Below are 72,089 nucleotides of genomic sequence, written 5' to 3' on the forward strand. Positions count from 1 at the left end.
CCATTCCTCCTTACACACTCACGTTTTCAGCCTCAGAACACCACTGGTGTGAGGTTCTACGCTCAATAATAAAGAAGGAGAAACAGCTGGTTGCTACCACTTCAACTTTAGGACACACTACCAGAGTCCCAAAAAGAAAAACACCATTTGGAATCTCATACAACAAAAGAAGTTTGGACCTAGAAAAATGTTAACTGGTGTTTGATGCTATCTTGTGTTTGCGTTCAAAACCTAGTTGTGTTGCATCACTCCTTTCAAGTCAACCATGTTTGCTGTATTAACTCAAATCAGTCAAGCCACTTTCACCCTTCATGCAACAATACACTAATATTTTCACTTTATTCTTTGCATTGACTGAGGCCTAGTCCACACGTAGCCAGGTTTTTTTTAAACGAATATCTGCCCCTCCAAAAACTTGCATCCACACCACCTCATTTTAAACAAAAACTCTGTCCACACGTACCCGGATAAATACGTTGTTAAGGACATGCCAGACCTGTAGGCGGCAGTACTTCCCCCGTTCTTAATCTCGTCCTTCGTCTGTGGTCTTCCACAAGGAGCAGTAATTCCACTTGCAAAAACAAACAAGCAGAAAGCGCTTGGACAATTGATAAAGCGAGCGCAGCTCTGAGGGCATCCATGCTGTCGGCTAGTGTAAACACAGGTCGCACACGTGATGTCAGCATTTTTTGACGCGGAAAGTGACGTTGCGGACCTTAAAACTCCGGTTTTGTCTGTCCACACGCAGACACCCAAAACGGAGAAAACGCAGATCTTCACTTTGGCCGGAGTTTTTAAAAAGATCCGTTTTCGTGTGAAAAAACTCCGTTTTCGTGTGGATGACAGGCCAAAACGTAGAAAACTATCTACGTTTTGGCAGATCCCCGGCTACGTGCGGACAGGGCCTGAATCTCGGGCCTGAATCTATTGAACGTAATGGTACATCAATAAATCTGTTTCTCTCAGGCTGTGTTATGTGTACTGTTAAAGAAACATATTTAGAAATATCTTCTTTTTAATTAGTATTAAATAGTAACCTGGCAACAATTCACAAAATACCTGTAAAGATTAAGCCGGCAACATTTTGACAAAAATTTAGAGGCATTTAAAAGCCATTATTTTAATAGACATTAACACACATGTATTTTTTAAATGGTTCTTCTAAATAAGTCTGGCATCTGGAATGTTTTAATCTAATTTTTCACAAATCAAACAGGAAAATCCCATCATGCCAAGCACATCTCATCTGCTAGATGTCTCTCAATCACCTTGAGATGAATATTTTTTTAATACTCGCAGCAAAATAAAGACATAAACTAATAACAAATAAATACAAGATGGATCATTTGAAGTAATCTGGTTGTGGAGCATCAGCAGACTCCCCAGTGAGAACCGGAAGGAGTTGGAGTTAAAGCAGTGATTTCCCACAGGCAGAAGTGCCATTTAAGTATGCTTTATTGTTATGAGTGAGATCCATTAACCTTCAATCCACATAAAGGCAAATTCTCACTTATGGATTATTTGTAATTCATTGTTATGATTTGTTTAAAAAGTGATTCCAAACGACTAAATCATTTAAAATGCACATGTGAGATATAAGTGTTGTAAAAGCATATTAGATCAATTCAGAATAAAAATAAGTTATGATTAAGTTGTAGAGTTAAAGTCCAAATGGCAACAATACAGTCAAAATGTTGAGGAAAAAATCGAAAACATTCATGTTTTTTGAAGGTATTATGAAATTAAGCAGGAAACAAAAACCTCTGATACCCATAAGTCCTTGTGTACAGTTACCTTATTTCTACAGGTTTTCATTTAGCAAACACAGCCTGCATCTAAATATAAATATATAATATAAAAGCTTGTTGTTGAATTAGTTTTATATAATAATATTGTACTTATTTAATAATGATAATAATGATACCTGCTTCAGATATTTTGCAGTGCAGTTGAATGAAACTTCTGTACTTTGAAATCAACATACTTATTTACTTATTTATTTAGGTTATTTCTAAATACATAATAATACTTAATATTTATTTATTTCTGGATAATTGAATAAAGCTATCCACTAAAAAAGACCATGCATGTTGTTAGAGATAAACTAACCTGATGTTTCTGGGCATGTTCTGTGTTTAAACGGTTTCATGTGTGTGTGTGTGTGTGTGTGTGTGTGTGTGTGTGTGTGTGTGTGTGTGTGTGTGTGTGTGTGTGTGTGTGTGTGTGTGTGTGTGTGTGTGTGTGTGTGTGTGTGTGTGTGACTTGAAAGTGCCTCAGCATGAAATCCTAATATTTAGAGACTATTGCATAGGACAGGGACTTAATAAGGGAGAGCTTTTTCCCACTCCCTTTGAACAAGTTCTGTATAATTATTGTTGTTTGTTTTTCACATTGTTTTGTTTGTGTTAATTAGAAAATACCACTAGTGTTTAACTAGCTCAATAAAGAAAGGAATACACACACCCAGAAGAACACTCTAGAAATTGACTTTCATCTGAAAATGACTGGCAGCTTTATTCTGGAAACATGATAGCAATATTAGTGATATTTTGACTTTAAACTTACTATTTCCACATTTTTACCCAGGGTGTCCAAATACGTTGTTATGGTGTATGTATACCAGATGTTTATGTACGCGTGTGTGTGTGTGCGTGCATGCGTGTGCAAGAGAATAAACAGCTTAATAGAACCAAGCGGATTTCATAATGGAAATGGATGTTAGTGGTGCACAAAACGGTCCTGTTCTGATGTGGATTACTGAGCTCACTTTAAAGCTAAATTAAACCCAAAATCAACCCAAGAGATCATTCCTGTTTGAGTGTTCTGTTGCTGGATCTGTAGTCGTTTAATGTATAGGTCAAGTGGAATGCATTGTCCATTTCTCTGGTTACCACCCCTGAAACCTCAGCATGTTTCATAACGTTGGCTCAAATCAAATGCAGCAGTTGAGCTGAATGAGAAAGATGGTTCAGAATGATTTTTGCAATCATCCAAGTATTAAATCTAGCCACGTTTTATTGATGTTTACAAAGCTTTCCCCATAAATGTCCAGTTTTAAGTGCTTCACAGAACCTCCTGCCAAAGCTCCATTTGAATGTCACGTGAAAAAGTGGAATTATCCGTGGTTGGAGCTCTATTTCAGACTCCCTCTACAAATCAGGCTACATAGCTTGTCTACATGACGAGTGAGTCAGCTGCAGGACAAAGACACAGGTGTCACGTGGTGTATCATGGCTGTTTCTGTATAGCTTTAAAATGTCTGACCTGAAAGCATTTGTTTAATCTGGGAAAAAAAGTCCTCTATAACTTTTTTTTTTACATTTTGTTCACCAGCCTGGTTGTCATCAGGGAGGGTGTAGCTAGGCTCTTTTGCATCAGCTACGGGAAGTCTTATACCAAGTAAGAACATTGCTTATGTACACGGACTTGCTCATCCACTGTGTGCCAGTCCTTACAAACCAGCATGCAAACAAAGAAGACAAGCTGCATTCATCCAAATGTTGCTACAAAAAAGATTTCCAATGCATCTCCAAATAGTTGTGATGTTTCTCAGTTTCCTTGCATGAGTTGCAAGGCCAAATGTTTGTGTTGCTGGAACTTTGACCATGTTTGGAAAATGTGAGATAGTGTTTCACTCATAGTGGTTGCAGAGTATTCGGGGTCCTCTGGAGTCTCAAACTCTAGTGATGGGAATTCCGGCTCTTTTTAGAGAGCCGGTTCTTTTGGCTCAGCTCACCAGAAAGAGCCGGCTCTTTCGGCTCCCAAATGGCTCCTCAGATTTTCTGTTGCGTAGAGTACATTTATAACCAAAATAATGCAAAACTATATGTAAAATTATTTACTAATGTAAAAAATATGCAATATATCAAATATTTATCATTTCTATGGATTTAATAACTGAACACTTTAAGAAATCGTCACTTTCCGACTGCTGGCGCTCATTTCCTCACCGTCTTCATCGCACTCTCCTCTCTCTCGCTCGCCTTTTTCCTCCTCCTCATTCCCTCTCGTCTCCCTCCTCCCACATGTGCTCTACTGTGTGTCTGAGTCTGATCCTCCCTCTTCCCCGCCCCTACTGCTCTGTGTGTGGACAGTCTGGACACACAGTTACACATGTTGACCAATCGCCTGTAGCTTTCACCAAGGCGGGGGGGGAGGGGAGGGGACGGCTCCCGATGACGAGCCGGCTCCCGTCGTTCACTTCAAAGAGCCGGCTCTTAGAGCCGGTTCGTTCGCGACCGACACATCAGTATCAAACTCATCTCAGTTTAGTTTTTACGAGTCAGGAAGTGTGAGGAATGTGAGCCAACCGTGGAAGGGGCTAGCAAACCAAATTGCTAATTGTGATTTATGCTTAATAGTTTTATCAAACAAGTGTCTTGAGGACATAGGATCTTTTGTTTTACAAGCATGCCACAGAGGTTTAAAAAAGTATTCTTTAAAATGCTGAGATCTGTAGAGCTTGAATTTGAGTTTATTTATTTTTTTAATCTATCTCCGTCAAATTTTAAGATTGAAGTTCGACCTTAGGGGGATTTTGCTGGATGCACTCCAGGGCATTAATAATCTTTATAGAATGATTTGAAGATCATATCACCATTTCCATATTGGACAGCAACAGATGCTTCTCTAAGGTCATTGGTTGTTGTCTTTCCTCCTTGGTGTTGACACACATCTGTATGCTCCAGAGCAGCAAACTGAAAAAAGCTTCGGTCTTTAATGAGAGGCGCTCATATGGGAGTCCCGAATAGGAGACCATGTCTCTTTTGGAACCTTACAAATTGTCAGTGTTGGGCAAGTTACTTTAAAACTGTAATATATTATTTATTACTTGTTACTTACATTACAATATTACTGATTTTAAAATGTAAGGCATTACACTACTTTTGCATTACTCCAAGTTACTTTCAACAAAACAACTTCAGTATGAGTTTGGTAATCTGATGCCTGGTGAACTCATGACGCATCCGGTGGAAGGTGATGTGGTGTCTGAGCTAGGATTGCTGTTAAAAACAGTTCTTTAGAAGGATTGTTTATTAAATAAATGAAACAACAATCTGTACTCTCAGCACGCTGCCATCTTATATTAACTGAGCAGGGAGTGAGGTGGTGGGGGCTCCAAGTCTATTTAGCCTTGGTCCCCAAATGCCTTGATACGGCCCTGGATGTGGGACTGGCTTCTGGGGTGATCTGATTCTATCACATGTATAAATATTAAATGCTTATATATTATTGCTTTTCACTGGTAAAAATGTGTATTGGGGATAAATCTACCTACTTTTTGTCTTTTCAAGCACTTTGTTTTGTTTTCTTGATTTTATTTGAATAATTTCCGGCCCTTTCTCTCTCTAACCTTCCTGCATGCTGTATGTTTTCTCCGTCTTCCAGAAAAAACTGTTTCCTACTTTCTAACTAATCAGCCAAAGGGATCTTCACATGCGCGGCGCTCCAGCAGTAATGAGTTAAAATCACCGGGGCCCAGATTAACTCAGATGAGGCAAAGCACGTCAGAAAAGTACAAAATACCAGAGAACATGCGCTGATATGAACGATCGCAAGTGAATTATTTTGTTTTAGTGGAGCGATTTTGTGAATGTTACAGCGGCCGCGTAGCTGAGCCGTTACCGCTGCGTCCTCTCTGCCCGCAAAGCTGAGTCCATCAATGACGTAATATATGCAGATACTGGATCTTTTTTCGGGTTTCCCGCAATTTGAATTTTTAAGGAACACATCTTGATTCTGGGTTTAAAATGCATTTTAATCACCGCGTTACTGACAATTGTACTGAGTAAATATTACCATTTTTTCCCTGTAATGCCTTCCTTACATTACCATATTACAACAAAAAGCAATGCATTACAGTAATTACTTCTGTACCGCATTACTCCCAACACTGTAAATTGTGTCTGCAGCTCAGGGGAAAGTGGTCAGACTGAGCAAAGGAAAAAATATTCTGTAAGTTAATCAGGCTCAGCCTTACAAATAAAGTGAGCTGTCATTTTGAGGGAGATCGGGGTAGAGCCACTGCTCCTCCTCATGAAAACGAGTTAGCTGAGGTTGTTAGGGGATCTGATTAGGATCCCTCCCAGCCACTTCCCTCCTGAGGGTTTTCCAAACAGTACAAGGAAATTCTGCTAGACTGGGAGGGACTAAGTGCCCAATTTGTCCTGGGACCACATTGGGATCCTTGAGTAGGACCTGGAGAGCTTTGCTATGGATGCCTGGGTTTCCTTCCTAACCTTGTTACCAAAATCCAACCATTGACTAATGAATTTACATGGATGGATGCACCTCTGTCAAAAAACAAATCTAAGAATAAACACTAAAGCTCTTAACCAAACTGTTGCATCTTGTCATTAACCACCCTAAATATATTCATTATTTATTGTTTTACCTGCATGTGTTTAGTAAATCATGTTTTCACAGCAAAGCAGGCACAAATGTTACGACGATAGGACACTTTTAAACTCACCTTGTTGCAGAACAAACACTAAAGACACATTTTAATGCATCTTCATGATTTAAAGAGCAAGTCACCCCCAAATAAACTTTTTTTTTGCTGATAAACTAAATAAACGAGTGTCTAATCGTGCTGCAGACACGTGTCGTCAATAATTTGGCACTTCAGTGCATCTTAGTTAAAATTTAAATATTCTGCCTCAAACTGGCAGTGTTGTGCCGTTGTCAGGTAAAAACTCTGCACTGTATTCTAATTTAAATCTGCCACCGCTATTGGCTAAGAAGTATGCTATGATGTAAACTGGTACATTATGATGTCACAATGCTGTTGTGAGCCTGAGTGTGTGTGTATTTGTTAGCGGCTCCGCCCTCTCGGTCTGCCAGGCAACAGCATGTGTTGAATTTTTCAAACATGAAGTGGGAGTGGAGTTAGACTCTGGTAGGGCGTGACTTGCTCTTTAAGCGTGATTACTTAAAAATAATCCTATCTAGTGCTAAATTTAGAGGCTTAAAAGAGGCGCACACTCTGCATGAAATCCCAATTTAAAATGCAAGATACTGTTTACTTTTTAGCTCCATTTCCTCTCCTACTTGAGCCGATTTCTGCATAAAAGTCTGCTCTTGTGCAGCAGGAGCAGCATTGTTTTCAGCAGTGGCGGTGGCGGAGGCCTCACGGGGGGGCTACACACTGCGCAGATAAGTGCATCAGCTATTACCAGGTCCCTCCTTCAGACCTATTAGGTCTTGCAAGGACTTCAAACACCAATTTGTTCTGCAAATAACCCATTCAATTTGTGGCCGCCAAAGAGAGACACCTCTCTCCCTCTCTGCAGTAATTGAATCTTCAAAGGGACATTTTCCTCCATTTCTGCCAGGTATTAGTGATGAATAGCAAGCGGTCATCTGAATAGAAAGAGGGGATACATGTTTATCCATTTTCAGTTAGATGCTCATCATGCGCCTTGATGATTGCGAGGCAGGAAAAAGGATGGCAACACGGTACAGTCCTCAATAAGGAGTATTTTCAGGGGACAAAGGAGTCATGGACTAATATCAGGCTTCTGGACACCTATTGAACAAACATCAGCTTATTACGTTCCCTCTTAACTACAGTAATCATACTGAGTGCAGGCAAACAATGACTGTAAGGAGGCTTTAAAATCTTCAATATTTTAATAATTAAATACACCATACCGGAGCAAATGTCTCAGAAAATATCACGGATAAATTTCTCTTTCATTCGGCGTTCATATGTCGGGAATGGTCTCTACATTACTGACTATGAGCAAATTTCTTCAAGTTGCTGCAATTGGAAGGGAGGGAGCCGGATGCGGCGGGGTCAGATGTACTGTAGCCACGCCTGGACCAACGACATCTACATGCATACTGTACATACATGGTAGCTTTACAAATACACCAACAGAGTGTTCATGATTGGATTTCCACAAAATGTCACAGATATTTTTAACCCTATCATATATATATATATATATATATATATATATATATATATATATATATATATATATATAAACAGAAGACAGAAACAAAACATTCCCCTTTGACAACACTTAAAATATAGAAAGTTGAAATATGAAATATTTTGCTGGGAAATGCGAATTAAAAAAGGAACAGAAAAAAGAAAAGGTCCCATTTTCCCCCCAAAATGTTTTTAAACAAATGTGCAGAGTTGAAAAGTCTGCCACTCTTTATTAGTCTCCTTTTCTTCTTCACTCAGTCACAGCGAGTTGCTTACTTTTCTCTTCCTGAAGAGTCTCTTCTGATTATTCTCAGTGTTAAAATCCCAAGCGTCTTGTCTCAGGTGTAGTAAGTGCAAATATCCACCCAGAACTGGTGAAAAGCCACGGTTTGAAGGCTGAGAGTCGGGTATGAGTCACAGAAATGAGAAGTCGGGGTAGAGGATTCCTGTGGGGTGAAAGGGCCTGGGAGCACAGCTAAAAGGCTGGGGGTGCTGCTGATCCACGCTGTCTCAGGTGACGATGAGTAAGGGCTAAAATGAAGGCACACATCCTGCTTCCTGCACAGCTCCCACCTAACACACCTGAACAGAAACAAGCAAACAACACAGTAAGAAGTGACATACGACGTCAGCAAAATAAAACTCTTTAGAGTCATTTTAACTAAAGTTGTTTTAATATCTGGCTAAATCATATTATTTTAATGAATAACAGAATCATTGACAGACTTCCACACAACATAAAATTTCAGTCTGCCAAAAAAAAAAAAAAAAAACATAAACGAAGGTCTTGTGAGTTAATCACCGAGGGAGAAAAGCTCTGGCGCTCTTTTTTTCAGGAAGCAGACGTTAGCCACAGGAGAGACGATAAGACAAGATTTGGAGTCTTATTCATTAGTCTTCATATTGAACATCTCGCATTTATTGGCTAAAAACAATACAACTCTAACGCTGACTGATGTTTTATCTCTACAAAAACATAAGCGCGAGGGAGTTCTACCATGTGGTGGAGTTGCTAATGCTAACAGTTAGTTTCTACCAGCTTTTCTCTCCTGGCTGCTAAAGCAACAACAGCCCTCCCCTTCGCAGAGCCGTGTCCAGGACTTTTAAAATGGGGTGGCCCATGTGGGGCACTTGTTTATGTACGGGTGGCACCAATGGTTATGCTTATTTATTTATTTACACATTTTGTTTATTTATTTATTTACTTTCTAGTGAATTTTGGAGTTTCACATTGCACAATCACCTTTTTTTTCTATTAATCTTCTAGTTTTGTGGTAGTTAGCAAGTCACTTCTTGTTGCATTATTGCCACCAACTGGAGTTGAGTGGGACTCAATACTATTTATGTGAATATGAAAAAATAATAAATAATATTAATACAACATAACTGCTCTGTAGGCCTGGGCTAGAAGACAATGTTAAAGGCGCTTGCTACCACACTATTTTTGGAGTTTACAACTCAAGCCTTTTGACGACAATGTAAAGTCAGTTTAAACTAGAACTTTATGGGGTGGCACCTGGGGTGGCCAATCAGATTCTAAAGGTGGCATGTGCTACCCCAGGCCACTCCCTGGACACGCCCCTGCCCCTTCGTGACTCAAGATGGGTGAGTCCATGAATGCTAATTTTCAGTGTGACGTAGATCTGTGTGGCTTTTCTAATCTGAGTATTTCCCGCCTATTTTTAATAGCTGTAAACACAGCTAACAGGGGTTGGAGATTTTTTTCCACATGCATGTGACTCTCAGTGGTTAAAAATAAAAAATAAAGAGGTCTCAGTGATCTTGGTCTTTAAGTGATAATCTGTGGTAACCTCAAATAAACAGCATCGGTTTAAATATTTATTCATGCTGGAAGGTCTTAACTAAACTAATGTCTTCTGTTAAAATCTTTTCACAACCTAAGTGTTGGGCTAACGCTAGCTGATGAGGCTCATTGATTGTGTGAGTTGTCACATAATGTCTTGAAAATCTGGTCGATTATGCACAACAAAACCTACTGCTCTCCTAAATCACAGATGTTATTTACAGGGTATCTGCAGGTTGAAGGGAGCCAAATTTAAGACTTTTTAAGACCTTTTTTAAGGCCACTTTGACCAAATTTAAGCTATTTTAAAAATTAAATTTAAGCTATAATTTCCAGTTATTGCCAGGAACCGGTGCTAACCACGTCGCGAACGTGGGATTAGCCATCCAGTTACCATTAAACTTGCACTTCCCCATGGCGCAAGCTCCCACTAGCTTAACCAGCTAATGTGCTCATCTAAAAAAAAAATAGCCCCCTTTCACAACCAACTGACTGCGTACAGTTCCGCTTACGCCAACGTCATACACAAAAAATGCTGAACACTAACTAGAAATTCATGAAGTTTTTATAGAAATAAAAGAATCTTGTTTATTGGGTCTTTGGTAATTTAAGACCTCTGGAAACTGGATTTAAGGATTATTTGTCATTTTTAAGGACTTTTAAGGCATTAAATTAGGAAAAGCTAATTTAAGACTTTTTAAGACTTTTTAAGGACCCGCGGATACCCTGTATTTAGATATTGTAAAATAAACGCTGTTCTCTGTGTTAAATGTGTAGATCCTGACAGCCTGCAGAGGACCTCTTCCCCTCAGCTCTCTGTGTGTCGTTCCTTCCTTTACATCACACAGTCAAGAGGCTGCAGCAGCTACAATAAGGGTGTTCCTTTTATGATCATCGACAAAAGTGTTTAAAATATTTGGGAAAACCAATGACTTGTTAGCTCACCAGCACTTTCTGCATTATCAGAAAATTCCATTTGTAATACCCAGTACCCATGATTCAGTTTGAGCTTTCCAAAATTTGGGAATCTGAGCCCGAATATTAAGAGCATTAGTTCACAAGATGTCAAATGTTTGATAAAAGCATTTTCCACTAGCTTCTGTGTTTAATTTATTGATCAGTCAGGCTTTGAAACCCATCTGGCGTCCCATTTACTTTGCAATGACTCAAAAGTGCTTTCATGAGGAGATTCTCTTTGGTATAATTAGCAGCACGCTGCAGCATAACTGCAGGAGGCGCTCAGGCCTGTGAAACAGAAAAGCAGGGGAGGAAATACAATTATCTGTCTGGGTTACACCAGCATTAAACTTTTTCATCTTCCTCGCTTTTCTTCGTGATTCTAAGGGGTGATTTACTTTTCCCGTCATCCCTCAAACCACTAGGAGGGCTGGAGTCTATTAGTAATTGCAAACTTCTACTTGGGGGCTAATTAAAGTGACTGACGCTGGGAGGGTCTTTGTCCCCTGGGTCAAAGCAGCTCTGCACGAGAGAGGTAATTTGTCTGTTCTGAACAAAGAGATTAGACGGAAGCAGAAAAGAAAGCCTAATATATGAGCACAACATTTCATATGCTATGATGGGGAACAACACCAATTAGTTTGCAGCAAAATCGCACATCAAAAGCATCAAAACAACAATCGGCGGATAACTCTGTGACTGCTTCATTTTCTCCTGTATGATGCGGGGCTGTGCTTCCCGGGCCAGCCTGATGCATTGGTAGTATATTGATTTGGAGGGCTGCTATTCTGCTGCAGGTCTGTGTTGGCTGAGGCCATCCAAACTCTGTTTAAGCAAAAGAAACGTGGGCTAAAGTCTCTGAGCAGCAGTATAATTCTATAACAGACGCTCCCAGAGATTGTTCCCACTGAGCAACGCGTCTCTGTTTGGTTAAATATTCTCTCTCTGTTATAATTAAAGCACCAGGGCCAATATTCAGATTGCATTTTACCATCAATAATTCAGAGCTTTTCACTACAATTGATGTTCATGCATAAATAAACAATGAAGCTTCAGATTTACTTTGCCGGCCGTGCTACGAGAGACACTTGGTGTGCGAGTAAGGGCTTAAACAGACTTTTAAAATTAAGCTAGGTAATACAACAGCTTTCAATTTAGACGTGAGGAGCTCTTAGAGCTCGGGGAGCCGATCTGTAAAAGTGACAAGCCCGTAAAAGGCCTTAATGGAGTTCTACCTCTCCTCACAAAACCACTCAAGGTGAAATGCATTCACCCAATAATATGATTCCTCTTTTAGTTTGTCTACGACACACTCCAAACACCTCCCATATCTATCAGTGTGCTGTGTGTGCAGACAAGGTATCAATACAGCAGCTTGTTTTGAGGCAGAAATTATTAGATCTCCAGCAGGCAGAGTGAAGCTGTCCTGAAGAATGAAGTTATCCTTTGTATATGATTAGGCTCTTTGTTTTGCTTTCACTGGAGGCATCAAGATCAAATCAGGAAAAGCCATGATGACAGCTCTCATGATAGACTAGCTGCTGCAGCTCTCTGGCTGGGCTCGGCCCTCCGGGGTTCCCTGGATACACATTTTTGGCCTTGGGGTGATAACTTAGCTTAGGCAATCCCAGCTGTGTTATCGGGGTAGTCAAGTTCTGCATTTAACACTGCAATAATGATAATACAGGGTTTGTTTTGGGTTTTATGCGTCTGACTGGAGCTGGATAAGTAAATGCATGCTAAGTTAAATACAGTGGGGCAAAAAAGTATTTAGTCAGCCACCGATTGTGCAAGTTCTCTCACTTAAAATGATGACAGAGGTCAGTAATTTACATCATAGGTACACTTCAACTGTGAGAGACAGAATGTGAAAAAAAATCCATGAATTCACATGTCAGGATTTTTAAGGAATTTATTTGTAGATCAGGGTGGAAAATAAGTATTTGGTCACTTCAAACAAGGAAAATCTCTGGCTCTCACAGACCTGTAACGTCTTCTTTAAGAAGCTTTTCTGTCTTCCACTCGTTACGTGTATTAATGGCACCTGTTTTAACTCATTATCTGTATAAAAGACACCTGTCCACAGCCTTAAACAGTCAGACTTCAAACTCCACTATGGCCAAGACCAAAGAGCTTTCGAAGGACACCAGGAAAAGAATTGTAGACCTGCACCAGACTGGGAAGAGTGAATCTACAATAGGCAAGCAGCTTGGTGTGGAAAAATCAACTGTGGGAGCAATTATCAGAAAATGGAAGACATACAAGACCACTGATAATCTCCCTCGATCTGGGGCTCCAAGCAAGATCTCATCCCGTGGGGTCAAAATGATCATGAGAACGGTGAGCAAGAATCCCAGAACCACACGGGGGGACCTGGTGAATGACCTGCAGAGAGCTGGGACCACAGTAACAAAGGTCACCATCAGTAACACACTACAACGGCAGGGAATCAAATCCTGCAGTGCCAGACGTGTTCCGCTGCTGAAGCCAGTGCATGTCCAGGCCCGTCTGAAGTTTGCCAGAGAGCACATGGATGATACAGCAGAGGATTGGGAGAATGTCATGTGGTCAGATGAAACCAAAGTCGAACTTTTTGGTATAAACTCAACTCGTCGTGTTTGGAGGAAGGAGAATACTGAGTTGCATCCCAAGAACACCATAACTACTGTGAAGCATGGGGGTGGGAACATCATGCTTTGGGGCTGTTTTTCTGCTGAGGGGACAGGACGACTGATCCGTGTTAAGGACAGAATGAATGGGGCCATGTATCGTGAGACTGTGAGCCAAAACCTTCTTCCATCAGTGAGAGCTTTGAAGATGAAACGTGGCTGGGTCTTCCAACACAACAATGATCCCAAACACACCGCCCGGGCAACAAAGGAGTGGCTCCGTAAGAAGCATTTGAAAGTCCTGGAGTGGCCTAGCCAGTCTCCAGACCTCAACCCCATAGAAAATCTGTGGAGGGTGTTGAAAGTCCGTGTTGCTCGGCGACAGCCCCAAAACATCACTGCTCTCGAGAAGATCTGCATGGAGGAATGGGCCAAAATACCAGCTACTGTGTGTGCAAACCTGGTAAAGACCTATAGTAATCGTTTGACCTCTGTTATTGCCAACAAAGGTTATGTTACAAAGGACTGAGTTGAATTTTTGTTATTGACCAAATACTTATTTTCCACCCTGATTTACAAATAAATTCTTTAAAAATCCTGCCATGTGAATTCATGGATTTTTTTTCACATTCTGTCTCTCACAGTTGAAGTGTACCTATGATGAAAATTACTGACCTCTGTCATCATTTTAAGTGGGAGAACTTGCACAATTGGTGGCTGACTAAATACTTTTTTGCCCCACTGTATGTGACTATCACATAAAGTATGGATGAACCATCATATCCTGGAATTAGCATTAGGAAATCCACCAGTTTGAGATCAACAGTCTCAGATGTAGGAGGGGCATGCTGCACTGTCCCTTGTTCTGTTGCAAAATCTGATTAAAATATGCTCAATAACTGTGTTCAGTCTAAATGCTAATATGTATAAAAGCTTTTATAGGGTTACATTTTACACAGGTTAACTGTGTGGTTGGATTGTTCAGTAACCTGCAAAATAGTGAGGAAAAATAAACTAAAGCTATGTTAAAATTATTATAAACAATCTAGATAAAATCTCCAGTTCTGTGTAAAATAATTCTAATATTTGTACCCACCCCTATTTTCCACTCATCGTCCCGTAGCGTTCTTACCTTCTGGTCTGGCAGTAGTGGGTTTGTCTGCAGAGAACTCAAATGGCCGTTGATGAGCGCTGTGGGTCTGTCGTGTTCGCAGAAGAGGGTGCCGTTGATGTAGTGGAACCGATCCCCGGGGACGAGCCGGTTCCGGCAGGTGGAACACGTGAAACACTTTGGACACAGAGTAATCAGATTACCACCAGAGACCACGCCGTTTGGACGCACGTCTTGGTAAGCGGAGATAAACATGAGTTTGAGAAACGTGGTGTTGTCTGACGTTACCTTGAGATGGTACACGTTACCCTGCGCCCTCATCACCAGCTCACTGGCTGGAATCGACTGGCCACAAGCGCTGCAAGCTCCGCTGTTCCCAAATAACCTGAAAAAGACAAGAGGCACAGGACAGACGTGTTACTATGGAACCGCCGTGTGCGTCTGCTTAGATTCAGCCTTGTGTGATGAACTGATGCACCCACACTTTTGTCTGCCGACTATGTGACTGAATGAAAGCCTGATTTAGTGCCAAGTTTGCTATTCTCCCACATCGAACTCGAAGGAAAAACATACAGGAGGAGGAATGGAACATCATCACAGCATCAGCAGGAAAAAATAAATCCTTTACCCCACTGCTCTCCACAAGCATCTCACACAGAGACTATGTATTACTTCAGCTGCACATTTTTGCAACCCAATAATAACCAGGAACATAAGCAATCAGTAGCTAAGAGGATTTGATTGTACATCCAGGCAGGGACATAGTGCTGTTGCCATTAGGACTCCTGTGAATGCTCCGTCAGTGCCGTGTTTCCATTAGAAACCCCGTAGCCACTCCGGTTGATATATAATGTGCATGGGTTAACCTTTTCAATCATGGTGTCAACACTTTAGATTTGCTTCTGCTCATCTCTTTCGTCCCTAACCTTCTCCCCCCCCTCTGCCTCTTGATAATGAAATGCTTGCTCCAGCTTCCCTTCTATCTTCCTTCTGAGTCCACAATTTAGATTACTTCATCTCGGTGAGCAGCAAACTGAATGAAATTTCGATTTGAGCAGAAAGTAATTTACTGGGATCTGGACCCATTTGTCATCATATCTCACTGGGTGTTTGCTCTATCACTGCACTTTTCCTAAGCAATCAAATAAGACCACGGCATCTGACATGCTCTGGAGAGAAGGGGGGGTGGTATAGGGGGGGTGGAAAAAGAAAAGTATAAGGGGGAGTGGTTACAACATTGGTGTGTGTGTGTGTGTGTACATCAGATAAAGTTGTCTGGCTTCCAAAAACAAGAAAAAGCGAGAACGCTCCATCTATTTGACGTTCTTAAAGGCTGGTTTCATGAAAAGTTTTTAACAAATTCACAGCTAGAGAGCAGATGCCTCAACGTACTCGTATCGCACCCCAAACAGTTGTAAAGATATACCGACAAGCGAATGAGCATGACCTCAGAGAAATGGCTTTCAATAAGAACGCCCAGGCAGAAGCAAATTTTGTCTTGGCATCATTTGGAACGGCTCCATCAAAACTCAATTTCAGAAACTAATTAACTGGAGACTGTTGTTGCCTCACTGCCAACTCTAGGCTGTTGCTGGGACAAACATGATGCTGGAAATGAACATATATACACGAGTTGCTTTAAGAACAATATAACAATACGTATGTCTACACACACACACACACACACACACACACGCACACAAATGTGGCGCAATTAAAAAAAAGTTCTACTCAAAGCCTTAAGCCCCTGAAGGAGTCTCCTCAGCGTGAAAGGTTTGGAGAGGTGCTGAAACAAAGCCAATGACATGTTTTGAACCGCTGCCTTTTATATCACGGCGCAGTGTTAAACACATAGCAGGTTAATTATTTTACCAGGGGAATAGCTCTTGATGGCATTTGATTTAAGGAACCGAAGCCTTTAGGTGCTCAATTAAGTTGCTGTAACGTTTTGAACTTGGGCCGTAATGGCCTCTTCTGTCGGTGAACTACAGCGCTGAGGTGACGCCAACACCACGGGTCAGTGCAGTTAAGGCCACGGGACTCTTAATTATAACGAGACATCTGGGTTCTGAATCTGTCCACTAAAAATGAATAAAAGCTAACAAATAAACTGACAACATTTGTGTAGGACGGTTTAATCGGTTCTCCTTAATCGGATGATTTAAATTAATAATAAAAAAATAAACAACAGCAAAAGAAAACAATCAGAGCTGTCTGTTGACTATACAGGCAATGACAATTGGATTTCATTTCAGCACTGACTGCTGGGAGAAATATAGCATGGCTTGCTGCTGGGCTGTCTGGTAAATGCAGACCTCATTCACTGAGACCTTTGAGTAGAGTAAAATTACCCCCACAACAATGATTTCTGCAACACAGTCCATTAAAAATGCCTCTCTACATCAGCAGCCAAAGCACCTTAAAAGCACTAGGCCATATTGATACTGAAGCGGGGCTTTGCATAATGGCAAGAGCAGCATTAGAGGAGAGGGTGGAAGGGATGGGGTGAGGCGGGGGATTGGGAGGATGAGAGGGCTGACGTGGATCTGTGTTGTGTATGTGCGTGTGTTTTGGGAGCAAGGAGGGGGATGGGGAGGTGTGTGTAAGTAGGAGAAGGTGTGGTGGTGTGTGTGTGTGGAGGATGGTTGTGGTGTTGGGAGGGGGGAGATCAGCCAAATTACACTTGGTTAATTCAGAGTAACAGATCTGGCCCCAAGTGAATTGAAGGCCTTGAATTAATTCTGATATGACAAATCAAGATAAACGTTTCCTCTAAATTGCATGCGATTTAATTAATTTCTGAGATCCTTTTTTTTTCTGGCCTAATAGTTCACGTTCTCTGGTGCTGTCACAGTGCTCGAGTGGGCAGACTTCAAAGTGATATTAAATAACCAACTATTAGATTTACCTCGCACGTTTTATTGGAAAAGTGCTATTTAATTACCTTGGCTTATTCAATTAAGGGGATGGCATTCTCTCTGCATCCGGCAGCCATGAGTAAATTAATTCTCCTTTCACCAGCAGCCCACGAAAATAATATCACCTCTGGCTTAAAACAACACAAGCCCCAGCTGCGGCGAGCTCAACTTGGGTTTGAAGTTAAAGCTTCTGACAGCTCGGCTCTGGGAGGAGTGCGTTATTCCAGGCCCGGCTGCAATCCCCGATCAAGCAGATGAGCATTTTCACGTTAACAGCATTAATATAAAACCAGAGCTGCAGCTCAAAACAGTTCCACTACTGCCTGTTGATGGGGAATCTGGCCCTTTAAGATCAAGGAGGAAAAGAGAAAAAAAAACAGCGGCAAATGGCCTTCACAATAATCCCTCGTCTATATCGGTCTTTCTCTCCTGCTCTCTCAAAAGCCAATTTGGTTAATTAAATGTTTTGTTTGCAGTGTGGCGCTTATTCATTTCGGACACGTCACTGGTAGCGGATACAAGCCAGGGACCAGATCTCATTAGATAAAACCCATCAGGACTAAAGGAAAAGGAGGGGGGCTATAATTAAAGCATTTAATTGTGTAGACTCACTGTCAGGTGTTTTTCTTTTCTCTCCCCTTACTTCTGATTTTATCTCCACAGAGATCGCACGGTTCCATAATGTGTTTTAGCTCCTCCAACAGGCATGCTCTCATTACAAGTGGAAAGGTGTATCCCACCCCCCCCCTTTCCACCCCACCCCATTTCAATTTTAATTACGTTATAGTGCCATTATGAATGAAGTACCCCATTGACTTCCCCCTGCTTTTTATGAGGTACGAGTGCAGACACACTTTTGATTTTAAACCATCTGTGCAGATTTGACAGTAGTTTCAGAAGAGTGGGTCCACCATCTGAACCATCAATGAAGATTTAACTTCAACTTAGAAACTTTAATGGACAATTCAATGTTTAGTCTAGTAAATAAAGAGCTTAAAATATAAAGGTTGTTTCAGTTAGAGATGTACAACAAAACCACCCAGCTTTCAGAAGTGGCTATAATTCAGTACATGGACATAATTTTGGGGGGGGGACAGGGGGGACATGTCCCCCCCACTTTTTCCAAAGTCAAGTTTTGACCCCTGCACTTTTTACCATCCAAAAACAATATTACGCTATATTAAATTGACACTGGTTGAGCTCTAGGACCAAGCGGAAAGCAACCGTTTGTGTTGAAGCCGGTTTCCCATTAGAACATATTGTAAAGATACCCCCCCCCCCCCCCCCACTTCTAAAGTGAAAATTACGTCCATGATTCAGTACGACTCACAGATCTGAAAATCAAAAAAAACAGATGGTTTCCATCACCGCCAAGAAAAATCCGACATTTTCCCTGAGCAGCGTTTACTTTCAGAGTCATGATTTCTCACGTTAATCAGATTATTATTTTTACTGGTATATTGTTGCTGTAGTCATCTGAGAACGGCTGTAAACGTATCTAAACTCAACATCAGCCTTTAAAACTAGAATCGATGCAGTAAACGGAAGCATCTTCTCTAAAACAGTGTTTTGTTGTTCGGCACACTCCGAAACTTTATGACTCCGATTGCCTCTTCAAGCTTCTTTAAAGTGAAGAAAGATCAAAACGTCATCGCTAAAAGTGCTGAGCAAATTCTAAACCTCGTCTTTCATTCTTGTGTAATCGGTAATCTGCTGAAAAACTTTCTGCTTTGACAACATCTCACCATGCATGACGCTTTGTGGCACCTGGAGTAAAGGTCAAGCAGCATGGTTTTCCTCCAGCCAATGCAGAAATACAATAGTTGTTTTTTAAATAGAAATAACTTTTTTTCATCCTTCTTTCACCATCTGACAAAAAAGAACATAGCTGCGTAGCTTAAACTTTGATTCAACAACATCTAGGAGAACTTGGGAGACTTCCAAAACCATCTACGGTTTCCTGTTCGTTAGTAGGCTACTTATGCACACGAGTGTTGATTAATTAGCCCAAATCTAACCTAGAGATCTGAAGCAGAATGCCACTAATCACGTTAGCGTTGGAGCAGCTGATAGGACGACACCAGATCATGAAGGATTTGATCATATTAATGCTTTACGAACACTCAGAGATCGTAATGCTGTGGATAGGGCGCAGCAAAATCCCACAAAATTCTGTTCAGAATGTTCTTTGACATAAATTTTACATTCAGATATTTTTCTTTCAGGGCTGTTTTTATATTGTAAAATAGTCGGGATGTTTTGGTTACATAAAAATATAATAACTAAATGAAAAATGAATCAAAACATAACATTACGCCCGTGCTACTTCTACATAAACACATGGCTTTCAGCGATCCTCTCACCTGATGTAGTCATTTCTGCACAGGATCATGCCACTTTTTGTGTAGCACGAAGTACCAATGTCGCCCAGCTGGGCCTGGCAGCAGGAACACTTGAGGCATCGGCTGTGCCAGTAGCTGTCCATGGTGTAGAGGAGGAAGCGATCTGCAATTTTGCCCCCGCAACCCGCACACCGTTTCCAAGACAGGGAGCCTGTGCCCACCGCTGGTGGCTGGCTGTTGCCTCCAGGATTCACCATTGTCTCTAAAAACACAGAAAAGACACGGTCAAGCCTGACTCACCCACATGGCCGGTGCTCGTGCATTTACTAGTGGAGGATTGTTTTGATTTCAGACAAAAACTATCAACATGTATTCACAGCTACGGATTTTGAATTATACCAACTAATACCTAGTTTTGTGACTAATTATTGAGTGAAACTGGTCTAGATGTCCGTTACTGTCCTGTTCTGTTGCATTAATGGGCTTCCCAGTGTCTGTTCAACTGATAACACCCATAATTAAGACTTCAGCATATATTTATCGTCTCAATCCCAGCATGAATGGCTGTAGTGAGATAGGAATTGCAGTTTGGTTCTCAACACTTGACAACTTCCAAGGCATAAAACATGTCAGACTACAAACTGATGCCCACAGACCTCCTGTAATGACGTCAATCTACTAATCTTATGCATTCTGTTTCAGCCACTAAATTAATTTCAAGTCATTCAGATGTAATCCCCACCAATTTGGTCAGACGGACTTGCAGGGATGAAGCCAAATCTTTGTTGAAAGCCAGGTAGGCCAATTAGAGTTGGGAAGAGGGATGGGGGGGGGGGGGGGGGCATTCAGTAAGCCCATTAGCGATGGCTCTTAGGGACAAACCACAGCGTACTTTAGTGCTGATTAAATCTAAAAGGAGATGAATCAAAAAAGCCGACGTGAAAGTGACTCTCTGGATAAACAGAGCGGGCTATCGTCAAGTTTCTCTAGGGGTGAGGAGGGGGGGAGTTTCTGTTTTATTCGCTGGGGAAGGATGAGAGGGGGAGGAGGAATGAGAGGGGGGGTGGCTTTTAAACTAAATGGGCCAACTCAAGTAATTACACGAACAGGCAATTTGGGCAAGTCATGGAAAAAGAAGGGAGAGAGACAGCGAGAGAAAGAGGGAGAGATGAGTGAGCGGGGCAAAGAAAAGAAAAACACCCATTCGTGCACTGAAAGCAGGGGAAAACACTTTCTTGGCGTTATTATTTTTGGGATAAATGCGTGGAAATGTGCTAATGAAGTGAATACTGGATGTGAACGCACGCGCTGCGAAAGAACGCAACATAAACCGATTAGTTTCCTGTTTAATTAGGCTGTAACGCCAACAAACACTCACCTCGTTCCCCTGGTCGACGATGCCACCGAAGTTTGACGATGAACAGGTAGGGAGGGTTCAACAGAGCCAGAAAAGTAAAACGGCTTCAAAGCGGACGCACCAACCAGCGCGCGCGCGCTCCAGACTCCAGCTCTGCGCGAGAGCACCTCGAGGACCCGGCGAGGCGAGCAAATGGAGTTATCAGATAGTATTTCCACGGGTAGGCTTCCCTTTTACTGGCACCACTTTAAAGACGACGGGATTCATGGCGAGGTGACACGCATGCCGTAATGTTCCCCCAAAGACGTGAAGAGCACGTGCGTGTTTTGGCTGAAACAAAAAGATAAAGCGTTCAGGAGACGTCGAGGCTGAAGAGGTCTCTTTCTGCTCTGGTCTGAATCTCTGCGTGCGTCCGCGTCCCGTTGGCAGCTGGTTCTACATGTGTCGCTGACAGAAAGAAACCTCCAGTAAAAACTCTCTCCTGCTGCGTGACGACAGAGCCCTGGCAGCCAATCAGAATGCAGTCAATTTGGGAGAATAACAGTTCCAGCCAATCGGAGGGAAGGGAGATAGACTTGGACACGCAGACAACGGAGGTGAGAGGGACAAGAGGAAAAACGGGGATAAAAGCAGCTCATTGACACTTAAATCCGAGATATCCAGAACCACGTTTCTGGGATTAGAGGCGATGGTGTATTTAATAACTGCATTATAAATATGAGTTTACGTAAACCTAAATGGTAAATGGGGAAACGCGAGTGCTGAGGTAACCTATGGACTAGATGCAAAGTTATACACAAGTCGTCATGGTGTTCGATCGTTTCCAAACGTGCTCCATGCTGCATGGCAACATCCAGCAGGCTGCATTCACCTCACGTCAGAGTTTAATTAGTTGGCATTCAATAACTACTTAGTTGAGGGTGACTCCAACCTCTACAGCTGCGTAGTGGCGCCATCATCTGTCACTGAAGATAATAGCAGCTCCTTTTACAACGTTAAGGTCATTGGTTTCAGCTCCTACTGAGTCTCTTTTGGCTGAAGTGCTGTAATTATTGCAATATTTGCTCATCTCGCCCTCTCTGGCATAATACAGTGCTGTGGAAAAATGTTGCTTATGTTTTTCATATAAAAGATAACCCCAGTAAACGCCAGTTTTCAAATGATATTTTCAAAGATTAAGGGGTGATGAGCTAACTGACCTGACCCTGATTGAACCCGTCTCCTTCAGGCTGGTTGCAGCACTCTTGAGGCAATGATTACTGCAGCTCTCTCTATGCAGGGTTGTGTCAGTCATCACTGTGTCGCCTTCAGGTTGTGCAGAACAGCGCAGCCAGGTTCCTGACTGGGACCAGGAAACGGGACCACATCATTCCGGTTCTGGCCTCCCTGCACTGGCTTCCGGTTTGCTATCGTTCACACTTCAGACTCCTCGTCTTTGTTTTTAATTTCTTCCAGGGTGGTGCTCCCCCCTATCTGGCCACGCTCCTGAACAGACATTCCCCATCACGCGCTCTGCGCTCCTCTGACCAAGGCCTGCTCGCTGTCCCTCGTTCTAGGTGTCGTACTCGCGGGGACCGGGCTTTCTCAGTCCTAGCACCGTCACTATGGAACCAGTTGCCACCCTCAGTTAGGCTGTCCCCATCTCTGCCAGTCTTCAAGAGTCGCCTAAAAACCCACCTCCTCCACTTGGCGTTTCCTGAACATGTTTGAATCTGGCCCTCTTTTATGTTGACTTTATCTCACAGTTTTCATGGTACGGCTCCCATCTACCTGAATCCTCTTGCAAAGGCTTACGTCCCAGCCCGGCCGCTCCGGTCATCACAAGATTGTCGGCCAGCAGTGCCTACACCACGGTCAGGACAATCCAGGCTCTTCCCATGCATCATTCCACAAACATGGAATGACCTACCAAGCACTACCAGAACAGCGGCTTTCTTTTCAATTTTCAAGAAACTCCTGAAGACCCTTCTCTTTAGAGAGCGTCTTCTAAACTAGCACCCTCCCTGCACCCGTCCCCGCTCTCTACTGTCCACTCCTTGTTCCCTCCTCTCCATGACTGATGTCAAGTTGTTGTTGTTATTGTTGTTGTTTGCCTCAAGGGCAACATGCCGATTATCACTTGTAAGTCGCTTTGGACAAAAGCGTCTGCTAAATACATAAACATAAACACCACCACCATGTTTGTAAGTGTTTATGCATTTGGTGGACACTTTCAAGTGACTTACACAAAAATGAGTCAGCAAGTTGGATGAAGTGCCTTTCCCAAGGAAACAATGGTAGAATGACTAGGAATGTCCTGGGACTGGACCAGCAACCCCTCCAAAAACTGGATGACCTTGTCTACCTCACTCAAGACACTGCTGCCACAGTTTGACTCAAACACAGTGCTGGATTTTTCTGGTAAAGGTTGGTTTATGCTTGACGCGTCCGCGAGGTCCGCACGTCTCCGCGCGGAAAAGTTGCATCATTTTAACAACCACGCCCCTCCACCGCGCCTCCGCACGGCCCAGAATTTCCACAACGCGCACCTCAGAAAATTTCTAACCACGCGGACGGACGGACGCGGAAAAACATGGCGGACCGGCAAGAACTAGTATGGCAGAGGTTCATAAATACAGACATTTGTATGATTCAGCTCTCAGAGATCACCGTGATCAACATGTTGTTAATAATTCTTGGAGAGAAATAGCTCGCACTGTCGGAAAAGACGAGGACGCTGTTAAAAATGCTGAAATGCCGTGTTGTAAACAGTAATTTCTACTTCTACTATGGTGTAGTGTTGGATGTTTGCCGTAGAGCTCCATGCTGCCCCCTACAGTTTGGGAGAATATTGGTTCACCGCAGAGACGAGCCGCATGAACCATAAACACTGCGAGTTATGAAGCGCGTTCCATCCGCGAGCCGCATCACCGCGTGGAAAGTGAACGCGTCAAGCATAAACCAAGCTTCAGACCACAGGATATTTACTCAGAAGTCTTGGGATCATCATGATGGGGTTTTTTGGCAAACATTGTACAAGTTATGGTTGTCCAATGATGCCCTATCTCTTTTATTATGTCGAATTACAACCTCTGACCTTGACTAAATGTAAAGTATCGGCGTGTACTTTGCTTTGATAGGGGCAGTACATACCTAAATCATAGCAAGCAAGAGGTATTTTTGCGTTTGAGTAAGATCTTACCAACGGATAGCCATTAGGATCAAAAATCCCTGGGAGTTCAACCTCCAGCAACGTAACAAGCACATCAGACTCCCTTTCATCACTGGCGACGAGTGAAGAGGTACATGTGTAAAACAACAACAACGTTTATGAATGGAAAAAGGTTTGTAATTGTTTGTTACAAATCAGTAAATGTCTTTTGTCCTCACGGGCTCCCATAGAAGCAAACTTGGCATCTAATATGGATAGAGTTATTCTGCTCCCCTGTATTTTAGACCTGATTTTTATGGTTATATGTTAGCTGCCAATATTTTTCTACAGTTTGATATCATTTAATTAATTTTCAACAACATTTTGGATTGTTGCTTGAAGAGAGGCCTTCAATATTTTAGATGTCATTTGGGAGTTTTTGTTGTTGAACTTCCTCAGAGCAAGGCATAAATAGCAGCTTTTGAGAATATTTAACCAACTTCATGTAGACAGACTGGTGTTGAAATTAGTTTGCAGATCTGAACTGTGGCCAAAGAAAGCAACAATTGAATACTTATGTGAGGAGGCAAATATCTTTAAACAGCACTGAAAAAGATGCATTTAATAAAAATGAATAATTTGGTAAAACTATGTTGGAATGCACTTTATCATTTAGCTTTCAGTCAAAGTCAGCAAATTGCTTTTAGAGTTAGAACAAAATTGTTGCCATTGGAAAAAAAATGTTGTTACAAAGAAAAGTTGTTAGGGATTCACCAGGTTTAGTGGTTTTACATAACAAAACAACACTTTGATAAGCCCTCCCTGGTTTCGTGAGTAAAGAAAATCTTTTTTTCTTGACTTTAATTGTTTAATTATTCCTGCAGCTCAGAGGAGATTGTGCTGCATCAAGCTGATTTCCCTTTGGCAAAGCCAGCGCTACTCCACCTTGGTTTGAGCCACAATCTCTTGACACTCTCATCAAGCTTCTCTCTCACTAGAACAAAAAAAGCACAAACGATTGAAAAGAATATATTTTTCGCCAAAAAATAATTAATTGATTTCAATGATTTACACAACTGGAAATTATTAAATAAATTTGAAAAGAGGCCTCACGGGAAATGCTTTGTTTGTTCCAGGCCTATTTTAATGAGCTTTTTATAACTGGGCAAGATCCCCCCCCAAATAATTATGGCTGGTCGAAGTGAGGAGGTGGAGGGTCCAGTGAGATGAGGATAAGGAGGGGGTGGAAAGAGGACTCCCACAGAAATGATCATCTCCTTACTCCATTGAGATCTTGCTCACTATGACAGCTTCCAAACAGCTGTGCTGTGGAGAAAAGAAAGGCAGAACATAATATGGCAAACACCATTCTATTGTTTAAACAGGGACAGGAGAGCTTCAGATGTGGCTCACAGTGTTGATACTCCCCACAGGGGTAATCTCAAAGAGATGAAAAGGAAGCCCCGTTCCTTCATAATGAAGTTGTTTGTCTTGGGGGAACTAGCTAGAGAGCCACATTCAACATGATGGTTAGCTTCAGATTGAGATTACTCTGTCGTCTTCCACACTGATGCATGATGGAACCACAGCAAGGCTTAGATTCCTCCAATGGCAATCCACAAACTGAAGAAAACGCAAATCACAGTGTTTACAAGTACTTTATGGGATCTTGTCTGTTTGCAAAATAGAGTGGTTCTGTGTTTTTTTCTGTTTTTGAGAAAGAGTTAGCTGGACCAACTCATAAGAACTGTTACACACACACAGGGCTGTCAAAATGCATTTCCCCACTTAAATATGGTTTCCGCATTGTTTTAATGTCACGTATTAATATGAGATTAAAATATTCTAACCAATTAAAGGGTCACTGCTAGGCCTGTAAGAAATAATTTCAACAAAACCTATTTGACAACAAAAAATCGATGAGAGTTGTCGGAAGCCAACACATCATGCCCTGTGCTACAGAAAGTCTAGAAGGAAAAAAACCCAGGACAACACCTGTGGGGAGCAGTAGCTCAGGAGGTAGGGCAGTTTGTCTAGTAAATGGAGGGTTGTAGGATAGATCCCGGCTCCCGGCAGGGAATTCTGCTCTTGTGTCCTTGGGCAAGACCCTTAACCCACCTTGCTTGCTAGTGGTGGTCGGCAGGACCAGTGGCACCAGTTTTTGGCAGTCTTGCTTCAGTCAGTACACCCCAGGGCAGCTGTGGGGCACTGTGGCCCCTCTACCATAAAGGTAGTGATGGTTGTCTTTTTACAACTTTCTCCCATCTCCTGACTGCATCTCTGGAGCTCAGCCACATTGATCTTTGGGCTCTTATTTACCTCTCTCAGAAAGGCTCTTCTCCCCTGGTAGCTCAATTTGGACGGATGGCCTGCTCTAGGAGGGGTTCTGGTCATCCTAAATATCTTCCATTTAAGGATTATGTAGGCCACTTTGCTCTTAGGAACCTTAAGTGCAGCAGAGCTTTTTTGTGTTCAATACCTGTGCAATACCAGATTTAGATAGTATGTCTGTGTCCCTTAGAATGCTGCATAGTTCTGGAACCCAAGTTCTTCATTTTTTTTATTTGTGGGTTTTAGTGGTCGAAGGTTACCATACTAGCTTACTACCTATGTGCATATACATTTACCTTCGTTACTGTTTTTCTTCAAATTAGTGTTTGTGCTGCTGTAAAAAGTGAATTTCCCCACTGTGGGATCAATAAAGTCTATTTGATTCTATTCGGGCAGTTCCTTTGACCTCATGATTCTCATTTGCTCTGACGTGCATTCCTTTTTACTTCTTTAAAACGCCTAAAAGACTGAACACCTAAAAGGCATATTGCTGCCACCACAATCGAGCCAGCACAACCCACCGCACTCAACAAGCACACAAACCACCCCACCCAGTGCACCCCCAGAACCACTGTCAACAAAACCTTCCGCCAGCACACAACCAAGTGAACACACACAAACCCCACAAGGAGGCTCACCCCACATCCAGGGCGGAACCTCCAAACTAGGTGGGAGCTCACAGGCCACTCGAAAAAGCCTAACACCTCCGCCTGCGAACCGGGATCTCCCCACATCGCTACCCAAGGAGCCAAACAGACCATTGATCAGGATATTGAAAAGAACCAGGCTGATCACACTGCCCTGCAGAACCCCATCCTCCACCCCAACCGATTCGGACAGCGAACCCCCCATCACCTGGATTGTTCTGTCACACAGGAGGCCCCTGATCCAACGCCACATCTTTGCTTGCAAATGAAGAAACACCAGCAGCCCATCCCTTCACAGCATGTCATAGGCATTTTCTATGTCCAGGAACACAGCCAATACCACCTTCTTGTTCGCCAATGCCTGCCTGACCTCCAGATCCAGAGGCACCACAGTGTCCATAGTGGAACGCCCCAGCCTAAACCCACACTGGTACCAGGCAAAAAAACAGCCGCGCTCTAGGAAGTGCACCAATTGTGTTGTGACCACATGCTCCATCACTTTACAGACGACGGACGTCAAAGCAATAGGCCTTTATGAATCCGGGGCTCCATGCGGGTTTCCCAGGCTTTAAGAATGAAACAATCACCGCGTGTCTCCATTCGACGGGCAAGCAACCAGTCTTCCATACGGAGTTGATAAAGGATAAGACCTCCTTCAGGAAAAGATCCCCAGCATGTTGCACCAGCTGGTACCCCAATCCATCCTCCCTATACTAGTATCTCTCCTAAAATGAAGAGCCTGCTTCAGCTCCACCAAAGAGAAATAAAGGTTCAGGTCACCGGGCCCCTCCTCATCCCCCTCCAGCTGACCAAGATATTCCAACACCACCCCCTCCCGGAAAGCACAGTCCTAGGCCAAGACGTTCGCCGAACTATGGACCCTCTGAAAATGAGCAGCCAACAGATTTGCCTTTGCACCAACCAGTCCCCTTAACCAAGCATGGGTATCATATGCCGCACCTGACATTCTACGAACTATACCCCACAGTGATGTGACAGTAGTACAGGGCCCCAACTTGCTACAAAAGTCCCTCCAGCCAGCCCTCTTCGCAGCCCTTACCACCCTCCTAGCCTGTGCCCTCAACTTCTTCTGACATGCAATGTGAGCTGTAAAGTCTTATATAGACAGGTGTGTGGCCTTCCTAATCAAGTCCAATCAGTATAATCAAGCAGCTGGACTCCAATGAAGGTGTAGGACCATTTCATGTATGATCAGAACAAATGGAAAAGACCTGAGTTAAATATATGAGTGTCACAGCAAAGGGTCTGAATGCTTGGGACCATGTGATTAGTTCAGTTTTTCTTTTTTAATAAATCTGCAGAATGATTTTGTCACGGTTTGAGGATGGTTAGGACCCAAAAATGCAGATACCCAGGATGATACGAGGCAGGAGTAGATATATAAAGAAAAAATCCTTTTATTTATAGGATGAACCCAAGCGAACATAAATCCAAAGGGCAGGAAGCCAAAGTCCAAAAATCCAGAACATGATCAGGAGATCCAAAAAACACTAGGGAAACGAGCAGACTGACAGAATAAATTACAATGGACCGACAATACACAGAGACAAGACAGGGCTTATATACACTGGGGAGGATCAATTAGGGAAACGGGCAGCAGGTGTGTGGAGTGAGGCCTGGACGGAAAGCAGGTGAATACAATTATCTAAATGGGGAAACAGAACCAGAGGAGGGCAGATAAACCTAAAACTATAGAACACAAAACTAAACCTAAAGACGGAGGGAAGGACTCTCACACACACACACACACACACACACACACACACACACACACACACACACACACCGAGCTGGGGAAGTACACACACACACACACACACCGAGCTGGGGAGACTAAGGGACATGAAGAAAATCAGGAGGGAGCTGGGGACAAAAAGGCTGGAGCTACACGGACACAGAATGTGAAGGAACACCTGGAGGGGCTGGGGATGACTGAACACAGGACCTGGGAGGAATGATCTAAAGGACTACAACAGAAGACACATGAAGAACACAAAGAGACACATAAATGAGACCATATCCAGTTAATAGTGCAGTAGACAGTTGAAATTACTTAAAATTTTAAGGACACTGAATTTATTTAGTGAAATTAAACAACTCAGTTTGAGTTCAAATTTGTGTGGCTTTGTTGCTTTCTGGATTGTTCTGTTTACTCATTCTGTTTTCGCAAGAACTACTTGAATTGTGTCACAAAACATTGAAAGGGACAGAAGTGTTTTGATCAACACTAGTTGCTTCAACTGTCTCCCTTCATTTATTTGGTCTTCATTTATAGATTCAGGCCTAGTCCACACGTAGCCGTTTAAAAAAAAAAACGAATATCCGCCCCTCCAAAAACTTGCATCCACACCACCTCGTTTTAAAAAAAACTCTGTCCACACGTACCCGGATAAATACGTTGTTAAGGACATGCCAGACCTGTAGGCGGCAGTACTTCCCCCGTTCTTAACCTCGTCCTTCGTCTGTGGTCTTCCGCAAGGAGCAGTAATTCCGCTTGCAAAAACAAACAAGCAAAAAGCGCTTGGACGATTGATAAAGCGAGCGCAGCTCTGAGGGCATCCATGCTGTCGGCTAGTGTAAACACAGGTCGCACACGTGATGTCAGCATTTTTTTGTCGCGGAAAGTGACGTTGCAGACCTTAAAACTCCGGTTTTGTCTGTCCACACGCAGACACCCAAAACGGAGAAAACACAGATCTTCACTTTGGCCGGAGTTTTTAAAAAGATCCGTTTTCGTGTGAAAAAACTCAGTTTTCGTGTGGATGACAGGCCAAAACGTAGAAAAATATCTACGTTTTGGCAGATCCCCGGCTACGTGTGGACAGGGCCTCAGTCATTTATTATTTTTAATTAAACAGAATCAGTGAGCTTGGAAAACAGAAATCAACTAAATGAATGTCCCAGCTGTGTCAGAGAACGTTCCTAATGTTTGTGGAGATAATCTGATCCAGCAGGGTAACAGATCTGTTAAATGTGTCAGGACCGGTGTAGGGGCCTGAAGATAAGAAATAAAAAATATAGCCTTATAACATCAAGTGCTCAAATGATTCCAGGCACAGCCCAGTGGGAGTGTAATATGTTATCTAAACATTCTCACTAAGGTGTTGTGAATGAAAATATCTACATACCGCTTGATTTCTTTGTTTACAATTTGGTTTCAGAGGACATCCCTTTTGTATGACTAACTTCAAACTTCCTAATGATTTTTTTCTTTTATAGTTTGCACATATTTCCACTGTGTTCTTACCAAAATGTGTCCTGTTTGTCTCATATGTGATTAAAACTGGATACTTTGCATAACAATAGCAGTTCTCAAACTCCTCTAAGGTCCAAAGGAAAACTATTTTAGGAAGCCTGTGTAAACTACAGTGAATGAGGGTTAACCAATCTGCTATGGGTGACTTAAATAGGCCAAATACATTTCTACAAGACCTGCCATAAAACTAAATGCACAAAACATTGAGGAAATTTCATTCATGTAACCTAAAATGTGGATACTGGTACATTTGTAGCCTCCGGAAATGGTCTGTTTTTCAATCTACAGGTCACCTCTTCAGTATCGGGTCATTTGGAGACATAAGTCTTAACTGGTGCTTTAATCTGCAAGGAGATACTGTTGCTTCAAGGTCCTTCCAAGTTCACTCTTATCTAAGACTGGTTTTTATTCACAGCACAAGACGGATGAACGTTCAAAATTAAATCATATAATGAACAAGACGAGTAAATAATTATATGGTTGAAGGAAAAAAAATGATTGAAGGATAATAACAATGTTTTGATTAATCTGCATTAAATTACTGTGGATGAATATTATTATGTTATGATCAGTAATTTTAGGTTTAGATCAGTTGTCAATATACCAATATTAATATGTGGCATAACTGATAATAAAGGCATTATTAAATCATCAAGTAGAATTGTTTGGTGTATTTGAAATCTGAAATAATGCATTTCAAGAATAAACAGCTATGTTACTGTGAATAAGTAATTAAGACATTTTTAAGTCATAAAACATTCATTGTATAAAACTGGATATGATTGTAATGAACCTATAAAGTGAGGAAATTGTTGTATGAGACAAAACAAGATTCTTTTATTAAAGTTAAGAGTACTGTCTTCTGTCTGGAGTCTCCTTAGACTGCAGACCAGAAAAAGGACTCAGGAGATGGGATTGTTATGGCTTCCCTCCTGGTGGCGGGGCTAGAGATGGTAAACAGAGCACATAGCATTCCTGGCAGATGAAGCTGGCCGTGAACAGTGTACTGTTTTGGTGACCTCTCACATACAAGGTCTTCTCCAACGCTACAGATGCATCCAAGAGGCATCCTTAGATGCCCAAGCCACCTCAACTGGCTACTTTCAATGTGGAGGAGCAGATACTTGAACTCCACCACTTGGGGCAGGACCTCATCCCTGACCCGGAGAAGGCTTTCCACCATTTTCCGATTCAAGACCATGGTCTCAGATTTAGAGCAGCTGATTCTCATCCCAACTGCTTCCCACTCGACTGAAAACCGCTCCAGCGAAAGCCGGAGATCACTTGTAAAAATTACATCTGGTAAACATGTCAGCCTGCCACTGTTTTCATCACCCTCAAGCCGTTTTTACAAGACACATCGTGCCAGCACATCAGCGTAATATTACTGCAACGGTGTTTCATAAACGCACCATGCGGGCATGGCGATGCACAAATTTTACGGCATTAATTCCGCCTCGCGTGATAGTAATATTGCGATAATTGTCTGCCTGACGACTTATACTGGTAAACGGCCCAAGGCTCCCTGATGCTGCTTCAGTGTGGCGGCAAATTGACAGCATTGTTTTGTAAAAACTGACTCAGAGAAGGCAAGCCATCAGAACTTTAGGATGAGAAGGAAGTTGAAAAAAGTCAAAGAAGATGAAGAAGCAAATAATGGAAGGAAGATCAGAACTATTGTCCGGACATTGTTGAGAGCTTGATGAGGGTTGTGGAGGAAATAAAATGACACTTGTACTCGTTGCACTACGAGCACACTTTTGGATCAGATCTTCATGATGAACGTTTGCAGCTCACTGCCCACCGCTAATGCTGATGGGCAGAGAAACTTTATTTTGAAGTCACGTGTTGATTTAGTTAATATAATGCACAGTTGAGAGCTTTTTAAAAGCATCTTTATTTTAGGTGGTTTTATTTATTTATTTGTTTGCATAAGACTACCTGTGTGTGTGTGTGTGTGTGTGTGTGTGTGTGTGTGTGTGTGTGTGTGTGTGTGTGTGTGTGATTTCTTTTGATTTTGCTTTTTCTCTGTTATGGAGGTTGTAGGGTTCAATCCCTTTACTTCATTGACATAATGATACTTGCCTGTTACATCTTCGTTATATTTAAAAAAATGATAAGTAGTATGCAAGTATATAAGGGTTAGGAGTGTATAAGAAATATTTAAAGTGTCCTGAATTACATTTAGTAATAAGACTACATCATCAGCCATTCAAAGCCGATAGAACCATAAACCCAAAAATAAGTTTTGAAGGTTTAAGTCTTCAAATGATCATTGTGCACATAAACACGTCAGATGCCTTTGATGCTTATGAAAGTGCACGACAGAACCAGGAAACATTTTCTGGGAGTGGGTAAAGATGCAACGTTGGTTCAGAAACAAAATGATGCAGAAGTTAAAAGAGGCGTTTTAAGTGTTGTAATCGCTGCATAATTGCCACTGCACAGTTTTTCAAACTCTGCATGTGCACATGTAGAAACACAAACAGAACACCGTGTGTTGCCTCTAACTACGTGGCTTTAATGAAATGTCATGAGTTCTTAATGAGTCTCAATGTCTTGTGATAAATTTTATAATTATTCAACCCCACGCAACTGGAGCAGGAAATTCGTCGGTTAAAGAAAATTAGTTGGGATCCATTAGGGTTCAGTGTTTTGTAGGGGCATTCACTTTATTAGCTCCTTACATCCATCGCCATAATTGGGATCATTTTTCATTTGGCTCTAACTCAACTTTACTGAAGGACTACTCTTTTCCTTTTTTATTTACAGCAACACATTCTGTACTGCACTACGTATAGAGACTTCTATATTATGCTCAAAAGTATGGGAAATTATATTACTTTGCGTAAAGAGCAATACTTATTCTTAGGGGCAACACTCACAATTGGTGGATTTATCCTTCAAAGAAGAACTGAGTCATGTCTGCAGCTCCATCTTTACTGTGTAGCAATTAATACATATGAATACATACCAATGAGATGTGATATTCTATACAAATATGAAACATCAATCTGATTGATCTTTGAATGTTTAATCAGAGGATTCTAGGGTTCTTTGCTTTTTCAGGGACCATAAACACACTTCGTATTAATTCCGAGTCAGTATATAGTTTATAAAAGGAATTTTTCCTAAACTAATGATACATGACAAGATATGAGGCAGCAGCAGCTCAACAGGTTGGGCGGGTTGTCCAGTAATCGGAAGGTTGCAGGTTCGATCCCGGCTCCGGACAGAGAATTCTGCTGTTGTGTCCTTGGGCAAGACACTTAACCCACCTTGCCTGCTGGTGGTGGTCGGAGGGACAGGTGGTGCCAGTGCTCGGCAGCCTCGCCTCTGTCAGTGCGCCCCAGGGCAGCTGTGGCTACGTCGTAGCTCATCACCATCAGTGTATGAATGTGTGTGTGAATGGATGAATGATACACTGTAGTGTAAAGCGCTTTGGAGTCCTTACTCTGAGAGGTGCTATACAAGTGCGGGTCATTTATCATTTATCATGAATAAGGAGATGTGGTGTGGTGGATGTGAGATGATGTAATGGAAGCTAGATGTTGTAGCAACCGTTCTTTGTATCTGAGATAAATTGTGAAATCTGGCTGTAAAAGAATTTGTTGTTTGTTATAAGCTAGAGAGTTGTTTATTTATAAACCTCATCAGACACCAGTATGCAGGCTTACGATACCCTTGTATTGCTTCCTGCGGTCCGGAGGGTTGCGGTCAGAGTGGTGAGGTCACCGGACGTCGAAACCACAATACTCAGACATTAGTAGCTTCCACTGAGTTCAGCTTTCCCGGCCATGAGATGCAACCCCGGGTCAGTAGGTTAGGTGTCCAAAGTGGATGTCTGAGATTTGAAGTGGCTCTGAAAAGAGCTGTTGTGTCTGTAATCACTTGCAGCATCGCAGAAAGGTTTTTGACTTAAGGTCAAAGGAGTTTGTTTCAAAAGATGCTTCTTTCCCGATTTGGCCGAATCGGGGTCAGCTGGAAACTGAATTAATCGGGAAGTAATTCTTGTTTTATTAAACTACTTTGTTATTATTTCTGGCCAAGTTTGGCCAATCAGAATTTGACACGTTTCTGAGTATTTACCAACAATCCTCAGAAAGCCACACCCTAATATGTATCTTAAGCCCCCTTCAGACAGGCCATGAAAAACGGAAATGTTCCGGACTCTGTCCGTAAGACCTTTGTGTCTGAATACAAACATCCGGATAACGTGTTCCGGAATTTAACCGGACGAAGCCCCTAGTAACAGGTCCGGACTTGTTACGGACAGGGTGGCTGCTTCAGACTGGTGAGGTAGAGTTCCGGCCAAGGGGGAGGAGGAGGAGGATGGGACCGGGGGACGCTGTGCGCTCCTAGATAGCCCGCTGCTGTAGCATGCGGCGAACCACGGCAGCTCGCCTCCTACGGTACCGCCTAGACGCGCGACGGAGCGCTTCACACCGCTTCAGTGATTCCTTTAACCACTGAGCTTCATCATCCAGGTCTCTTATGCGTCTTCGTGTGCGCAGAATTATGCTTAAGCGCCTCGTGATTTTTATCTTGAGAGGCGCTATAGAAATGATATTTTCTTCTTCTTCTTCTTCTTCTTCTTAACATAAGTCCAATCCTACACCCCACCCCACCCCCCGCCGCCATCAGACATCTGGAACTTTTCCCTGCTGTGTGAACGCAGCTGAAAGGACACATTCCGGTACAAAAGTGGTGTGTCTGAAAACACAGTTCCGGTTAAAAACCAGATTGAATTGTCCGCAAATGTTCCAGATTGTCTGTCTGAAAAGGGCTTTATTGTAATGTGTATGAGTGTAAACAATGATTAACTTATTAAATCAAACACATAGTGATTTGTGATAAAAATGGATCATTGTAAGAACAATATTCATTTCAAATTAATTGATTTAAGCACAGGTTATTCAAACATTTGATTTAAACATCTTGTTCATTCATCACATATGATTATTTAACTTTTAACTACAGCATCGTGGAGTCTTCACTTATTCAGAGTGAAGAATGTGGACGTCTGGCGTTCACACAATGAGTGCAAGAACCTTGGGTGAGAATGTTTGTTTGAATGTTTTGTCTTCATGGTATGTCAACAGGCACTGAACAGAACCATCTGGATTTAGAAGGCCAAACAGAAAGAGGATTAATGCTGTGGATGAAAGGTCACTATGTTGGTCAATACATAGGTGAAAATTGACCCTTTTGGACGTTACAACTGATTAATCTGAAACTTTGGATGAAAGAAGCTGAAAGATGCACTGATACCTGCTCACTTCAACTTAAAATAAAACAAGCTAATAATGAAAGAGGGTCTTGTCTTTTCACAAGAAGGCTGAACTCTGAGGAGGCAGTGTCTTGTTGATCAGTGGCACACGGTGGAGGGGATAATTTCTTTAAGATGACTGACGGTGACTTCCACTCACAGATGTCTCTCTTGTTTGTCTCGGGGCTGCCTCGGGGTACTCCTTTCCCCCACACTCATGCCTCCTGCTTTGACAACCTGCAGACATCTCGGATGAGTGGCATTCTTCCCACAGAGACACAAAGTCTCAGGCGTAGAAGAATGAACAGTAAATCCTCTCTATTTAGCACTGGGTCCATGTGAAGCTTATGGTTGATGCTGGTTTGGGACTTAGTTGGTTTTGTAATTGCAGATAAAAATATATAAAAAAAACAGTATTGTAATTTTTATTACAGCTGATATTTGAAAAACTTTAAGCTGTAGTTCATTTAAAAAAATGTAATTTACTGCACTGTGCTTTTGAAAATGGTACATCACTTAAATGAACCTGTTAGGGAGGATGTGATGTCAAGTTTAACATACCCACATACTTCCCTTAAACCTTTGCAAATTAATGAGCATTAAAGTAATTAAACGTTTTGATTGTACTGTGGTTGGTGGTGATGAGCTACTTTGTAGCCACAGATGCCCTGGGGGAACACCGGCGCCACCAATTCCTCAGACCACCACCAAGGCAGGTTAAATGTCTTGTCCACGGACACAACAGCAGTCTTCTCTGGCAGAAACCAGGATCGAATCCACAGCCGTTCCATTACTGGACAACCTGCCACCTTCCTGAGCTACTGCTGTCCCTGATACTTCATGGTTGCCTTTCAAGGATTTTTTTTTGGGCACAACCTCCTGGTAGGAAACCTTGGGGCCAACCTAGGACACACTGGAGGGATTATAGGTGTGTTTCCACTATTGGAACTTCTGGGTAAAGCCGGGCGTACACTGTGTGACTTTTTCACTCGTAGCACTCAGCTTCAGCTCAAACTGTACGACTTCCTCGCAGAGCAGATCTCACGAGCCAGGCGCTCACACTGTCCGACCCAGTTCTCGCATGCGACCTGACTGCTCACACTGTACGTCTGGTAGCAACACGTCGGCCCTAAAAATATGCTAAAAATAGCAGTTTTTACTCAACACGTAATTTGCCTGTTGTCCTTCGGGAGAGCTGCAGGAGGACACACAGGGATTTATGGGGGTTGGATGAGGAAAACGAAATAAAGAAAGTGAATCTGTGTTTTGTGATCGGTTTAATTTGACATGAACACGACAAACACGCTTTCTTGACAATCTTTGTGAGTAAAAAAACGTGTGGAAATTAAAACGAACAGCGTGTGTTATTAGGGAAATAGCGGGCGGTGTTGATGCAGGATAGCGCATGCGCCGTGAGCGGTTCTGATACTTTTTGGGTCGCAGCTGCTCGCAGCGCCGCTTCAACAGTGCGATACCCTCACGAGGGACGAGCGAAATATTAAACACGCCAGAAGTCCGTGCGACCTCACGACTGCTGATCGGCAGCTGGTCACGTGGTGTTAATCGCCTCTCGTAACCCCCGGTACACTACACGACCGCTCGGCGCAAAACTCGCCCCGATGTCGTGGATTCTCGCACGACTGGAAAATCGGCTCAAAAAAGTGAAAAAGTCACACAGTGTACGCCCGGCTTAAGTTTACTGGAAGTTTCAGGCATGCACGTGTTTCTGCTTTACCGGGCCGGCCAAACCACCATTTTCTGGGCCATTTTCAGGAGCCTTTGGAGTATCTGATCTGGGGTAGGTACTTGATATGGCCCAGTAGAGTAGCTGAGCTAAACTTTTGATTAACTCATGCTGACTGGTTTTAACTCTGTAGGAAATGACATCAGCAGATGTCGTTAAAAACAGCAGGCATTAGCATCACTACCTGGCTCCAGCTGAGCCAGGTGTTGCTGATCCAAATCAGAGATGCTCCTTGTTAAAAGGGAGCGCCAGGTGATACAGAAGGGGGGGGGGGGGGGGGGGGGGGTTCAGAAGAGAACAGGCGCAGTAGAGTTTGCTCTCCTTTTTCCCTCCTCAACCAGACGTTAAAGTCTCGCTTTGGTTACCTGTGTGGTATAGATAAACTCTTCCTAGTCTCTAGAGCTTGTTTGTGTTTTTTTGGCATTCTTGTTAAAGAGATCTAGCTCACCCTTTTGGTTGAGCTTTTTGTGTTAATCTTGCTCTTTTCCTTACCCGGTTTAAACCCTGGCGCTTTGTGTTTACTATTATCATTAATTTAGGAAACCACAGTTTTGGATGTCTTTATGTGTTTGTGACCTTTTATCCTTTTCCTGCACAAAGCAGCGACCCTTTTAGTTAAATAAACTCCTTTAAGAGAGTGAATCTTGGTTTGTTCCTATTCACAACCACCATTCTTTACACCCTCTAACCAACATCATCTCCTAGTCGTGCTGGGGGCCGTAAAAGTCTCCGTGTCTGGTCGGAATTAAAAAGCATTCAAAAACAATAACAATACAGTTTTAAGTATCAGGCATGACAGTAAAAGCTTTGCTGCTCCACCTGAGTGTAAATCTGCAAGGCTTTTCACCAGCATTCAGACATCAATTCTGTTTGAAAAAAATAAAAATAAAGTAGCTGCTTCACCAATTATTGATTCTCTATACTATTCTCATTTCATAGTGTTTATTTCTTAATTCTAAATTTGCTTATAATTCAGATTTAACAATGGGCTCATGCTATAATTTATTCAAGTACAGCAGCAATTTCCTCATGTTGTGATTCTCACACATATGGCAATAAAACCTTCTGATTCTGATTCTAAATAAGTTCTTTCTGCTGTCTGAGAGGGAAACAGTCCCAAAAAAGGCTCTACAGGAGCCCCCTGGGTGCAGACCATAAACAGGAAGCTCAAATGAAAGGGGCTGTACTGCAGTTGGAGCTGTTGCATTCTTCATTGACCCAGAGTGAGCCAAGAGAGAGCCAAGCAGATATAACGGGAGTTAGCTCTTTTGGGTCAAAAATGGTGCCAATCACGCAAACCAGGTTCAATCCCTCTTTGGACCACTTAAAGTTGGGGTGGCCAGCTGATGTTCCTGGATTCTGGTCCCTTGCATCTGCCCTTTACAATGATGCTTATCAAATACTGAACAGAGATCAAAGAAGGGCATTTACAATCAATGACTTGATTAAAACAGGGTTTATGAGATCGACTGCTGATAATCAGACATTTGTTTCCAGGAATAACACTCAGAGGTGGGATCAAGTAGTTCTTTTGCAAGTCTCAAGTCATTATCCTCAAATCTCGAGTCAATTCTCAAATAAATACAGGCAAGTTCGAGTCAAGTTTCAAGTCAAGTTAAAATGGCATGAAAAGCATAACATATATTTTAGGCTATTCCACATCTGGGTCAGTACAGTTGCAGCTGGTTTGCATCAGCCCAGGTCCGTACGAGAGGTTATTGTTCCCATCATGGTTCACATGGACTTTCACAAATGCAAAAATCCCCAAGTACGTGGGCGGAGCAAAAGACACGCAGAAAATTCCACGATGTCCTCCTTAATAAGATAAACACAGGTGGGCGCGTGCAGGTTTCACACATGTTAGCCCACAAAGAGAAGTCTCCATTTGTTAATACAGGATGAGTGAAAGGACTTAGAAAGTGAGCAATTTTGACAGGTTGCAAGTCCATTGCTCGGCAACACAGAGACACACAGGACAAAAAAACAGGCCCACACAACCACTCACACCTAAGGACAATTTACAGAGTCCATCTGACCTGAGAGTCATGGTTTTGAACTGTGGGAGGAAGCTGGAGTAACTCGAGAGAACCCGTGCATGCACAGGGACAACAAGCAAACTCCTTGCAGAGAGACCCCAGGCTAGGATTCAAACCCAGGACGTTCTTGCTGCAAGGCAACAGCATTACTATGCAGAAATCTTGTCTTTTTTTGTTTCCAATAAAGTCCCAAGTCATTCGTGTCAAGTCCAAGTCTTTATATTTTATCAAGTCAAGTCTAAGGTCATAAGATTAATGATTTGCCTTCCAAATTATGTAGCTCAAGTCAACACCTTTGATATAATGAAATAGCCTGTGATGTGCATAGATAACTGTCTCCCTGCACTGTGATCCTCTACCAACATCCATGCATTGACTTTAAGAAGTGTAATGTGCTTACGGACACTCTGAGAATCAAATCGAGACTTGGTTTCAGCATATCTGATGTAAACTCTAATAATGTCAGCAGTTCCAAATAGTCTTTTCTCCCCGACCAATGCAAAAGTTGTTTATAAAGCATTGCTTGAAACTGAAGAGTAAGCTAACAGTTTTTTATTTAACAAAAACATTTTCTGAATGAATTTGGTTGATTTGGGAGCACAGATTTCTCCACAAAAACAGAAGTCCTTCATGGAGATCTTTCAGTAATCTTACTCTTCTCACGTCACGGCTGTGTTTGTCCAGAAAGCCTTCACTGTGGAGCTGACCTGATTGGAAGGTAATACAAATCTGAGTTGAACAAAGGAAAGAAATAAGCTACATTCAATCACCCTCGCATACACACGCAGTGAAAAAAGCCACCCTTATCATCCCTGTTTCATTTAGACTTGATTGCTGTCGGATTATAATGCAATCACCACGCTGTGTGAGCCGTAACTATGGGAACCGGTTTTAACTGTTTATCTTGCCAGAGATCTTAATTTAAGTTTGAACATTCTGTATCACTTAGATGTGAGAGACAAGGGAAATGGACAAAAAAGAAAAAAAAGAGGGCAACAAAGAGAGAAGAGGGAATAGGAGTAGTGGGGAAAAAAGATGGAGAAACAGACACTTTCTTGTTCCGTCTGTTGTATTTCATATGCAGTTTACTGAGTCTTTGAAAGAAAATCAATTGATGATGACAATCCACAGGGCGGCAATGAAAGGACTGGAGTTCTTCTGCCATGGGAAAGTCTCTGCTAGAGAATGCCACTAATCTTGGCAAAATGAATCATTCACACTTTATTTGGACATCTGTGTTAACCCCACTACCCCTCCTCCTCATCATCATCCTCCCGGCCTTCGTTCATTTGTGACAGTTTTATTACTGGTTGTGCAGGTGGCTGGAGGCTAAGGAGTCAGACAAGAATGCTGCATGGAGACAATCCAAAATGTTGGACTTATTTGGTCTCTAACGATGTTTCTTCCATGTTGTGCAGACTGACTCTCATTCTTGTAATACATTTCTCAACTTACACAATATCAATACCTGATAAGCTTGATTGCACCATACACAGAAAGGTAGATATGTTTTATTCCTTTGATTTCATTTGGTTGCTGGTGACTAGACAAGTTGAAGCAATATGAGGTTCCAGTTTTATGCAAACACAACTAACTTCAGCCCAAGTAAGAGAAAATGCTCATTTTGTAGTATTTTTGGTTCAGGCCAACTTTGGAAAACATCTCATGCCCAATGAATTCTCCATGAAGTACCAACTAGAGCAGCCTAAAACATGGCTGTTTTTAAATGGATGGATGGATCCAACAACTTTCAGATTGCTTAAATTGTCTACATAACATCTCTTATTTGGTCAGTTGTAGGACTAACCCTTGTTGACCACCATCGCCCAGCATCTGAGAAGCACAATTAACCACTATTATTGTCGATGTGTGTGTTTCCACTGGCAACAAAGCATCATGTTCATCTGTTACTCTCAACACGAGCAAGATTATTCTTTTAATCTCACTCATACAATAAAACAACACTACAAAGCATATGAGGGGTATGAAGTCTTGCACAAGGATACTTTATCACAGTGTGGGGGCACGGATTAAACTCACGATCATTTGACTGAAGTCAACCACTGTACCACTGAATCACCGCCCAACCTTGATTGGTGATGTCAGGTCACCAAAGTCCTTTCCACGGGATCTAGTATTAAGTTTTTCAGCTGTTTTATTTAAAGTAAACGTTGGATTGCAGAAAAGTGACCTTTGCTCTTTTCGTGCTTTAATGAAACACCGTGAACTCATGACATCCAGAACCTCATTTAAGAGGCGCCAGGCATTTTCAGGCAATCTGCACTACTGCAAGTTTTTTAGACTCTATTTCTGAAATGATCTTTGTCACATTAATCTGGGGCAGCAGTAGCTCAACAGGTTGAGCGGGTTGTCCAGTAATCGGAAGGTTGCAGGTTCGATCCCGGCTCCTGACAGAGAATTCTGCTGTTGTGTCCTTGGGCAAGACACTTAACCCACGTTGCCTACTGGTGGTGGTCGGAGGGACCGGTGGCGCCTGTGCTCGGCAGCCTCGCCTCTGTCAGTGCGCCCCAGGGCTGCTGTGGCTACATCGTAGCTCATCCCCACCAGTGTGTGAATGTGTGTGTGAATGGGTGAATGATACACTGTAGTGTAAAGCGCTTTGGAGTCCTTACTCTGAGAAGCGCTGTACAAGTGCGGATCATTTATCATTATCATTTTAATCTGACAGAATATATTAAATTACTCACATGAACCACATTAACAGAACACCAAAAAGTAGAACAGGAACATGTTCTTATTGAATAAAAAGCAGTTTTCCATCCTTCAGTCCATTTCTAGATTGTTTGCTGCCAAATATATCCCAACTACTCCCAGGGGTCAAAGTAACAAGATAATCAATGCTTCTCATCAACCATCTGTGGTCATAAGATCTGAGCTAATCTGTGAGTCTTGGATTCATATCAGCGTGGAGAAGAAAATCAAAGAAATGCTTCTATCATCATGTGAAATCCAAGGTGCAAAGTAAACAACCCGCTCATTCAAAGTCCTGAAACCTTTTTGTGTTCTTCCTTTTAGAAGCTGCATGGCTGTGTTTGTAGTTTCCTATGTTGTTTTCGACTCATTCAGCAAAAATATTTATGAATTCTCTAAATATATTTCTAATCCTAAAGAATAACACCCCCCTGGCTCACGAGACTGCTGCTTGATGGGTCCTTGAGCTTAAACTTTTACTTTGCCTTTTTTGAAAAATCCATCATCAAAAAGTTTTGCTGTTAATGTCCATCTACCTCACCTCCTCCTCCCCGTACATACACGCTGCACTCCACTGGGGTACAGGTTGACTAAATTGTCAGCTGGCATAAGAAATGAAAGTGGCAAGGCCAGGGGAGATCAATGGGAAGTTAATGAGTGAGGAGTATGCAATGTTGTGTTAGTATGGATTTCTGAAAGCTTCTGATTGTGTTCCAGTAGCTAAAATGTCACCAACATCTTGGTTGTAAGAAAGTCAGCCTGCCTTCAATTTTTCTCAAGATTCTGAGTCTAGCACTTTACGTTCATAGTGCATTTCAACGTGCTGTCCAGGAGCAAGTACATAAAACGGCAGATTTTAAAATCTAATTTAAAACTACACAAATAAAATTGGATGTGCGAATAAGGTAAAAGGAAAAGTTAAAGGGTGAGCAGCTACAGTGCAGAAGGTGCAGCATAAGCAACTGTTATTTAAAGGCTGACGATGAAGGTTTTCAATTTGGTTTAATACTTTCTAGAGTTGAGGCACATTTGAGGTCATGAGGAAGCTGATTCGATCTGTGAGCAGCATAGTAGCTAAAAGTAGCTTTACCCTGTTTGGGTCTGACCCGAGGTTCTACCAGCTGACTGTTTCCTAAGCCCCAAATTCCACTACCTCCGCTCCGCTCCGACATGAACGCCGGAGCAAAATCGGTCCCGTTGTAGTCAATCAGAGCTATTCCACTACTGCGGCCGTGCTCCGGCAGTGCGGCGCCGTGCGCCGCCCTCTGTTCCGGCGTCCGGCAAAAATAGGATGGATTCTATTTTCGCCGGACGCCGGAGCACCTCCGCAGTAAATGGACAGAAATCACAACGGCCCAACAGGAAAAGGAGCAAGCACAACTTCCGTTTTTCACAATAAATCGATAAACAAAAGGCGCTTTTTGTTTCATATGCACAGGTTTAACAACTTTTAACAACTATCAATGGCGGCTGAACTTTAAATGCACAAAAGTAAGCCATAAATACAGTTTCCACTATCAAAGTAGTCACACTTTGTTGATCCAAACACTGCTGATCTCTCAACACAAATGATGGGCAGATTAAACAGCTCATGCCGATGCTTCTCCCACACAACGGGTGTTTGGATCTAACTTCCGCGTTTATTTCTCGGACTGTATCGCAAGATCTCGAAAATCCCACGCATGCTTGTTTGCCCCCTCAGGTCTCCGCACCGGAGCGGAGCCGTTGTAGAGCGGGTACCAGTAAAAATTGAGTTCGGAAGCGAGCGGCTGCGGAAGGCGGGGGCGGACCGGAGCGGAGGTAGTGGAATTTGGGGGTAAGGATCTCAGAGCCCTGCTGGCCATGTACAGCAAGGAGATCCAACAAGTATTCCGGGCCCATGCTACTGAGTGATTCATAAATTGGTAGAAATATTACTAATTTCTCAAAAGCCAACTTTACCTCAGATGTTCTTAAAGCTGTTTATTTTCTAAAGCTTTGATTAGGATCACAGAAGACCAAATCAGGAGTTTAGCTTTTTAAGAGCAACGTTACATCTAAAGTGTAACAAACAGCTACTGCATAAACAGTCATAAACCAAAGAATCACAATCCCATTTATTTGGCTCAGTGTATGGGACACACAGGGAACTGGACTTCTGAAACACTTTGGCTCTTGTCTTGCACATATCTATAAATAAAACCATTACTAAACACATAAGTGAAAAAGTTAATAACTTAATTGTGCACAATGCACACAAAAGTTAAATTCATTTCCCAAATATACTGTAGTTCTCAGTGAAATGTTACGCCTAAAACAATTGTATTGTATTGATGAATATAGCTGCAGTATTGTTCAAGCTTCAAAAGTTTGCATGAGAAAAGTTGAGTTGTGAAAGAGAACAAGGATAAAAAATTAAGTTCTGATTACAATTATGGGACGTGACACTTAGCTGATTTCAAATCAGCGAGGCCAAATTTCACAAAGCCCGTCTATGGTGACAGCAAGCTCGCCAGATCCCTCCCCAATCAAAAGTTTGCTCTATATAATTTCACGCAATCAGATTTCTCCACAGTCATCCAGTGCAATCAGGTAATCAGAGGGGAGCATTAACAAGACAAATGGGGTTTAAAAAGTGGGTGCACTCTGTTTGCAGGAACTTCCTATGGAGAAGCCCCCTCCTCTCCTTGATTACTCCTATCACCCTCATACAGCGCAACATCCCCGCCAAATAGCTTTCTACTACAGTACAGGCTGTATGTGCAGTTGGAACAAATAGGGCTGACTTTACATGAAAAAATAGACACAATTGTTACTCTTAGGGCTATTCATGTCAAGTGGCTGAATGGTTGAACTAACCATTTCATCAAATGATTCACATTGTGTACAAAAATGGTGCCGTTTCCACTTTCACACCTTTAATTATATGTGGAATTACGTTACCCAGATTACACAGTCGGGGGCTGTTTATGCCAGAATGTATTTTCACTCCGCGTATCCATCCTCCATGAAGGCTTTATTCTGTGTGTGTACACTAGATTAGTGACTTCCGTCACTGTCAAAACTTTTACACGTTTCACTAAAATTTTGTCTCCATCTGAACAAGTGAACTCCAAGAATCCTGCGCTACACTTTAGCGGGCATTCATAGGCCAGCTACACAACTGTGGTTGGTTACTGTCCACAGTCAGCTAACAACATAGATAACATATTCCAAACTAAACCACATGACGTCAAAATGTGGAGAAAGAGCATGTTTTTCTTTGCTGAAAGCTATTTTCCATTTCACACATGCCTTCTTACTTTTTATTCATTTATTAACTTTAACAGTAGCTCTAATAAATTTGCCACAGATGTAGCTTTCAGCACACAATCACAGTTTAATGAGAGTAAGGTCAGAAAACAAATATAGAAAATTATTGTTTTTGAAATATCAAATGCCATCCATCCATCTTCGGCTTATACGACAGAGAGGACCAGACACCCATCTCCCCAGCCACATGGGCCACCTCCTCCAGGGGAATCCACAACATACAGTAGCAAAAATAATGATGGTGATGTTGAACATTCTTCTTAGTCTTTGGCTTTTTGAAAGACTCTGAACCAAAAAAAAATGGCTACAGGTAGCAAAGCAGCAGGCGGAAATCTCTGGAACAACAAGTGACTTCACCCCCTAGCCAACCAGCCGTCGACGATCGTTGATGTAGTGTTTTCGACCCGACTCCGTTTGTTTGGACATTGAAGCAGCTACTGAAGATTCAGTGGTAACGATGACCCTGTTGCTGATGGAAATGCTGTCAGACTGAGTTGATTGAGGTACTAATGGAAAACCCTTACAAGATGATTTATTGACGTGAAATCAAAATAAAAGACTCTGAATGCAGGGAATTCAGATGAACCAAATTAAATGCGTACGTTTTAGTGTATTATCAGATCCAGTTTCCTTTTTTTTTTTTGCCTAGTCTACATTTAAAGGCTTTGTTAGAAAACAGTTGGTGTTGTAGATTAAAGCTGCAATGGCAAATTTGGAAAACAAATGAGTTTAAAACATATTTTTCGTTCCTTTTAATAACATTCTAACATAGTATGGCTATGAATATATTGTGTTGATTAAAAAAATGAAAAATGGTAAAAATGGTAAATGGCCTGTATTTGATATAGCGCCTTCTAGAGTCATGGAACCCCCCAAGGTGCTTTACAACACAATCAGTCATTCACCCATTCACACACACATTCACACACTGGTGGGGATGAGCTACGATGTAGCCACAGCTGCCCTGGGGCGCACTTATGGGCTCGACACACGGGAGGCGACATCGCTTCTCCTCCATTCATTTTCAATGAGACATGCGCGACAAAGCGATAATCGCGGGTCTCCCTCCTACCAAGCGAAACGTGAAAAACGTGCGTGTGAAATTTTACGCTCGTGCACAGGCGACCCAGCGACGCGATCCCAGAAAGTTGAAACATTTTCGACTTTTCATCGCTGTCGCTCGGACGAGGACCAATCAACGGAGGTTTCATTCACTGACCAATGAGCGGACAGGATGCTCCGTACATCTCCGAGCAAACATGAAGGAGAAGTTGATTATTATTATGTTTTATAGTGAAATCAGAGGTAAGATTTCACATAACTCTAGCAGCACCTTGTGAAACATCACATCTACCACTTTTTAAACTCTGAACCGCTTAAATAACCTTAATTCCCTCCAACCTGACACAGCCATGCAAAACAACGGAAGTTTCGATTTTGCCATGGAACAGAACGCGTCGACGGCTTTGCCGCTGGCCGCTGCCGCGGATCGCCTCCCGTGTGTCAGGTAATAAAAGCGACAGCGACAAATTTCACTGATCGCGGTTGTTTGTCGCCTCCCGTGTGTCGAGCCCATAACAGAGGCGAAGCTGCCGAGCACTGGTGCCACCGGTCCCTCCGACCACCACCAGCAGGCAATGTGGGTTAAGTGTCTTGCCCAAGGACACAACGACAGCGATAGACTGAGCGGGGCTCGAACCTGCAACCTTCCGATTACGGGGTGAGCTCTTAACTCCTGTGCCACCGTCGCCCCCAAAAAATAATGAAGTGGTTTATGCATTCGTCTAAAGCCCTCCACCAATAACACGAAAGCAACTATTGGACCATCTAGTTGTTTGTCTCACCAAACTGTCACATTTCCACACTTCACCTGGGTCTTCCAGTCATTACACACTCATGTATTTAGCAACAGAACACCACTGGTGTGAGAGGTTCTCCTCTAAATAATATCAGAGAAGGAGAACCAGCTGGCTGCTACCACTTAAACTTTAGGACAAAGTACCAGAGTCCCAGAAAGAAAAACACCATCTGAGTCATGCAGTGCGTTTACATGCAGCCAGTAACCCTTTTAAAACCCGAATATTCACAATAACCCGGTTCCGCAGGTCCATGTAAACACCGCCAAAAACCCGGATATGCTCATAACCGGGTCTTTAAAAACCCGGTTACTACACCTGGGGTAACCCTTTTCTTACCCGAATGTTTGGTCGTGTAAACGCATATCGGGATATCCCCATCAAAGCGTGTGTTCTGCGCATGCTCTGTTCGCAAGGAATCTTGGTCTTTTGAGTAGCGAGACGTCTTGTATGCGCCAGAACACCGGAAGTAAACAACAAGTTGGGAGCAACATGGCGAGTCGCGGCACAGCACCACACTTTCGGAGTGACGAGGAAACTAAAGCACAAACAAACGCGGTCGCCATCTCTGACGAACTGGGAAACATGTTGTTGTTTTCACGGATACCGGAACAAGAAGAACCGGAAATGCTGCATATTGCGTCTGGACGTAGTCCACAAGTCCTGACGCTACCCCAACGTCCGCATTTAAATCGGGTTATGCACGTTAGAGGTAACTCTTTCTATTTATGCTTGTAAACGGGTTATTCTGATCAACTCAGAAACCCGAATCCCGACCTTAACCCGATCATAACCCGGATATTGGCTGCATGTAAACGTACTCATGGACAACCTAGAAAACGATGACTGCTATCTGATTTCCTCTTAAAATGCAGGCGTCCAGCTCCAGCGGAAGCATCTCAGGAAAAATACCCACGGGGAGGGGTGAGTGTTCTGTGACCGTGTTTGCGTTCAAAACCTAGCTTGTTCTGTAGATTCACCATAGTAGCTTTAAGAGTTGTTATGCCCAATAACGATCCTAGTTGTTCAAATGTTCGATAATGATGTCAACTAAATTAACCAAGTCAGATTAAGCAAGACAGTTTCCCACAAACTTTATAAAAATCTTCCAGCAGAAACTAAATACATATTTTTAAAAATTCTGTGAATTGAAACATTGATGACTACAAGCACCTTTCAAAGAATCCTTGTTGGCAAGTTCCATTACATATGTTGAATATTTACCCTTTCTGGCACCTTGATCAAATGAGCGTCTTTATTCTCAAACTTTACTTTGTCCTCAGTTCCAATAAAACATTTCTTGTAAATCTAAAAGACCGATCACTTCGCTTACACTTTCCCAGTCCTTTGAGCAGATTTTCTGGGCTCTGAAATAATTAGGGAAGACGATGTGAGGATGACAAACGACAACAAGAAAAAGAAATAGGCCCTCTCTGCGGGCTCTTCGGGTCTTTGCAGCAATTCTAATTAAGCCCATCCAGAAACAGAGGAGCTCGGATTGAGGCAGTTTCTCATCAGAGTCCCACCATGAGCCTCTTTTGTCATGAACACACAGCCAATTACAAAGCTCAACAATGGAGTGGGGAAGTCTTATACCCTCCACAAAGACCTCAGACTATGGGGAGCTTCAAATATCCATCAGTATGGAGTGACGTCCCAAAAAAATAAAAAAATAAAATAAAAACTCACCTTCCTAAGAGGGAAAATCAAATATGCATTCATGTGTGTGACCCAAATTGGTGGACATGAGACTTGCAGGTTCAATTCCCTGTGGTTCACATGCCAGAGTAATTCTATGTTGCCAAGGCAACAGTGTAGATCTGGTAATAGAGCGGTTTTCCAAATATGTGGTTCTACTAATTAAATAGAACTAAATTTTGGTGTGAAGTGAATATAGACAGCCCGCACTTTAGTGCTAGACATGCCAACGGTAACCTTGCTTGTTTATCATCTTTGCATATTAGTCTTAGCAATCTCCAGCATGCCAGCCCATACATTATGGAGCTGTCTCTCATTTTATTCATTGTGCACTGAGAGTAATTACCCAGAGATAAGTGCTCATCTATTAGAGCCCGCTCACAGCGCTCCCTTACAGCGATCCCCTCAGACAGGGGTCTCATCCCAGGCCACTTGGGTGACACAGAGTGGGAGGTGGGTGAGCTTTGTGGTTGTCAGTGTTCGGATGAAGCTTCCTGACAGTCATGGACGGCCAGGTGGCCCAATCTTTCAATCAAACACCCTATTTACCATCGCAAAGCTCTACTGCTCTGCCTCACTTAGAGCCAATTTAGTTGATTCAGATCAAAGCAGATAAAGAAGTGCCTCCAGCTCTCCTCTTCTTTCCTCAGATAAATGAAAAGCATTCACCAGTGAGGAGTTTTTCTTCTTTAGGCTTATAAAGTATAAAACCTCAGACAGCTCTATGGATGGGAAATTACATGCCGGAGTATTTTTCTGTGTATTTGGTGGTGGTGGTGATGGAGGCTAAGTGAGGGTAAGAGCGATGCTTGTACAAAAATCAATGAATGTAAGAAAAGCATCATGTTCTGTAGTTTTGTACTCAGGATGTTTGAGTTAAGCTAATATTCAGCTCTCATGAATCAATCCAAACCAGCAAATAAATGTTTTGTGTCTGTGTGGTCTTGCAACGGATAGGCTAAGGTTAAAAACACCATAAACACGTAACATTATCTTACCTCTTCGACCCATTGTTGGCTCATTTTCTGCCAAAATTCACCCAACAAATGTTGCAGTGACAATTTAGTATGCTAGCTTAAACAGCTAGTCCGAATCTGGCTTTGCATCCTGTTTATTTGCTCCGAGCCAAGAATGAGCAAATTAGCGCTCATAAAGGGGTATGCACTGGGGGGAGTGGTTAGAGGAGCTGTTTGATGGATGGGTTATGATCCAATCATTTAGAATGGGACGTTCACATTGATTGGATGAGGTTTTTCCTGGATTATACGTTTCAAAGGCAATTAAACTGATTCAATTTTTTAGAAAACAACTCATTTATTGGGTGCCATCAATGTGTGAAGAGCAATACGGCAAAACATACTCCAGATAAACATCTCACGCTGCACCTTTAACAGACTTTCACAACATAAGAAAATATGTCTAGGAGGGAGATCTGGACATCTGGTTAGGGTCTGGGGTGGTGGGTTGCTTTGCTCAACGTTGGGCGGGGGAGCCTGCTCATCAGCACCCCAGCAGAAAGGGTCGAACTCTGGGAATCGGTAATGGTTGCACCCCTTGTGCAGCAGTACCGGGACCAGAGTGAATAGGGTGTGTATGGGGAGCATGAGTGGGTGTCCGGCGTGCATTTTTGTAAGTCTTTAGTTGTATGTGTATGTGTGAGCATGAGGGAGGGAGTGTGTGACTGTGTCTGTGTATGACTGTATATGTCAGGTGGGGTCTTTGACTCCTCCCCTGTCCTGAGACTTCTTTTGATGCTACACATCTTCGTCTCCCCTCCCCCTGCCACACCTGGTGTGGAGTGCGGTGCCCTGGTCTGCCTGAGTGTTTGTGGCTCCCGGGTCAGGGGGTTTAAGATTTTTGGCGTCTGCCTGATTAATCCCGGTGGCTGCCTTGTGGGATCTGGGTCCCTGGGCTCTGCTGGGTCCCTGGCGGGGGTGGTCGCCCCTGCCTCCCGTGTTGCTGGGTTCCTGGCTTGGCCAACTAGGGGGTGGGAGGCTGCGGGCGGGCCTGTGGGCTTGCCGCTGATATCTCCCGGGACTCTGCCGGCTGCTGGTTGTGACCCCCCCAGGGCAATCCTCTGCGCCTCTTGAGGGGGGTGGGGGCTTTTCTGGTCGCAGTCTCCTTGGGGTCCCTGTGCTCTGGGGCAACTCCTGGATCTCTAGGACTTGGAGCTCCCTCCATCTCCTACTCATCTTTGGGGGGCAGATCTGTGGCCCCTCACATTCTCTATTGGACGCTCCTATAGAGAAACCTTACATATACAAGTGCATGTACACACACAGGTGCTCACATGGTGCTCTCATAAGTATGGACTTGGGCATTTTCAACACAGGACTTAAGGCTGTAGTTGGCACTAAATGCACTGTGATTTATTATCGAGTGATTGTTCAGTTAAACAATGTTGATTTTATATTTCTTCATCAAGTTGACGCAGTGATCGCTTGATCTTGTTGTATTGTTGTGTTTCTCTTTTCTGCAGGTCTAGAAGCAGACTCTTGTTCATCATTGATTGTTTATTTTTGTGAGAGGGAGAGCTCAGCCACTCTGCGAAGAAAACTCATTTCGGCCGCTTGTATCTGCGATCTCGTTCTTTCGGTCTCTACCCAAAGCTCATGACAATAGGTGAGGGTAGGAACGTAGATCGACCGGTAAATCAAGAGCTTCGCCTTCTGACTCAGCTTTCTCTTCACCATGACAGACCGGTACAACGCCGGCATCACTGCAGATGCAACACCAATCCACCTATCGATCTCACGCTCCAGTTTTCCCTCACTCGTGAACAAGACCCCAAGATACTTAAACTCCTCCACTTGGGGCAGGACCTCATCCCTGACCCAGAGAAGGCATTCTACCCTTTTCTGAATCAAAACCATGATCTCAGATTTAGAGGAGCTGATTCTCATCCCAGCTGCTTCACACTCGGCTGCAAACCGCTCCAGTGAAAGCTGAAGATCACGTTCTGATGAAGCCAACAGGACCACATCATCTGCAAAAAGCAGAGACCTGATCCTCAGGCCACCAAAACGAATGCCCTCAACATCTATTTAGCCCCGTGTGGTTATTATGTTTAGTTGATTAGCTGAAGTTAATCTCCTCTCCACTGAGTCGCTCCTTTCAAACATGTTATTTATTTTGGTGCTGATTTTTAGGAGGCATAGAGGGATGCTTGGTGCCACTACACCCTCTTTTCTGCAGAGATGGTTTTATTCACACAAACGATTAAGCAATGGTGGTATAAAAGGGGTATGCTTAATCTTTTGTAAAATATATCACGATTGCGCAACATTACTGCCAAGGTCTGACCACTTATAAACAATCTAAGGCTCCCTGATACCGGCGCGGCTTTGTGGCAAATTGGCGGCATTGTTCTCTAAAAGAGGCTCAAACTCTATCTTCCTGCTTTCGTCCTAGCCTGGCTAGCCATCCTAAATGTGTAAATATATAGTATGACTTTGACCCATAGACAGAGCTCAGTCGTGGGGCAGAATCTATGATGGTCTTGCAAATTGTCTCTGCATGCAATTGGACAGTGTCAGGATCACTCAGAACAATGCACAATGTGACAAATTCATTGCTAAATAAATCAGTCAATGGGGAGTCTCCCATACACCAGCAAAATGAAGAAGCAAATGCATCCTTTTTCAAAATCAAAGATTTAAGTACCTCTACCTGCATGTTTCAAAGAAAAGCCCAAATTTAAATAGTCAAAAGTTCATGCCAAAGTCATTTCAAATGAGCACAATTCCTGATACGATGCCATCTTTGTTGTTTTTCTTTGTCTCACCTCTAACGTTAAGCCCGCCCAACAGACGTAGAGCGCTGTGATTGGCAAGACTAGAAACTGTTTGGGCCATTGGTACACCTGCTTATGGAACGTGGCTAGACCAACCTGCAGAGCAAACTCTTTAGCTGTTGCTGTGGTTTGTCTAGATTTCTAGACTAGCTTCCTCCCTAAGACCAAAAACATGCACGTTTAACTTCACTGGGACTCAATGTTTTGCCTAGGTGTGAATGTGAACATCAATTGTTGTTTGTCTCTCTGTGTCTCTGTAGCCTGTTTTACAAATCAGAGTAATATTACCGTAATGGTTTTATAAACACGCCATGGCAATGTGCACATTTTGCAGCATTCATTCCGCCTTGCTTGGTAGAAATATTGCAGTGATTGTCTTACAAACACCTTGGTGCACCAGAGGGAGGTGTCATGATCATGCGGGGAGTTACTGTTGAGCTCCGACCAGGGGTGGACTGGCCTATCCGGCATTCTGGCACCGTCCCGTGGGCTGCTTAGCCGAGTGCGCTGCTTGCCCAGCTTGGGCAGACACTACACAGTTGGTGATCTGCAGAACATTAGCTACATGGTAACCCGAAGCTAACAGAGTTTTTCCAGATGTTTTTAGCAAGAAAAACGCGGTAGAGCAATGGTGTAGGAGTTGTTTTACAGCGTTAGCATGTAGCTAATGTCCCGCTGATTTCCGCCCGTAGAGAATGAGCTGATCTGGAAGGCCAGGGCTCCCGGTCGCAGCAGTCTGGCCCTGCTTGTAATTTAACAGTCTCAGTCTAAATTAGATCTCACATTCGCCCTAGAGACGAGTCCGCGGGCGGCAACTCCCCCCACCCCCACCGCTCTCCCAATGGGGAGGGCCGACGATTTGTAAAAATGCCAGGGCCGAATTTTGGTCCCAGTCCACCCCTGCAACTTTGTTAAGAATTAAAGTATACACGGGCTCTAAGTTCTGTTTTGTAACTGAATCAACTGAGACGTCAAACTGGAGCAATACAGAGCTCCAGGATCTTCTCTCCATTAAAGCTGAAGCTCAGATCACCAGAGACTGCACGGGGACTGTGGAGGACAGACACCTGTAGGAGCGGCTTGTCAAAAATACTTATTCATCTCAGCCTCAATCTCAATAAAAAGCAAGTTATGTCCAAGATAGATGGAAGACCGCGGCAGCATAGAGAGTGCCCCCATACCGCTTTTATGCTGCAATTGCTTAATCTTTTGTAAAAATGACATGATTGCGCCACGTCACTGCTACTGTCTGACCACTTATAAGAACTTAAGGTTCTCTGATGCCGCCACGGCATTGTGGCTAACTGACAGCATTGTTTTGTAAAACGGCTTGAGATTGGACTGGAGACTTGTCCAGGGTTCCGCCTGCTCCTGGTGGCTACCGGAGTTAGACACCAACTCCCCGTAACCCTGCTGGGGATGAAGTGGTTAAAATGATGATGATGAATGACACTGTTGTTGAAAACTACAGGTTACACAGAAATCAAATTGTGTTTTCATGTTCATGAATGGCTCTAAGTTTAATACAGAATAAATGAAAATCACTTTGAGGAAAATGACGATGAAGCAGCTGTACTCTGAGTTTAGAAATTTAAGAAGTCAATGATCTTTGTGTTTTCAGAACACCTTTATATGATGAGGAATACGAACCACTCAGAAAACATGAACACAAATGTAGAGAAATATTTGTGTTTCCAAGCGTCTAAAGTAAAACCTAAATGTAGATAAGGAAGAGAAAATATTGTTTCCAAAATAAAGTTGAAATAACAATAAAAATATTTGTATTAGCTTTGGAAATGTTTGACTTCATTTTGAAAAAAGCCTTTTTACTTAGTTTTCACATTTCAAAACTATTTTTAACATTTGCCTTTCTTGACTTTTGGTCATCATTCTGGAAATGGTATTTCAACTATTGTGATAGTGGTCCGCCCCATAGTCAAAGGGTTGCAGGGTCACGTCCGCTCCATCTGTGTCAGTAGTTGTGTCCTTGAGCAAGACCTTTTAGCCTACTTGTGCGATTGGAGGGACCGTGCCTGTACAGCAGCCTCCCTTATCCCTACATTTCAACATTATTCTCGATTGTTTGAATTTATTCAGTTACATTTTATTCCAAACAAAGAAAAAAATGTCTACATCATAAAACACCAAAGATAAAAGAAGACCTAAAATAAGCAAAGACAACAGTGGCCAATATAGTGGCCCTTCTATTCCTGGCACTCACAGAGCACAGTCGCTTCTGCTTTGCTCCCTTATCTGCTTTTTCCAAGGCTCTTTTTGTCCCATCTGCCTACAGACCGCTTCTCTGCATTTCCTCTGGAAATCACTATTTTTCAGAAAAGGATTTAATTAATTGGTCATTCAACACGATTGATACGATTTTTTCTACGATGAGAACGGAGGAGGGGGCTCGGGCTTGCCCTCACGGGACACACGCAGCAGGATATATGCTTGATTCCTGGAAGAAGTGGAATGTCATCTGTCTCTCTCAGCTGTCCATTGAGGACGTCAAAGATGTGTGGATATTTGGCCTGATGATCACTGGATTTCTTCTGATTGGAGTGGGAGGATATCTTCTTTTCCAAAAAATTGGGATGACGGGAGCAATTGGAGGGCGTCCCGCACCCATGGACGGCACCGTCCGGGCGGAGACCTCACAGACTGGGACGTTACTCGAGGTGAATCGCAAGCTGGGCAATGTCTTAGCTGCGTTATCGGTGTTAGTGCGCAAAATGGATGTCATCTCGGAGAGGGTCACCGGACGGTGTGGAGATGTTTAATCACAGAATTGGCTTCACTGGAGGACTTGAATGATCAATACAGACTTTAAGGCAGAGAGGAAAATTATCTCTGCCTGACCCAAACAAAGTCCTGTTATCCAATCTGACGCCATAAGCAGCCTTGGAGTTGCGTGCGAAAACCCCCACGATGGAAGGAATGAAGACAAATGCTGTGAAAACCCTACCTACCTACCCCCCCCCCCCCCCACCCCCACCCCCCCCACCCCCCACCCCCACCCCCGCCTTCAGATTGTGGTCTCTGCATCTAGGTCATCAAAATGGAGGCACTCAATGTGCTCTGTGATTTCCCATGACCTCCCACCCACCTGTGGATTCAGTTGGCCGAGCACCACACGGGCTGCTCCCGCAGAGGAAACCAGGATCCCAGCCCCCCCCCCCCCTACCGGGTCTCATGTTGTGAACTGTGACGTTCGTGCTTATATGTTGAGGTATTTTTTTTTTTTGCATAGTAGAGTTAAACCCTGCCAGTGTAACTCTGTTAAGCCTTTTTCTCCCTCCCCGAACTCTCCTCATGTAATCCCCTTTTCATCTATTGAAATGAGCGCCGTTATGGCTGCTCTCATGGTCTGCCTGTATCTTTTTTTTTTTTTTTTTTTTTTTTTAACGTGTCCTGTCTGGCTGTGAAGCAAGCAGAATTGATGTCTGAATGCTGGTAACAAGCCTTACAGTTTTACTCTCAGGTGGAGCATCAGAGCATCTGCTTTTAATGTCTCAGGTGGAGCATCAAAGAGTCTGCTTTTAATGTCGCACCTGATATTTAAAACTTTATTGTTATTGTTTTTGAATGCTTTGTAATTTCGACCAGACACGGAGACAGAGGTGAAAGAGAAAGGAAAAGAGAAAAGGTGGGGAGAGAGGGGGTTAGGTGGGGGGGGGGGATTCAACAAAAATAAACAATAATGAACAAGAGTCTGCTTCTAGACCTGCAAAATGAGACGAGAAAAAAGCAAAACATAACAAAAAAATGGGACACAACACCAATATAACAAAATCAAGCTATCACTGCGTCAACTTGATGAAGAAATATATAATCAATCATTGTTTAACTAAACAGTCACACGATAATATACCACAGTGCATTGAGTGCCCACCATAGTCTTAAGACATGTGTTGAACGTGCCCAAGCCCATACTTATGAGAGCACCATGTGAGCACCTGTGTGTGTACACGCGCTTGTTTATGTAAGGTTTATCTATAGGAGCGTCCAATAGAGAGTGTGAGGGACCACAGATCTGCCCCCCAAAGACGCGTAGGAGACGGGGGGGAGCTCCAAGTCCCAGAGATCCAGGCGCTGCCCCAGAACACAGGAACCCCAAGGAGCCCGCAACCAGAAAGGCCCCCGCCCCCCTCGAGAGGCACAGAGGATCGCCCCGGGGGGCCACAACCAGCAGCCGGCAGAGCCCCGGGAGATATCAGCGGCAAGTCCTCAGGCCTGCCCGCAGCCTCCCACCCCCTAGCCGGCCGAGTCCGGGACCCAGCGACCCGGGACCCAGGGGCGACCACCCCCGCCGGGGACCCAGCAGAGCCCAGGGACCCAGACCCCCCCAGGCCGCCACCGGGATTGATCAGGCAGATGCCAAAAATCTTAAACTCCCTGACCCGGGAGCCACGAACACTCAGGCAGACCAAGGCATCACACCCACACCAGGTGTGACAGGGGGGAGGGGAGACGAAGATCTATATCATCAAAGGAGGTCCCAGGAGAAGGGAGGAGTCAAAGGCCCCACCTGACATATACAGTCATACACAAACACAGTCACACACTCCCTCCCTCATGCTCACACATGCACATACAACCAAAGACTTACAAAAATACACGCCGGACACCCATTCATGCTCCCCATACACACCCTATTCACTCTGGACCCGGTAATGCTGCACATGGGGTACAACCACCACCGGTTACCAGAGTTTGACCCTTTCTGCTGGGGTGCTGATGAGCAGGCTCCCCCGCCCACCGCCGAGCACAGCAACCCACCACCCCAGACCCCAACCAGACGGCCAGATCTCCCTCCTAGTCTCCAGCCCCAGGCAGCCAAGCAACAACAGAGGTGTGCTAAGACCCCCTGGTCTCCCTCCACCTGCTTCAACATAGTGTTGTGTGTTAATGAGGTGTATTCTATTGCTGTGGTGAGCGGGCAGTGCGGGCATTTTCTGGCCTATGCCAGCTGATGCCACTGCACCACCCTACTTGCACCCACAGCCCTTGGTGTCTAAATGCAGTTTAAAATTCGAAGTGGGCACCGGCACTCGGGAGGAGGCTGAGAACTCCCCCTGCCAAGTGCCGTTGAATGTGCTCACTCCCAAGGCCCTAAGTGTATGTTTGCGTGGAATGTCGTCGGTGGAAGTGCATAAGGTGCAAATAAAATTTGCCTGTATCTGTTCTGTCTATATGTGTGTGTGTAATCTTGGTCAAGCTGTACTGTGGAGTCAAGTTCCTATGCTCTGGTTCGCTGGAGCGCTGGGAACAAACTTCTCTCTGATTCTCTGATATAGTTATTTATAAATTTTTTTATTTTGTATTTCAGGCATTTAAGGATTAAAGTTTATTCTTAAATCTGCAATTAGATTTTTTCAACACATTTAAGATTTTTTATGCAATTGTTCATTTTGACCTTTTAATTTTGTTTTTAAGTTTTTTACTTTAATTTTGAAACAAGGAAGCTCCCTCCTCATAAACAAGTCATCTGTGTGAGCCTATAGCCTATTTATTCTCAATAAAAAACTAAAATGTGTGCCTCCAAGATTTCAGTGCAAAGTCAAAATGAGGACATTTCCTTTAAGTGCATTGATCCTTGTTTTCTCCTCTGCACCTCTGGGTTCTTGCCTCAGATGATCTCACTATAACCAAGTCTGACAGCATAGAACAAACTGGCAGGGCAGCTTTGAGGCTGTTTATATTTTTACTTTTATTTGTCTTTGGAAAGTTGTTTTTATTTTTCATTTTCATGTCCTTTTCATGCTCATATGACCTCAACCATCCAGCGTTTGGCCTTTAAACACCATTAGCATGACAAATGGGAGGGATGTAGTTATTTTTGGAAGCAGACATTTCTCTTCCTTTTTAGGTTTTCCATCTGTTGTAAAGAATCCAACAGATACAAATCTACTAAATGTCCCTCCTAGACTACTGCTGCCTCAGGAAAACTCCAACCAAAGTATACTCTACATTTAATAATGCCATTAGTACCAAGAAGTTCAATTGTTTTTGTTCTTATTTGGACAAATTAAACCAATAAAGTTTTGGTTTTCTGTTAGTCCAACCAAAAAGCTCCCTTACTTTTCAGGTTTCACGTTGTCCGACTGCTTTCTGAACAGCGCTGTTACATTTTCTTTCTGGTAAAAAACATCACGCTTTGTTCTTCAGACAAGAGAGTAACAGCGCCAAAGCATTTCCTGGTGTCACGGGTTTCAAGTCTGTGCTGAAACAATTCTTTCTTTCATTATTATGAAACACAAGATGCCAGATAATCTCATAAATGTGTGTCGTATTCCTCTTTCTGCACTCGTTCTGCTCCGGAGGAAGAGGCAGGCCTTTGTTTAGCGGCTCCTGGTCCAGAGGAAGTGATTGCAGCATGACAGTGAGAGACACTCATCTCTCGGAGGGAGGGGGCTGCAGGAAGACGTATCCCTTTTTGATCAGGGCTTGCTGACTGATCACCCGGAGAAAGGCAAATGGGGATCATACCAAAGCCTGATGACAGGGGGCTAATTTTGATGTCCCTTTTCTCTCATTGCGCCGCTTCTCTTTCAAGCCCAAATCCAGCTCAACAGCCTGGGAAAAGGGCCTTTTACCCACCTTCATAGCCACACAGTTGACAGGACAACTAAGCTTAATGGAATTTAGATGATGGTTGTCCTTTAGTTCTGGACAAACATGCAGAAAAACCAGGATTTCTCTCCTGTAACAACAGGAAAAGTGGCCTAAATGAGGAATAAAGGCCATCTGCGCACAAAAACAAGGGTGCCGCTCGGTTTCATCCCAAACTGTTTAATTCAAAAATGTTGACGCATGTGAGACACATTATATCTGAGCAGCATCAAGGTCCATATTAAATGTAACCAGAACCTCAAAGGCCACATGTTCTAGCAGTATTTATAATGCATTAGTGGAACAAACTCTGCACTGTACTCTTTTCACAAATCCCACCTGGCTGTGTATTAGTTGCAGATGTGGCTCTCAAATTCATAATGAACTAATAATGGTTTTGTTAGTGCAAGATTGTTTTCCTTTTCTCCCTCGCACACACGTAGGTCGGGTTAATCCGTGGTGGAGGTGTGGCGGGTCAGGAGGAAATATTGCACCCTGCATGAAACAAAGACTTTGGAATGTGTTGTTGCAAGCGAGCAGGCTCTGAACTGTCCTAATGCGACTAACTCATCATGAGTGGATTATTTTTTGTTGAAAATAAAGAGCTAATTTCTCACTTAAGCTGCTGAGATTATAATGTCTTACGATTAGATCACCATTGTGCATTAGACCAGTGGTTCCCAAATATTGTCAGGACACGTGGACCCAGAAATCTCTGATTTATACTTAAAAAGCCTAAATATTCAACTTGTGTTCATTTATTGTAACAATTACACAAAAATATAGTTTCAGCTGTTTTTCACATTTATTTTGAGTTTTGCAAACAATTTCCTGACCCCTGTGTAGTTCTTGGTGACCCACAGTGGGGTCCCGACCCCAACATTGGGAACCACTGGATTAGACAATCACATAAAGTCACCATCTTTTTCTTTTGTGTCTTTGAATTATTTGCTGCTAATGAAAACGCAAAAGGGCAATTTAACCACTCCATCCTTTGAGGGTGTGCTGATAAAACAGAGAGCTTGTTACCAGATAAGAAACAACAAAAATGAAACCTGAAAGCACCCATTAACACTGTGATCCAGCTTTTTTGTCACAGAGAGTTCAGTTAAAAGAAAAACTTCAGTCTCGCTCACGCTAAGGTGACTGCATTCACGCAAGATGTATTTTATTAAGTATACTTCACTACTATCTGGCTATTTTAATTCTTGTTGTCACTGATTCAAAAAGTTGAGTGGTTTGTGTGTGTGTGTGTGTGTGGGGGGGGGGGGGTCCTGGCTATCTCAACTCTCTGCTGTTAGGTCTCATGCAAATGTTGGAACACCACTTACATCAGTCGAATTATTGTTTAGCCTACATTTATTTTTGCTCTATTCACAGAAACCTGATGAGCCTTTAGTGACACGTTGCACTTCATGTTATACTTCATGTTGTTGCTAACAAGTGTGTGTTTTCATATTTACCAAAACCACTGACTATTTGAAAAATCACGTAATAGAAGAAGATGACAAACAAACCAAAATGATGGATCAAGAAACCTTTTGATGAACATTAATGACACAAGATGCTAACCTGAAGTTGGTGTGAAGGTTTTTAAAATAACATTGCAGATTCTGTTGGTTTGGGAGATAGAAGAGTTTTTAATCTGGCAGCAATCTGCTGTGAAATTTCTCCATTTGACCTTTTTTATGTTAACACAATACAAAATTAAATAAAAGATGTATGTTTCTGGTTAAAAGTCTTGAAGAATACATGTAAACATAATAGCCACATTGTTTGATCAGCACAACAGAGTATTTACAAGCTATGGGCTATAGAAAGTGAAGTAAAATAGGAAATTAATAACCCTGATGGCAATCTACCCTGACATCCTAATTGCATTTAAGCATCACTTAATCTGTCCATTACAAATGTCAGCATGTGTTTGCTAGGACTCCGCCAAAGCCCCGTACCATCCAAAGTCTTCAGATGCTGTTTTCTGCTAAACGAAACCATCACCCGCTGAAATCCAAAGCTCAACTGACTCCCTGTTAGCTGCTAGCATCATCAGTTTTATAACAGCACGATCAAAACAGACATCTCTTCTTCTATGCTAGAAATTCTGACATCTGTTTATTAGTCCTAAGAAAAATAGAATCTGCTTATGATTTTAAAAAGTCCACAGCTGATGCCAAATATTCCCTGATAGTGATTTATACACTGAGCAGCTTATTTTTTTGATTCATCTGTTTGGATTTGGCCAACCGCTTTGGCTCAGATCAAGCATGAGGGAAAATGGGAAAAGCTCTGACCAGGGATGGATCATGTTTTAAATTTATACCAACTGTGGTCACACAGATTGACCTCTTGTGCATTAGAACTCTGAAATAAAGCTGCATGTTTGAAATATTGGAACTCATACCTACCAGTGCACCAGAAACAACTTAAAGAGCAAGTCACCCCCTACCAGAGTCTAACTCCACTCCCACTTCATGTTTGAAAAATGCAACAAATGCTGTTGCCAGGCAGACCGAGAGGGCGGAGCCGCTAACAAATACACACACATGCAGGCTCATGACAACATTGTGACATCATAATGTACCAGTTTACGTCATAGCATACCTCTTAGCCAATAGCGGTGGCAGATTTAAATTCAAATACAGTGCAGAGTTTTTACCTGACAACGGCACAACACTGCCAGTTTTAGGCAGAATGTTTAAATTTTAACTAAGATGCACTGAAGTACCAAATTATTGACGACACGTGTCTGCAGCACGATTAGACACTCGCTTATTTAGTTTATCAGCAAAAAAAGTTGATTTGGGGGTGACTTGCTCTTTAAATTCACATTGTTTTATTGTGTAGGCTGCTGGAGTTGTTCACACACACACAAGCTGATGACACAGAGTATGTCATTCTGCATTTGGCTTATCTCAAAATGCTGGAGCAAAGAACAAAATTGTAACATGCTAAGTGTTAAATTAAATGTCCTTTTACTTTCCTCAAATATTTCACCTCACAACTTTGATATCTGACCTGCGAGTAAAAGCAGAGTGAAGCTGCATGCTCTGGGTGTTGTCTGTGTGTGTGTGTGTGTGTGTGTGTGTGTGCGTGCGTGTGTGCGTGTGTGTGTGTGTGTGTATGTGTGTGTGTGTGTGTGTGTGTGTGTGTGTGTGTGTGTGTGTGTGTGTGTGTGTGTGTGTGTGTGTGTGTGTGTGTGTGTGTATGTGTGTGTGTGTGTGTGTGTGTGTGTGTGTGTGTGTGTGTGTGTGGACATACATATTGTTTTATTGTTCTTAAAGCAACTTGTATATATGTTCATTTCCAGCATCATGTTTGCCCCAGCAACAGCCTAGAGTTGGCAGTGATCTCATTAGGGAATTTTACCCCTGCAAAAGATTTCACTGTAAGGAAAACAAGGGCGATAAAAAAATGAAAGAAGGGGAGAAAAGTAGGAGGAAATCCAGCAGTAACGAGAACTGGGGATATTGTAATTAGTTGCACCTGTTTCCTTTAACCCAGCTCCAGTTTCCCTCTGCAATCGCATGCAGATTACCCATCAAAGCCCCTCTTCGCTGCCTCTGCTCAATGGAGCCTTTGTTGCCAGTTGTCAGGGAGGCGGCCCACAAAAGTATGTAACACAAGCAGGCCGCGTTGCAGTGGAACTTACAGTACATGTAAGCCTCAGCCAGCCACAGCCAGAATAAAAGGGAACGTTTGTAGACATGGAGTCTGCAGCACTTCTGTTTGTATCTGAGCCACTGCGGGAACTTCTCTGAGGATCACAACAGTTGCATAATCTATCATCACTCTAAACTGGGAATGTGCTCTACAGTGGAAAGATGAATATTCCTGCACTTTGACAAATGCATATATGTTATTATCAGCAGCAGTGTGCAGTGACGACAAAGCAGTGACTGTTAATGGAAGGTTCTCCACAACAATGTGGCGTGAATCTGTAAAGGACTTCACTGATCTTACACACAGCACCAGTTTTATGCTTCTAAAATATGTTATGATGCTGTTATGTTCAGCTTTTTATTTAGAAACTTTAAAGGGGGGCAAATAAGGCAAAACTCACCTTTTACATATCTTTGTGCTACTATGTGTGTCTCTACCGTCTCTATAAAAACTTCAGTCATGAAAAAAATAACATCCATTATTTTTCTGTCAGTGTTTGATTTTACGAAATATGTGCTTAAAATATGCTGTTTCAAAAAATCCCTGTTTGTGACATCACAAGTGGGGAGCTTCGAATGGAACCACCTCTGCTCCTCCACTGCTGGAGGAGCAACAGCTTTACTCTCAGCCCCTCACATACATCGGAGCTTCTCAGCTTAGCACCCTAAGCGGGGGATGGGTGTGCATGCCCAGCTCCAGCTTATTGTGACAGAGCCCTGAAGTGGCTCATTCTGGAAGGTAGTGAAACTGTCAAGAATAAATCTGCCGAAATATCTTCATGTGAGGGGATTTAGTGCAAACAACTTAAAGGGGTATTCCACCCCTAAATGAAACAACGTGTGCAACATTGATAATTGGAAAACTTTTGGGGAAAACCTGGTCTGATGCAAAGAGGCAGCATCCATCCCCCTTTGGTTGGAGCAGCTCTTTTTTTCTAGTAACATGGCCAGTTTTATTAGTCCTCCATGACAACCCAGGGCCGAGACCAGGAAGCAGAGTCATAGTTTAACACACCCCTCTGCAGCTTCTGTACTGTTACCCACCCACTACCCCATAGAGACAGTGTCCTGCCCACGGCCAAAATCACACAGATTAAAAATCAGGCCTAATAGAGAAAACTAGAAAAATTAAATGTGGGTAATTGAACATTAAGTCTATTTTTTCAAAGACTTTGTTAGTTAATGATTTGATTTATGACAATCAGATTTCTTTGCTCTCTCTCACAGAATCCTGGCTGCAGCAAGAGGACTATGTTAGTTTAAACGAGTCGACTCCTTCTAATTATTTAAATCATCATATTGCTCGAAGTACAGGGTGAGGAGGAGGAGTGGCAACCTTTTTTCATTCAGACCTATTAATCAGTCCCTTGCCAATTAATACCTACAGTTCTTTTGAATGTCTTATTCTTAGTTTTCCTAATCCAGATTTCAATACTAAAACCCCTCTTGTTTGTAGTTTTATATCGTCCACCAGGCCCTTACTCTGAGTTTTTGGATCAGATCTCTGATTTTTTTTATCTGATTTGGTGCTAAATACTGATAAGGTTATTGTAGTGGGGGATTTTAACATTCATGTGGACAGTGAAAATGATAGCCTCAATGTAGCCTTTAGTAATATCTTAGGCTCAAAAGGCTGTACCCAAAGAATACATAGCTCCACTCACTCCTGCCATCATTCATTAGACCTTGTGCTAACTTATGGCATAGAGTGAGGAAATAACAATATTTCCACATAATCCAGTCCTCTCAGACAACTTTTTGATAACCTTTGAGTTTTTATAACTGAGTGCTCTAAATTTCACTATAGTTGAGCTCTGTCTGCCAATGCTGTTGCATCTTTTAAATCAACTGTTCCATCTTTACTCTCTTCAGCATCTCAAAGGAAAATAGCAGAGGGCAATATTTTCATTTCTAGCGCTTCATAAAATGATGGTTCATAATGTTACTTCTTCTTTACGTGTGGCATTAGATGATGTTGCCCCTTTAAAAAAGAAGGTAATTAAACACAGGAAGTTGGCTCCCTGGTTTAATTCTGATTTACAAACTTTTAAACAAAACTCTAGAAATTGGAGAGACCATGGCGCTCTACACACCAGGAGGAATCCTACTCATCCTGGAAAAATAGTCTTGTGCTTTCTCGCTAACTGAGGAGAATAAGAATAATCCTAAATTTCTTTTCAGTACAGTTGCCAAACCTACACAGAATCATAGCTCTGAACCATCTATTCCCTTAGCCCTCAGCAGCAACGACTTTATGGGATTTGTCACGAGTAAAATGAATTATATTAGAAACAAAATCATTAGCATCCTCCCTAATGCGATTTCTTCTTCCTCAGTGAGGCAGCATCAAAGATAACTGTAGAACCTCATCTGTGTTTGAACCATTTTAATCCAGATGAGCTTTCAGAGTCATCAAACATGTTAGCTTCATCCAAACCTTCAACTTGCATTTTGTCACACCCTGTCCTGTCTCCCCATTTGGTTCAGCCTGTGTCTCTGTTGATTGCTCCCACCTGCCACTTGTTTCCCAATCACCCAAGCTCCCAGCCCTCTTGTATTTAAACCCCTCCAGTTCTGTGTCTCTTGTTTGGCTCATTGTTCTCATGTCCTGCGCGTGTTTATTATTAAAAGACTTTACCTGTCCCAGGTTGTCTGCCTGCCTGATTCCTCCCCAGCGTTTGGATCCTTACCTCCGCTCCACTCACCAGCGTGTCGTGACACATTTTAGATCCAGTCCCAACCAAATTATTTAAAGATGCATTTCCTTTGGTTACTGCCCCCATTCTAGATATTATCAATGTATCCTTAGTAAATGGATATGTACCACAAGATTTTAGGGTTGCTGTAATCAAACCTTAACTTAATAAACCTTCTCTGGATCCAGATGACCCAATGAATTATAGACCAATAGCTAACCTTCCATTTTTATCCAAAGTCCTTAAGAAAATAATGGCCAACCAAGCATGCAAGCATCTAAACACCAACTATTTGTTTGAGGAGTTTCAGTCCATTTTTAGAGAGTATCACAGCACTGAAACTGCATTAGTGAAAGTTACAAATGATATTCTCATGGCCTCAGATAAGAATCTTGTCTGTTCTAGTCTTGTTAGATCTCAGTGCTGCCTTTGACACAGTTGATCACAATGTTCTTTTAGAAAGACTTGAACATGTTGTAGGGATCAAAGGAACAGCACTAGGCTGTTTTAAATCCTACCTGTCTGACAGATTTCATTTTAATATACATGACAAATCTTCTTCATACTCCAGGGTTACATGTGGAGTACCACATGGTTCAGTGCTTGCTTGTCTATATTAGACAGCATGGGATAAACTTCCACTGTTATGCTGACGATACTCAGTTATATCTATCCATTAACCCTGATGAACCTAATTGGTTAGGTAGATTACAGGCTTGTCTTGAAGACATAAACAATTAGATGCCTCTAAACTGTCTGGTTTTAAATCAAGACAAGACGGAAGTTCTCATCTTTGGACGCGAAATTCAGAAAAAGAAATTGCTTAGTCAATCACCTGATCTATACAGCATAACATTAGTCTCCAAGAACAAAGTAAGGAACCTTGGTGTTATATTTGACCAGGACATGTCATTCAAATCCTGCAATAAACCGGTTTTGTAGGATTTCCTTTTTCCATCTTTGGAATATTGCTAAGATTAGAAGCATACTTTCCAGAAGTGATGCTGAAAAACTAGTTCATGCATTTATTACATCAAGACTGGATTACTGTAATTCATTACTCTCAGGAAGTCCACAGAATGTAGTTAAAAGTCTTCAGCTTGTCCAAAATGCTGCAGCTAGAGTTCTGATGAGAATTAAAAAGAGATCATATCTCTCCTGTCTTAGCTTCCCTACATTGGCTACCTGTTAAATTTAGAATAGATTTTAAGATCCTCCTTCGCACATATAAAGCTCTTAATAATCAAGCTCCATCAGATATCAGTGACCTGATTGTTCCATATGTTCCTAACCGAGCACTTCGCTCTCAGACTGCAGGTTAACTGGTGGTTCCTAGAATATCTAAAAATATGATGGGATGCAGATCTTTTAGTTATCAGGCTCCTCTCCTGTGAAACCAGCTCCCAGCTTTAGGCCCTGTCCGCACGTAGCCGGGGATCTGCCAAAACGTAGATATTTTTCTACGTTTTGGCCTGTCATCCACACGAAAACGGAGTTTTTTCACACGAAAACGGATCTTTTTAAAAACTCCGGCCAAAGTGAAGATCTGTGTTTCCTCCGTTTTGGGTGTCTGCGTGTGGACAGACAAAACCGGAGTTTTAAGGTCCGCAACGTCACTTTCTGAGACAAAAAAATGCTGACATCACGTGTGCGACCTGTGTTTACACTAGCCGACAGCATGGATGCCCTCAGAGCTGCGCTCGCTTTATCAATTGTCCAAGCGCTTTTTGCTTGTTTGTTTTTGCAAACGGAACTACTGCTCCTTGCGGAAGACCACAGACGAAGGACGAGGTTAAGAACGGGGGAAGTACTGCCGCCTACAGGTCTGGCATGTCCTTAACAACGTATTTATCCGGGTACGTGTGGACAAAGTTTTTTTTTTAAACGAGGTGGTGTGGATGCAAGTTTTTGGAGGGGCGGAAATTTGTTTTTAAAATACCCGGCTACGTGTGGACTAGGTCTTAGTCCGTCAGACACCTTTTCTACTTTTAAGAATAGTAATTGTATTGCCCATTGTTCTTTTTTTATGTTATTGTGCTTGGGAATCAAAAACGTTTATCCCCCAAAACTTAGTCCTCATTGTGAAGCATGGAGAAGTGGCCCACCCATAGCTGTGGTTAAGAGCTGACAGCATCTCTAAATATACTAATGCTGTAGTCCACATCAGCGCTACGCTGACAGAGGGATCTATTCATAATTGCTTTTATGAATGGGTTTGTCCATTTTTCTATGTCTTCACTTCATAATTGAAACCAGGTTGAGGTCAGAGCTTTTAATCCTGAATAACTACGCTGTTTACACATCTGCTGCAGTCTAATGACTCCATTTAAAGAAACTGTCCTTGATTAGGTCATTATTAGGATCATTCAGCTTTTCACAGTGAGGAGCAGAGGGAGGAGTGATGTTGATGGGATGGTTGGGCGGTATTTTCAGACACTGAATTGGATGCTGATAGTTTTATGTGTTCACCTCATGGAACGCTTCTGACAATGAGGGGCACAGTGGAGGCAGGAGGCAAAGGGACAAGAGACTGTCCTGCATTCAAGCGCTAATTAGAAAAATTAGATCTATGAAAGGCAGCGAGTGATCAAGGCCTTCAACCTACGTCTGTGTAGCGCTGTAGCAGCATAAAGAGGAAGCAACAATGAGTGCTGGGGAGGAGGGAGGGGAGATAAATAATTTAATCCATTATCTACTCTGCAAAGCTCATCAGCACTGCTACACAATGGCCACGATTGAATTGCTGATTGCATTTCTCTCCTACCCTCCAGGAGAAAAAGCCCATGCTCCGCTATGTTCTCTCAGCCTGCCGGCACAACCAAGAGCAAGAGAAAGGCAGAGTGTGAGGGAGGGGAAGGAGGGAGAGACAGAGGAGTGTAGAGTGTCTTCCACCAAGGTCAAACTACAATGCAGCAATCTAATTAAGAGTATCAGAGAGTTTCCTGTATGGGGTCAACCCCCCTGTTGTGCTCACAGGCTTATATTGTCCATTATGTATTACAAGGTGTACTTCCTGATGTAAGTGATGGATGAAATACTAATTAAATATTGGTACTTCATCTTCTTGCCAATATTCTTTTTTAAGTCATCCATAAATAGAGCCGGAGTCGTTATGTTTCAGGTAGCATCTTTAGAAGGAAACTGACATGTCAAGTATTTGAAGACATTCATTGTCCCCAGAGGACGGATCAATTTGGGTTAGGGTTAAACTTTTAGATTCACCATACATACCTTTTAAGATTTTAAGTAATTATTTGGTGGACTGAAGTCAACATGGTAGTAGAAGAAAAACCAGAACTGTATCAAGGACATGGTGTTGGAAGTCCTCCAACGTTCCTCTCCTTCAGGCTGCTGCTGGTGGGGTAATGGTGTGGGGGAGATGTTCTGGTCCCACTTTGGACCCCTCAGTACCACCTGAGTCTGGTTTAAACACCACAGCCTACCTGAGTGTTGTTAAAGTAAAATCCCATTAGTCTCAAGATTTTCTCTTTGACTCATCCCCGTGGTGAGCGTGGGATGCGGCAGTGGCTGCACTTGGGAACTATTCAGTGGTTCAACCCCCCCCAATCAAATTCCTCAATGCTGACTCTTAAGCAGGGAGGCATTGAGTCCCATTTTTAAAGTCTTTGGTTTCAAATTCATGGTCGGATCATACCACAGTCTCTCAGTGCTGACCGTGTCCATCCCTTTATGACCACATGGACCCATCTTCTGATGGCTACTTCCAGCAGGATAAAGCACCATGTCACAAAGCTCAGATCATCCCTAACTGGTTTATAGAACATAACAATGAGTTTACTGGACTCCAACCAACTCCACAGTCACCAGATCTCCATCCAGCCCAGAACCTTTGAGGTGTGGTGAAATGAGAGATTCCCATCAAGAATGTGTTTCTGTAATGATGTCATGTCTGAATGGACCAGAACTTCTGAAGAACATTTCCAGCTCCTTGTTGAAATTGTAAAATGAAGAATTTAGGTACGATAGTTGTTAAAGCAAACCGAGGTCCAACTGGTACAAACAAGACTGACCTACTAGAAGGAAGAACTTGACCTTTTCCATCTAGACTTTTGCAGATTTTTCTTTATTAAATTATAGTATTATAGTTAAAAGTAAATTAATAAAATCCCTGAAATGTAACGATATTGGGCTGCAAAATATTGCAAATATCTGCAAACGAACCTCCCTCCATCTTCAAATCTGAGTTAAATACCTGAACAGCCATTGGAAGGAAACAAATACGATGCCAATAAAATTAAATTAAATACATCTTCGGGCAAGTTTTTTGCAAGTTTTGTAATATTTCATTGCTCTTAAGTTGCTGTATATTCAAAGATGTATATTTTTTGTTTGCAGTATTTAGTGATTTGCAATCTCCTGCAAAAGGAAGATTCTGGCTTCAATTTGTCTGCATTCACATTAGTGGTCATAATAGGTGAACTGTTTAATTATTTGTAGACAAACTATTAATAAATGTATTTTGACAGGAACACCAAAGCCTTCTAAGGAAGATCACATCAGTTTTCTAAAGTGCTGCTCATCATCTGCAGCAAACCAGTAAAATGTCAGGGACATTTGAGATTTTCTTGGCTCACAGCCTGTGGCATGCTGGCTTAATTTTACCTTCCATTTCATCGTAGCTCATTTACATAAAACATGAAGAAAATTGGTACACATAATGGTCCCCTTTGGCCAGACGCTTGCAGGTCCTGTCCATGTTCCCAGTGAGGGGCAGCCAAGCTGCCTCTGCTCTGCTCTGTTTGTTTTATGGAGCAGTAGAGAAACCACTCTTAAGGTCAGCTTCCTGAAGAAGAAAAAAAATCTCTGCCGGTCTCACTGACCAAAAGAGGTCATTGTTCTGCACACAGCATCAGCAATAATATGTTTATGTTTATTCATTTAGCAGACGCTTTTATCCAAGGCGACTTACAATTTATAACCTATAGGGCATGTTGTGATCTGTGGGGGGAAACCGGAGTACCCGGAGGAAACCCACACACGCGTGGGGAGAACACAGCAGAACCACGCAGAAAGGCTGCAGCCGAGTTTCGAACCTGCAACCTTCGTGCTGCGAGACAACAGTGCTAACCACTGCGCCACCATGCAGCGAAATAGGGTCAAATGCTCCAAATCGGATGTAAAGCGGCAGCTGATCAGTTCATTTTGGGAACTCGCCGTTCCAGGAAAGACAAGAAAAAGCCAGAATGTCTCCTTTGACTTCCTGTAGCTTTATGGCAACTCTATTCACACATGCCGAATTCATTTGAGAGCTGTCTTTATGCAAGTACAGCACAAATTATTCAAGATCAAGTGAAGCTATTTATAGCTATTAGCATCTAAAAGCTGAGTGTGACTTATGGTGTCATTCGTATTGTTAATGGTAATGCACTGTTAATTTGTTATGTTTGTTTTTGCACAGGTGCACTGATGAAAGCCTTGTGAGGCCTTTGTTACTCTGAGACTCTGAAGGCTTTCAGCAGGGCCACGGCTCCCTCTGGTGGATCAAAAAAAACAGTCAAGGTTAGAGAATGAGATGGTTATTTTCGTCTTCAGTCAGGAAAATAGGATCAAGAAGTTATATTGTGACAGAGAGACACGAATCCAAAATGTCGACAACAAACAGCTTGTGCAGCAGCAGAGATGTTTGAAATATTCTGTTCCTAATTAACCTTCAAGCTCATCAGCCACAATCAATATAGAGTGTAGGCTTTTTTAAACTGAGATGAAGTAATTATCAGACTGTATTCATCTCGTTAATGAAACAATGTTCCAAAATGCCTGCAGCAAAACCGTTAATTGAGTTCTATTTTTTGAAACAGGAAGCCTCTCCTTGTGTCTGTGACTGCAAAGTTCCAAATGTGGGTCGGGTGGGGTGGGGGGACTTTTTCTGCTGGTTTCTGAGTAGATCCAAGAACAGGCTGTGGACTGGTGGAGCGCGTTAGAGCTCTGTTCCCACAGATGACAACCCCCCAGCGAGAAGGCTCTCTCATCAGAGGGGAGGTGAGAGCGGGTATCACAGCTGACTTCAGCAGATCATCTCGTCCCAGTCTGTTATCACGCCTTCACTGGCTAAGTGCTTCCTGTTGGGTAAGATATCGAGGAGCAATATTCTACAATCATTGAGTCAAACTATGAGAAAAGGTGTTTTGAGAGTTCTCTTCATCCAGAACAAATGAATCAGACTGGATATAAATACAGTTGGTGATGCCTATTTATCCTTATTATTAGTTATAATCAATACGTTTTAAACACTCCTCCTTGAACCGTCACCTTATCGTGGTGGAAGAGTTTGAGTGCCCTAATG

The 72,089-nt window shown here is 42.7% G+C and overlaps 1 protein-coding gene across 1 annotated transcript; it reads right to left on the reverse strand.

Moving 5' to 3' along the window:
* Nucleotides 1-8,330: 8,330 nt before the first annotated feature.
* On the reverse strand, nt 8,331-21,287 carry lmo4b (LIM domain only 4b). The gene is made up of 5 exons (XM_070545868.1): nt 21,059-21,287; nt 19,702-19,942; nt 14,709-14,805; nt 14,442-14,597; nt 8,331-8,521 (listed from the first exon to the last, which is right to left on the reverse strand). Exons 2-5 carry the CDS (start codon nt 19,935-19,937, stop codon nt 8,513-8,515), a joined length of 498 nt encoding a protein of 165 aa, XP_070401969.1. The 5' UTR covers nt 19,938-19,942; nt 21,059-21,287; the 3' UTR covers nt 8,331-8,512.
* Nucleotides 21,288-72,089: the final 50,802 nt, after the last annotated feature.

This window comes from Nothobranchius furzeri, chromosome 16, assembly GCF_043380555.1.
Source record: "Nothobranchius furzeri strain GRZ-AD chromosome 16, NfurGRZ-RIMD1, whole genome shotgun sequence".
Lineage (NCBI taxonomy): Eukaryota > Metazoa > Chordata > Actinopteri > Cyprinodontiformes > Nothobranchiidae > Nothobranchius > Nothobranchius furzeri.

What these genes read in the sequence shown, in the direction of transcription:
- lmo4b (XM_070545868.1), bottom strand. Translation starts at nt 19,937, where the DNA reads ATGGTGAATCCTGGAGGCAACAGCCAGCCACCAGCGGTGGGCACAGGC. An exon ending in TGCAGAAATGACTACATCAG is followed by an intron (nt 14,806 to 19,701) that starts GTGAGAGGATCG and finishes TGTCTTTTTCAG; the next exon opens with GTTATTTGGGAACAGCGGAG. An exon ending in GTAACGTGTACCATCTCAAG is followed by an intron (nt 14,598 to 14,708) that starts GTAACGTCAGAC and finishes CTGTGTCCAAAG; the next exon opens with TGTTTCACGTGTTCCACCTG.